This window comes from Lolium perenne, chromosome 1 (assembly GCF_019359855.2).
Source record: "Lolium perenne isolate Kyuss_39 chromosome 1, Kyuss_2.0, whole genome shotgun sequence".
NCBI lineage: Eukaryota > Viridiplantae > Streptophyta > Magnoliopsida > Poales > Poaceae > Lolium > Lolium perenne.
In genome coordinates this window covers 243981280-244053368 of record NC_067244.2, presented here as the reverse complement: position 1 = coordinate 244053368, position 72089 = coordinate 243981280, and the positions used below count along the sequence as shown (strand labels likewise).

At 44.9% G+C, this 72089-nt stretch overlaps 5 protein-coding genes across 5 annotated transcripts; 3 read left to right on the top strand and 2 right to left on the bottom strand.

The window, feature by feature from the left end:
- Positions 1-30411: 30411 nt before the first annotated feature.
- LOC127339363 (uncharacterized) lies at positions 30412-30912 on the bottom strand. Its single transcript, XM_051365226.1, has one exon. It carries the CDS (start codon positions 30910-30912, stop codon positions 30412-30414), a length of 501 nt encoding a protein of 166 aa, XP_051221186.1.
- A 1604-nt stretch (positions 30913-32516) lies between these two features.
- On the top strand, positions 32517-33322 carry LOC127327189 (3'-5' exonuclease-like). Its single transcript, XM_051353962.2, has one exon. It carries the CDS (start codon positions 32603-32605, stop codon positions 33239-33241), a length of 639 nt encoding a protein of 212 aa, XP_051209922.1. The 5' UTR covers positions 32517-32602; the 3' UTR covers positions 33242-33322.
- Positions 33323-37928: 4606 nt separating this feature from the next.
- Positions 37929-39052, bottom strand: LOC127327185 (uncharacterized). Its single transcript, XM_051353957.2, has 3 exons — positions 38449-39052; positions 38308-38367; positions 37929-38223 (listed from the first exon to the last, which is right to left on the bottom strand). The coding sequence occupies exons 1-3, from the start codon at positions 39001-39003 to the stop codon at positions 38206-38208; spliced, it is 633 nt and encodes a 210-aa protein (XP_051209917.1). The 5' UTR covers positions 39004-39052; the 3' UTR covers positions 37929-38205.
- A 7480-nt stretch (positions 39053-46532) lies between these two features.
- LOC127327177 (uncharacterized) lies at positions 46533-47766 on the top strand. Its single transcript, XM_051353944.2, has 3 exons — positions 46533-47204; positions 47331-47390; positions 47475-47766. Exons 1-3 carry the CDS (start codon positions 46716-46718, stop codon positions 47487-47489), a joined length of 564 nt encoding a protein of 187 aa, XP_051209904.1. The 5' UTR covers positions 46533-46715; the 3' UTR covers positions 47490-47766.
- Positions 47767-57629: 9863 nt separating this feature from the next.
- Positions 57630-59018, top strand: LOC127327461 (uncharacterized). The gene is made up of 2 exons (XM_051354230.1): positions 57630-58339; positions 58589-59018. Exons 1-2 carry the CDS (start codon positions 57722-57724, stop codon positions 58661-58663), a joined length of 693 nt encoding a protein of 230 aa, XP_051210190.1. The 5' UTR covers positions 57630-57721; the 3' UTR covers positions 58664-59018.
- The last annotated feature ends 13071 nt before the right edge of the window (positions 59019-72089 follow it).

Genomic DNA, 72089 nt, shown 5'->3' with positions numbered 1-72089 from the left:
CGACGAGTCTTAGCAACGGTGCATACTAAGGATGATAAATTCATGGATATGTGAATATCGTTAGTGCCCCAATAGTTGGAGGATTGGGACGCCTTGCGTCTTCAACCTTCGTACATTCCCATAAAACTTATGAGTTTATGTAGTCTCACCAAATTTATATTCTATCATCTTGCAATAAGGTCTTAGATATCACATATATCTCATACCTTGATTATTTCTGAAAACTAAATTTTCAGCTCCTTACTTTTCAAACAGATTTGAACTTCAAGTTTCACGGAGACAAGATAACTTTAGGTACTAATTGAAATCATAGCTCTTTGAATCAATAATGTGAGGTTTACTAAAAGTTTGCAACGGGACTTAATTAATTCTTGATTCTTTAACAATACGGTACCAATCCGTAAAGTTTCTTGTCAGATTTTAACAGTATTTCTATCTCAATAACAAGACTAGCGCATAGTAGTAAACGGATGCCAATACTACAAAATTAATTCAAAATACTACTCAGACTATGTTTATGATAATTAGTTCATGTTATAATCTAATTACTAATGAACTCCCACTTAATACAACATCCCTCATAGTTGTTAAGTGGTACACGATCCAAATTCACTACACCAAAAACCGATCATCACGTGAGATGATGTAGCTTCAATGGTGAACATCAACATGTTGATCATATCATCCATATGACTCGTGTTTAACCTTTCGGTTTCCGTTGTCCCGAGGCCATGTCTGTACATGCTAGGCTCGTCAAGCAAACCCAAGTATTCCGCGTGTGCAACATGGCTTACACCCGTTGTATGTGAATCGTTGAATCTATCACATCCGATCATCACGAGATGCTTCGAAATGACGAACTGTTACAACGGTGCATACGAGGGGAGAACACTTTATTATCTTGATATTAATGTGAGGGATCATCTTATAATGCTACCGTCGCGATCTAAGCAAAATAAGATGAATAAAGGATTAACATCACATGCAATTCATATGTGATATGATATGGCCCTTTTGTCTTTGCGCCTTTGATCTTCATCTCCAAAGCACGGACATGATCTCCATCATCAACGGGCATGATCTCCATCATCGTCGGCGTAGCGTCAAGGTTCATCGCGCCGTCTTCATGATTGTTCACCTCATGTAGCAACTATTACAACTACTTTGAAATACTACTCAACATGAAATTTAAAGACAACCATAAGGCTCCTACCGGTTGCCACAATACAATAATGATCATCTCATACATATTCATCATCACATTATGGCCATACCACATCACCAAACCCTGCAAAAACAAGTTAGACGTCTCTAATTTGGTTTGCATATTTTACGTGGTTTAGGGTTTTCGAGAGAGATCTAATCTACCTACGAACATGAACCACAACGGTGATACTAATGTTGTCAATAGAAGAGTAAATTGAATCTTCACTATAGTAGGAGAGACAGACACCCGCAAAGCCTCTTATGCAATACAAGTTGCATGTCGAACGAGGAACAAGTCTCATGAACGCGGTCATGTAAAGTTAGTCCGGGCCGCTTCATCCCACTATGCCACAAAGATGCAAAGTACTCAAACTAAAGATAACAAGAGCATCAACGCCCACAAAACCATTGTGTTCTACTCGTGCAACCATCTATGTATAGACACGGCACTGATACCACTGTAGGATAACGTTGCATAGAAAACAAAAAAATTTCTACCGCGAACACGCAATCCAAGCCAAGATGCAATCTAGAAGATGGGAGCAACGAGGAGATGAACGAGACTAACCCTTGAAGAGATTCCAAAGCCTACAAGAGGAGGCTCTTGTTGCTGCGGTAGACGTTCACTTGCCGCTTGCAAAAGCGCGTAGAAGATCTTGATCACGATCGCTTCCGGCGCCACGAACGGGCAGCACCTCCGTACTCGGTCACACGTTCGGTTGTTGATGAAGACGACGTCCACCTCCCCGTTCCAGCGGGCAGCGGAAGTAGTAGCTCCTCTTGAATCCGACAGCACGACGGCGTGGTGTCGGTGGTGGTGGAGAAATCCGGCGGAGCTTCGCTTAAGCGTGCGGGATGTGGTGGAGGAGAGAGACCGCTAGGGTTTGGGGAGAGAGGGGGGTTGGGTGCCGGCCCTCTAAGGGGTGCGGCCAAGGCTGAGGCTTGAAGTGGTCAGCCCCCTCTCCTATGCCCCTCATTATATAGGTGGAAGCCCCAAGAGTTCTAGTCCAAGTCTTCGAATAAGACCCCAACACTAAAACCTCCCATATGTGGGAAACCTACTCAAGGAGGGAGTCCTACCCAAGGTGGGACTCCCACCTTTCCTTGAGGTGGGTTGGCCGGCCACCCTAGGGGAGTCCACCTTGGACTCCTCCCCCTTAGGGTTGGCTGGCCATGCAAGGTGGAGTCCCTCCGGGACTCTACTTTCCATGGTGATTTCTTCCGGACTTTTCTAGAACCTTCTAGAACCTGCCATAAATGCACCGGATCATTTCCAAACTTGGAATATGACTTCCTATATATGAATCGTATTCTCCTGACCATTCCGGAACTCCTCGTGATGTCCGGGATCTCATCCGGGACTCCGAACAAATATTCGAACTCCATTCCATATTCAAGTTCTACCATTTCAACATCCAACTTTAAGTGTGTCACCCTACGGTTCGTGAACTATGCGGACATGGTTGATTACTCACTCCGACCAATAACCAATAGCGGGATCTGGAGATCCATAATGGCTCCCACATATTCAACGATGACTTCAGTGATCAAATGAACCATTCACATACGATACCAATTCCCTTTGTCACGCGATATTTTACTTGTCCGAGGTTTGATCATCGGTATCACTCTATACCTTGTTCAACCTCGTCTCCTGACAAGTACTCTTTACTCGTACCGTGGTATGTGGTCTCTTATGAACTTATTCATATGCTTGCAAGACATTAGACGACATTCCACCGAGAGGGCCCAGAGTATATGTATCCGTCATCGGGATGGACAAATCCCACTGTTGATCCATATGCCTCAACTCATACTTTCCGGATACTTAATCCCACCTTTATAACCACCCATTTACGCAGTGGCGTTTGGTGTAATCAAAATACCTTTCCGGCATAAGTGATTTACATGATCTCATGGTCATAAGGACTAGGTAACTATGTAACGAAAGCTTATAGCAAATAACTTAATGACGTGATCTTATGCTATGCTTTAATTGGGTGTGTCCATTACATCATTCATACAATGATATAACCTTGTTATTAATAACATCCAATGTTCATGATTATGAAACTAATCATTCATTAATCAACAAGCTAGTTAAGAGGCATACTAGGGACTCTTTGTTGTTTACATATCACACATGTATCAATGTTTCGGTTAATACAATTATAGCATGATATATAAACATTTATCATAAACATAAAGATATATAATAACCACTTTTATTATTGCCTCTTGGGCATATCTCCTTCAGTGGGGCCACGAGGCGCCGACACACTAAGGCGGCGCGGCCCAAGCCTTGGCCGCGCCAGCCTAGCGTGTGGGGCCCTCGTGTGGCCCCCTGACCTATCTCCTCCGCCTACTTATAGCCTTCGTCGCGAAACCCCCAGTACCGAGAGCCACGATACGGAAAACCTTCCAGAGACGCCGCCGCCGCCAATCCCATCTCGGGGGATTCAGGAGATCGCCTCCGCACCCGCCGAGAGGGGAATCATCTCCCGGAGGACTCTTCACCGCCATGGTCGCCTCCGGAGTGATGAGTGAGTAGTTCACCCCTGGACTATGGGTCCATAGCAGTAGCTAGATGTTCGTCTTCTCCTAATTGTGCTTCATTGTCGGGTCTTGTGAGCTGCCTAACATGATCAAGATCATCTATCTGTAATGCTATATGTTGTGTTTGTTGGGATCCGATGGATAGAGAATACTATGTTATGTTGATTATCAATCTATTACCTATGTGTTGTTTATGATCTTGCATGCTCTCCGTTATTAGTAGAGGCTCTGGCCAAGTTTTTACTCTTAACTCCAAGAGGGAGTATTTATGCTCGATAGTGGGTTCATGCCTCCATTAAATCTGGGACAGTGACAAAAAGTTCTAAGGTTGTGGATGTGCTGTTGCCACTAGGGATAAAACATTGATGCTATGTCCGAGGATGTAGTTATTGATTACATTACGCACCATACTTAATGCAAGTGTCTGTTGTTTTCAACTTAATACTGGAAGGGGTTCGGATGATAACATGAAGGTGGACTTTTTAGGCATAGATGCATGCTGGATAGCGGTCTATGTACTTTGTCGTAATGCCCAATTAAATCTCACAATACTCATCATATCATGTATGTGCATTGTCATGCCCTCTCTATTTGTCAATTGCCCAACTGTAATTTGTTCACCCAACATGCTATTTATCTTATGGGAGAGACACCACTAGTGAACTGTGGACCCCGGTGCATTCTTAACATCGATACAATCTACTGCAATACTTGTTCTACTGTTCTCTGCAAACAATCATCATCCACACTATACATCTAATCCTTTGTTACAGCAAGCCGGTGAGATTGACAACCTCACTGTTTCGTTGGGGCAAAGTACTTTGGTTGTGTTGTGCAGGTTCCACGTTGGCGCCGGAATCCCTGGTGTTGCGCCGCACTACATCTCGCCGCCATTAACCTTCAACTTGCTTCTTGGCTCCTACTGGTTCGATAAACCTTGGTTTCTTACTGAGGGAAAACTTGCCGCTGTACGCATCACACCTTCCTCTTGGGGTTCCCAACGGACGTGTGCTGTACGCGTATCAAGCTCTTTTTCTGGCGCCGTTGCCGGGGAGATCAAGACACGCTGCAAGGGGAGTCTCCACATTCCAATCTCTTTACTTTGTTTTTTGTCTTGCTTTATTTTATTTACTACTTTGTTTGCTGCAATAAAACAAAACACAAAAAAATTAGTTGCTAGTTTTACTTTACTTGCTATCTTGTTCTCCATATTAAAAAAAAAAATTAGTTACTTGCATTTACTTTATCTAGTTTGCTTTATTTACTGTTGCTAAAATGGGTACTCCTGAAAATACTAAGTTGTGTGACTTCACAACCACAAATAATAATGATTTCTTATGCACACCTATTGCTCCACCTGCTACTACAGCAGAATTCTTTGAAATTAAACCTGCTTTACTAAATCTTGTTATGCGAGAGCAATTTTCTGGTGTTAGTTCTGATGATGCTGCTGCCCATCCCAATAACTTTGTTGAACTATGTGAAATGCAAAAGTATAAGGATGTAGATGGTGACATTATAAAATTAAAATTGTTCCCTTTCTCATTAAGAGGAAGAGCTAAAGATTGGTTGCTATCTCTACCTAAGAATAGTATTGATTCATGAAATAAATGCAAGGATGCTTTTATTGGTAGATATTATCCCCCTGCTAAAATTATATCTTTGAGGAGTAGCATAATGAACTTTAAACAATTGGATAATGAGCATGTTGCACAAGCATGGGAAAGAATGAAATCTTTGGTTAAAAATTGCCCAACCCATGGACTGACTACTTGGATGATCATCCAAACCTTTTATGCAGGACTGAATTTTTCTTCGCGGAACCTATTGGATTCAGCTGCTCGAGGTACCTTTATGTCCATCACTCTTGGTGAAGCAACAAAGCTCCTTGATAATATGATGATTAATTACTCTGAATGGCACACGGAAAGAGCTCCACAAGGTAAGAAGGTAAATTCTGTCGAAGAAACCTCTTCCTTGAGTGATAAGATTGATGCTATTATGTCTATGCTTGTGAATGATAGGACTAATGTTGATCCTAATAATGTTCCGTTAGCTTCATTGGTTGCTCAAGAAGAACATGTTGATGTAAACTTCATTAAAAATAATAGTTTCAACAACAATGCTTACCAGAACAATTCTAGTAACAACTATAGGCCATATCCTTATAATAATGGCAACGGCTATGGTAATTCTTATGGGAATTCTTACAACAATAATAGGAATACACCCCATGGACTTGAAGCTATGCTTAAAGAATTTATTAGTACACAAACTGCTTTTAACAAATCTGTTGAAGAAAAGTTTGGGAAAATTGATATACTTGCTTCTAAAGTCGATAGTCTTGCTGCTGATGTTGATCTTTTGAAATCGAAAGTTATGCCTAATGAAAATCATAATAATAAAATTGTTACTACAGCAAATTCCATCCAAGTTAGAATTAATGAGAATATAAGACTGATGGCCGAATTGCGTGCTAGGTGGGAAAAAGAAGAAAATGCAAAAGAAGATAATATAGCTAAAGTTTGGACTATTACCACCACTAGTAATGCTAATGCTCCACATGTTGCTGCACCTCCTACTAATAATGGTAAAATAATTGCTGTTGGCAATGTTTCCACTTCTAATGCAAAGCGTGAAAAACTGCCTGAAACTGCTAAAACTGCTGAAATTGCCTGTGATAAAACTGCTGAATTTTTTTCTAACATTGGGGATAATGATCCCATTGATTTAGATTATAATGGTTTAGATTTTGATGATTGCCACATCTCTGAAGTTATAAAGTTCTTACAAAAACTTGCTAAGAGTCCTGATGCTAGTGCTATAAATTTGGCTTTCACGAAACGTATTACAAATGCTCTCATAAAAGCTAGAGAAGAGAAACTAGAACGCGAAACTTGTATTCCTAGGAAGCTTGAGGATGGTTGGGAGCCCATCATTAAGATGAAGGTCAATGACTTTGATTGTAATGCTTTATGTGATCTTGGTGCAAGTATTTCCGTTATGCCTAGAAAGATCTATAATATGCTTGACTTGACACCATTGCAAAATTGTTATTTGGATGTTAATCCTGCTGATAATTCTACAAAGAAACCTTTGTGGAGAGTTGATAATGTTCGCATTACCGTTAACAATAACCTTGTCCCCGTTGATTTTGTTGTCTTGGATATTGAATGCAATGCATCTTGTCCCATCATATTGGGAAGACCTTTTCTTCGAACTGTTGGTGCTATCATTGATATGAAGGAAGGTAATATTAAATATCAATTTCCTCTCAAGAAAGGTATGGAACACTTTCCTAGAAAGAGAATGAAGTTACCTTTTGATTCTATCATTAGAACAAATTATGTTGTTGATGCTTCGTCTCTTGATAATACTTGATACACACTTTCTGCGCCTAGCTGAAAGGCGTTAAAGAAAAGCGCTTATGGGAGACAACCCATGTTTTTACTACAGTACTTTTATTTTATATTTGAGTCTTGGAAGTTGTTACTACTGTAGCAACCTCTCCTTATCTTAGTTTTGTTGCATTATTGTGCCAAGTAAAGTCGTTGATAGTAAGGTTCATACTAGATTTGGATTACTGCGCAGAAACAGATTTCTTTGCTGTCACGAATCTGGGCCTAATTCTCTGCAGGTAACTCAGAAAATTATGCCAATTTACGTGAGTGATCCTCAGATATGTACGCAACTTTCATTAAATTTGAGCATTTTCATTTGAGCAAGTCTGGTGCCTCTTAGAAATTCGTATTTACGAACTATTCTGTTTGACAGATTCTGCCTTTTATTTCGCATTGCCTGTTTTGCTATGCTTGATGGATTTTTCGATTCCATTAACTTTCAGTATCTTTGTGCAATATCCAGAAGTGTTAAGAATGATTGTGTCACCTCTAAACATGTAAATTTTAATTGTGCACTAACCCTCTAATGAGTTGTTTTGAGTTTGGTGTGGAGGAAGTTTTCAAGGATCAAGAGAGGGAGATGATACAATATGATCAAGGAGAGTGAAAGCTCTAAGCTTGGGGCTGCCCCGGTGGTTCACCCCTGCATATTTCAAGAAGACTCAAGCGTCTAAGCTTGGGGATGCCCAAGGCATCCCCTTCTTCATCGACAACATTATCAGGTTCCTCTAGTGAAAACTATATTTTTATTCCATCACATCTTATGCACTTTGCTTGGAGCGTCGGTTTGTTTTTGTTTTTGTTTTGTTTGAATAAAATGGATCCTAGCATTCATTGTGTGGGAGAGAGTCACGCTCCGCTGTTGCATATGGACAAATATGTCCTTAGGCTTTACTCATAGTGTTCATGGCGAAGGTTGAATCTTCTTCGTTAAATTGTTATATGGTTGGAAACGGGAAATGCTACATGTAGTAATTGCTATAATGTCTTGGATAATGTGATACTTGGCAATTGTTGTGCTCATGTTTAAGCTCTTGCATCATATACTTTGCACCCATTAATGAAGAAATACATAGAGCTTGCTAAAATTTGGTTTGCATAATTGGTCTCTCTAAGGTCTAGATAATTTCTAGTAAAGAGTTTGAACAACAAGGAAGACGGTGTAGAGTCTTATAATTTTTACAATATGTTTTTTATGTGAGTTTTGCTGCACCGGTTCATCCTTGTGTTTGTTTCAAATAACCTTGCTAGCCTAAGCCTTGTATCGAGAGGGAATACTTCTCATGCATCCAAAATCCTTGAGCCAACCACTATGCCATTTGTGTCCACCATACCTACCTACTACATGGTATTTCTCCGCCATTCCAAAGTAAATTGCTTGAGTGCTACCTTTAAATTTCTATCCTCTACCTTTACAATATATAGCTCATGGTACAAATAGCCTAAAAACTATTGTGGTATTGAATATGTACTTATGCACTTTATCTCTTATTAAGTTGCTTGTTGTGCGATAACCATGTTCCTGGGGACGCCATCAACTACTCTTTGTTGAATATCATGTGAGTTGCTATGCATGTCCGTCTTGTCTGAAGTAAGGGAGATTTACCGCTAGAATGGTTAGAGCATGCATAATGTTAGAGAAGAACATTGGGCCGCTAACTAAAGCCATGATCCATGGTGGAAGTTTCAGTTTTGGACAAATATCCTCAATCTCATATGAGAAAATTAACTGTTGTTGAATGCTTAAGCATTAAAGAGGAGTCCATTATCTGTTGTCTATGTAGTCCCGGTATGGATGTCTAAGTTGAGAATAATCAATACGAGAAATCCAATGCGAGCTTTCTCCTTAGACTTTTGTACAGGCGGCATAGAGGTACCCCTTTGTGACACTTGGTTAAAACATATGCATTGCGATGATAATCCAGGTAATCCGAGCTAATTAGGACAAGGTGCGGGCACTATTAGTATACTATGCATGAGGCTTGCAACTTGTAAGATATAATTTACATAACACATATGCTTTATTACTACCGTTGAAAAAATTGTTTCTTGTTTTCAAAATCAAAGCTCTAGCACAAATATAGCAATCGATGCTTCCCTCTGCGAAGGGCCATTCTTTTACTTTTATGATTGAGTCAGTTCACATATTTCTCTCCACCTCAAGAAGCAAACACTTGTGTGAACTGTGCATTGATTCCTATATACTTGCATATTGCACTTGTTATATTACTTTACATTGACAATATCCATGAGATATACATGTTACAAGTTGAAAGCAACCGCTGAAACTTAATCTTCCTTTATGTTGCTTCAATACTTTTACTTTGAATTATTGCTTTATGAGTTAACTCTTATGCAAGACTTATTGATGCTTGTCTTGAAGTACCATTCATGAAAAGTCTTTGCTATATGATTCATTTGTTTACTAATATCATTTACATTGTTTGGATCGCTGCATTCATTACATATGCTTACAATAGTATGATCAAGGTTATGATGGCATGTCACTCCAGAAATTATCTTTGTTATCGTTTACCTGCTCGGGACGAGCAGAAACTAAGCTTGGGGATGCTGATACGTCTCCGACGTATCGATAATTTCTTATGTTCCATGCCACATTATTGATGATATCTACATGTTTTATACATACTTTATGTCATATTTATGCATTTTCCAGCACTAACCTATTAACGAGATGCCGAAGAGCCAGTTGCTGTTTTCTGCTGTTTTTGGTTTCAGAAATCCTAGTAAGGAAATATTCTCGGAATTGGACGAAATCAACGCCCAGGGTCCTATTTTCACACGAAGCTTCCAGAAGACCGAAGGAGCCACGAAGTGGGGCCACGAGGCGCCGACACACTAAGGCGGCGCGGCCCAAGCCCTGGCCGCGCCGGCCTAGCGTGTGGGGCCCTCGTGTGGCCCCCTGACCTATCTCCTCCGCCTACTTATAGCCTTCGTCGCGAAACCCCCAGTACCGAGAGCCACGATACGGAAAACCTTCCAGAGACGCTGCCGCCGCCAATCCCATCTCGGGGGATTCAGGAGATCGCCTCCGGCATCCTGCCGAAGAGGGGAATCATCTCCCGGAGGACTCTTCACCGCCATGGTCGCCTCCGGAGTGATGAGTGAGTAGTTCACCCCTGGACTATGGGTCCATAGCAGTAGCTAGATGGTCGTCTTCTCCTAATTGTGCTTCATTGTCGGGTCTTGTGAGCTGCCTAACATGATCAAGATCATCTATCTGTAATGCTATATGTTGTGTTTGTTGGGATCCGATGGATAGAGAATACTATGGTATGTTGATTATCAATCTATTACCTATGTGTTGTTTATGATCTTGCATGCTCTCCGTTATTAGTAGAGGCTCTGGCCAAGTTTTTACTCTTAACTCCAAGAGGGAGTATTTATGCTTGATAGTGGGTTCATGCCTCCATTAAATCGGGGACAGTGACAGAAAGTTCTAAGGTTGTGAATGTGCTGTTGCCACTAGGGATAAAACATTGATGCTATGTCCGAGGATGTAGTTATTGATTACATTACACACCATACTTAATGCAATTGTCTGTTGTTTTCAACTTAATACTGGAAGGGGTTCGGATGATAACCTGAAGGTGGACTTTTTAGGCATAGATGCATGCTGGATAGCGGTCTATGTACTTTGTCGTAATGCCCAATTAAATCTCACAATACTCATCATATCATGTATGTGCATTGTCATGCCCTCTCTATTTGTCAATTGCCCAACTGTAATTTGTTCACCCAACATGCTATTTATCTTATGGGAGAGACACCACTAGTGAACTGTGGACCCGGTCCATTCTTAGCATCGATACAATCTACTGCAATACTTGTTCTACTGTTCTCTGCAAACAATCATCATCCACACTATACATCTAATCCTTTGTTACAGCAAGCCGGTGAGATTGACAACCTCACTGTTTCGTTGGGGCAAAGTACTTTGGTTGTGTTGTGCAGGTTCCACGTTGGCGCCGGAATCCCTGGTGTTGCGCCGCACTACATCTCGCCGCCATCAACTTTCAACGTGCTTCTTGGCTCCTACTGGTTTGATAAACCTTGGTTTCTTACTGAGGGAAAACTTGCCGCTGTACGCATCACACCTTCCTCTTGGGGTTCCCAACAGACGCGTGCTGTACGCGTATCAAGGAACTCCATGCAAATGGATTTTTGGAGTCATTTAATTTTTTGAATCGTTTGGCGCTTGCAAATCTTTTCTAAAGAAAATGACTAAAATACCGTTCATAGGCCAAGAGTTGAACGGGCAACTAACTTAGTGAAAACATACATGATGATATATGTGGTTCACTGGGCATAGTTGTGTGCGGGAGATTCTTCTACTTCATGAAAACTTCCAACAATGAATTGAGTATATATATGTGGATATATTCGATAAGGAAGAAGTTTGAAACATTTGAATGGATTCAAATAAATTTCAGCATGAAGTGGAAATCATCGTAATAGAAAAGTCAAATATCTATGATTGGATCATTGGGAAAATATTTGAATTACGAGTTTTAGCGAACATCTAAGAGAGTTATGAAATTATTTTACAACTCACATTTCTTGGAGTATCATAGTGATGATAAAGTATCCAAGAGATGTATCCAAACCTTGTTGGGTCAATGATGAGATAAAATATTAACGCCATTATATTTTTGTGGATTATGCTTTAGAACTACCGCTTTAACACTAAATAGAGCATCATCATGATTCGTTGAAATGACACCATACAAGTTATGGCATCGGTATAAACCCTAATAGTCTTTTCTTTAAATTTTGGTCTAAGAGTTTACAACCAAAATCGGATGAATGTCTTTGTTGGTTATCCCAGAGATTTGATTGGGAATTTTTCCCACGAGACAAAGACAAAATTGTTTGTCAATGTTTCTTATTTCCGAGAAATTGTTTCTAGTGAAGTATTTGAGTGGGAGGACAATAGAATTTGATAAGGTTTATGAATCTGAGCATAATGATCAGAGTAGCGCAGCATCGGAATTGGTTTCGGAAGCGACCACGATGATCATGGCTCCCATGACTACAAAGTGTTTTAGCCATGGAGATCGAAGTACATACTGAACCTTGTAGGTATGGTTTACTTTGTGATCAAATAAATGATTTGTGGACAAATGATTGATTTTGAACAATGATAAACCAACTACAAACAAAGAAGTTATGATGGGCCCTAACTCCGTTAAAATGGCTATACGCCTGATACGTCCAAAACGTATCCACTTTCCCGAACACTTTTGCTATTGTTTTGCCTCTAATTTGTGTATTTTGGATGCAACTAACACGGACTAACGCTGTTTTCAGCAGAACTGCTCTGGTGTCTCGTTTTTGTGCAGAAATCCAACTTTCGGGAAAATCCTCGGAATTTATGCAGAAAGCCCTATTTTCCCAGAGAACTGACGGAGCCAGAAGGACAAACCAGGTGGAGGCCCGAGGGCCCCACACCATAGGGCGGCGCGGCCCAGGGGGGCCCGCGCGGCCATGTGGTGTGGCCCCCTCGGCCGGCCTCCGACGCCCTCCTTCGGACTATTTATCGGCCTCGACCTAAAAACGCACGGGGAGAAGTCGAAGTCGCGTAAACCCTCCAGAACGCCGCCACATCGCGAAACTCCGTCGCGGGAGCCAGAAGTCTCCGTTCTGGCACTCCGCCGGGACGGGGAATTGGAGGAGATCATCGCCGCCATCACCGCCAACGCCTCTACATCAACCAGCCATGTTTCCCCCATCCATGTGTGAGTAATTCCCCCGCTGTAGGCTGAAGGGGATGGTAGGGATTGGATGAGATTGGTCATGTAATAGCATAAGATTGTTAGGGCATAGTGCCTAGTGTCCGTAATTGGTACTTTGATGATATTGTTGCAACTTGTTATGCTTAATGCTTGTCACTAGGGCCCGAGTGCCATGATCTCAGATCTGAACATGTTATTGTTTCATCAAGATATTCATTGTTTATGGTCTTACCTATAAGTTGTATACACATGTCGCTGTCCGAAACCGATGGCCCCGAAGTGACAGAAATCGGGACAACCGGAGGGAATGGTAGCGATGTGAGGATCACATGTGTTCACGGAGTGTTAATGCTTTGCTCCGGTACTCTATTAAAAGGAGTACCTTAATATCCGATAGTTTCCCTTGAGGCCCGGCTGCCACCGGCTGGTAGGACAAAAGATGTTGTGCAAGTTTCTCATTGCGAGCACGCACGACTATATATGGAACACATGCCTATTGATTGCTTTGTACTTGGACACCGTTTTATTATTATCTGCAAATGCCCTGCTATGATTGTTACATGAGTTTCTCTCATCCATGCAACGCCCGTCATCCGTCCCCGTGCCTACAGTATTTTAATCCTGCTGTTTACTATAATCACTACTGCTGTCTGTGTTACTCTGCTGTTATTTCACTATCTGCTACGTTGCTATAAAACTGTTACTATCGATAAACTCTTGCGAGCAAGTCTGTTTCCAGGTGCAGCTGAATTGACAACTCCGCTGTTAAGGCTTCCAAGTGTTCTTTGTCTCCCCTTGTGTCGAATCAATAAATTGGGTTTTACTTCCCTCGAAGACTGTTGCGATCCCCTATACTTGTGGGTCATCAAGACTATTTTCTGGCGCCGTTGCCGGGGAGCATCGCTTTAGTTGGACGTTCACTTGGATGAATATTGTTCGGTGCAAATTCTCCATCATGGGTAAACCTCGCGCTACTAAGATCGCCATATTACCATCCACTACAAGAAAAGGTACAATTAAGTACCTCCGCTACACTTGATTCACCATCTCGTGATTGATAAACTTGTTTCACCGCCACATGCTTCACATGCGGGTACTTCTGCTGAATCTGAAAACTCTCATAATATTGATAATATTTCTGCTGTGCTTGATGATAGTGGTTCATTGGGATCCTTTCTAGATGCTACAATTGCTATGTCTAGACAAATTGAAAATACTGAAACTCCTAATGCTACTACACCTGTTAGTTCACCTGAACTTGATTATTTTAGTGATGATCCTGATGAAGATTATGTGGAGCTTAATGATGATTTTATTGAAAAATGCAATGCTACTACTGATGCAAGAAAAATTAAAAAGTTGCTTGCGTAACATGCCGTTAGATATAAACTGTCTCTGATCCTAAATTTGCCACATCTCCTATAAACATTAAGGATAAAGATTATGATTTTTCTCTTGATCTATCTCATATAGCTATTGTTGAGAAAACACCCTTTTGTGGTACTGAAAAAGAGAGTGCTGTTGAACACATGACTGAGTTATCTACTCTAAGTAGCTTGTTTTCTGATGATGTCAAGATGCGTACTTACTTTGTTGCTAAAATCTTTCCATTCTCATTAAAGGATGACGCTAAAACTTGGTATAATAGTTTGCCACCTAATTCTATTAAAAGTCCAAAAGAATTGCTTGATATTTTCTTCCGTAAATACTTTCCTGCTAGTGCTCAACATATTGCTTTGCAGAGAATTTATAATTTTGACCAGGAAGATGGAGAGAAATTGCCTGAGGCTTGGGCGAGATTTTGCTCTCTTATTAGAGCTCGGCCTGATCATGATTTGGAAAAGCATGATTTACTTGATATATTTTATAGCGGACTAACCATTGAGTCTAGGGCATACCTGGATAGTTGTGCTGGTTGTGTTTTCAGGAAAAGAACTCCAGGGCAATGGCTGAAGAATTATTGGCTAAAATAGGCCGGAATCATGATGATTGGACTATGCCTGAACCAACTCCAACGCCAATATTGAAGAAGAGGGGTCTAATTAAATTGAATGATGAAGATATGAGGGAAGCCAAGAAGTCTCTCAAGGAGAAAGGTATTAAATCTGAAGATGTGAAGAATCTACCTCCCATAGAAGATATATGTGAGATAATTCCCCCTTCATCCATGATTGAGGTAAACTCCCTTCAACGCTTTACTAGGGAAGATATTCCGTATTCGAAACCTCCTGCACAATGCTTAGATGAGTTTGATAATTATATTGTTAAGCAAGAAAATTTTAATATGAGAGTAGAGAATCATTTAATGGAAAATTCTCGAGCTATTAGTGAATTGCATGATATTGTAGAGAGAACCTCCAATGATGTTAAGATGCTTGTTAAACATTTTCATATGATTCAAACTCAAATTGATCAACTCACTAAAGTGCAAAATGACTTATTAGGGAATAATTCTAAAGAGAAACATGCTTATGAAGTAACAACTAGAGGTGGTGTCTCTACCCAGGATCCTCTATATCCTGAAGGGCATCCCAAAAGAATTGAACAAGATTCTCAACACATTGAACCTAGTGCTCATTCTAGGAAGAAAAAGAAGAAGAAACATAAAAATGTTGTAGAATCCTCTGAACCTGCTAATGATCCTAATAGTATTTCTATTTCTGATGCTGAAACTGAAAGTGGTAATGAACATGATAAAGATAATGATAAGAATGATACTCCTGATAAAGAAGAGGTTGAAGAAGAACCTGAAAAGCATGCTAAAAATAAGAAGTACACTAAAGAAGATTTTATTGCTGAGAAACATGGTAATGAAAGAGAACCTTGGGTGCAAAAGCAAATGCCTTTTCCTGCTAAGAAATTAAAATCAAAGGAAGAAGAACACTATAATAAATTTTGTGATTGGATGAAACCTTTATTCTTGCAAATCCCTTTGACTGATGCTATTAAATTGCCACCTTATTCAAAGTATATGAAAGATATTGTTACTAACAAAAGGAAAATCCCCAATGAGGAAATTTCCACTATGCTTGCTAATTACTCTTTCAATGGCAAAGTTCCAAATAAGTTGGGCGAACCAGGTATACCTACTATTCTTGTTCTATTAAGAATAATTATGTTAAAACTGCTCTATGTGACTTGGGAGCCGGTGTTAGTGTTATGCCTTTTTCTCTTTATAAGAGACTTTACTTAGATAAGTTGATACCTACTGATATATCTTTGCAAATGGCTGATAAATCTACTGCTATTCCTGTTGGTATATGTGAGGATGTTCCTGTTCAAGTTACTACTAACTGCTTGATATTAACTGATTTTGTTGTGTTGGAAATGCCTGAAGATGATAATATGTCCATTATTCTTGGGAGACCTTTTCTTAACACCGCAGGGGCTGTTATTGATTGCAATAAAGGAAAGGTTACTTTCAATGTCGATGATAGGGAGCATACCGTTTATTTCCCCAAGAAGATTGATAAAGTATGTGGAGTCAATACTATTTTTAATGTGAGAACTATCAAAGTGGGAACTATTGATTGTCCTATATATGAGCCTAAGGAAGAATATCAAACTCTCGTGATTGGATCCATATCGATACAATTCAAGGTAACATGATTGATTTGAGGTTTATTTCTTCTTATGCTATGTAAAATTTATTTGGTGGCAAGACTTGATCAACCTTGTTAACGAATACTTTTTATATGCATAGAGGAGGTAAACAACATCTCTTTCTTCCTCCACTTGCTCTAGTTGCTGTAGCACTTTTGATTTGCAAAGTTCCTTAGTTAATTGGAGATTTCAAAAAATTTCCTGGCCAGTAATAATAAATTAAATACCCAGAAATGTGCATTTTTCAAAGTTTTCAAAAATTCACAAAAATTATACCGTTGGTCCTATTTTTCGACGAGGCACCTGGGAGCACCAGAGGATGACATGTGGGGCACCAGAGGGTGCCACACCACAGGCCGGCGCGGCCAAGGAGGGGGGCGCGCCACCCTGTGGTGTGGGCCCCTCCTTGCCCCACTTTACCATCTCTTTCTCCCAGCACCTTCTCTCTCCCGAAAAAACTCGTACCAGGTTCCTCTCACTCGCGTTTTTGCTCCAGAGCTCCAGATTTTTTGATCTCTTTGCTCAGCCCAGATTTCTTGCTGAAATTTGGCACATTTGCTCCTTGGTATGTGACTCCTCCACCCATCCAAGTAGAATTTTGTTTGGTTGAGTATATCTTGAATATTTTGCTGCTGTAGGTAACATGTTTAATGAGCTTGCATGCTTGTTCTAAGTGGTAGAAACTAGTTTTGATTCATGATTAGTACTCTAGCAAGTTCCTATGGTAGTTCCCCTTGATTATATGTCACCAAATCAAATTTTTATATTGTTTGTTGAAAATTTCAGAGAAGAGATGAAGAAGTTCAACTTTGGAGAGTTGTTCAAGAAAGGAACAACCAGCACCGGGAGGCCTTCTAGGGCCGCCACCCGGCTTAGGCGATCGTACAACGAGGATATCATCGCGCCTAGCTTCGCGCCCGAAGAGGACAACGGGGCTCCTAATGCTTCGTCTTTTCCATGCTATGATTTTCTAAGGAATGTAGGGATATTGGAGGATTTCTTCACCCTTGTCAACAGGGCGGGCTTAACCACCTATGTGGGAGATGAAAGGGAGCAATACTACATGCTCACCAAAATCTTCGTCGAGAGCTTCAAGTTCCACAACAAGCAATATGAGCCGACAGTTGCATTCAAGATCTATGGTAATCCTGTTACTATGGGATTGGAAGATTTTTGTCGTGCATTGGATATTGCCCCTGTAGGTACAGCAAGTAGGATTGATGACAACCCCCGGGATTTGTTGGAGCTCTATCGAGGGATTACCGATGATGATTGTCGCACTATTCAGCGTGGCAAGATAAGGAACATTCAACTCCCCGCCATTAAGTATTTTGCATATTACATTGCTACTAGCATTCTTAGTAGGGAGAACACTAGCAATATTTCTAGTTATCATCTTGCTTTCTTGAATATTGCACTTACTGGTCGGACATCTTATCACCTTGGTTCTCTTATTGCTCGCCGCCTGTCTAATAAAGGGCCTATGTTTGGAGGAACTATTGCACTGCGTGTTTTAACTTATCTAAGGCTTCCTCTTGATCCTAATGATGTGCCATTGGCCCCTAGAAAACTTGATATTGCTGCTATGAAGAGTCACCATTTTGTTACCGCTGATTCTACTGTAGATAATATGGTCTATAGAATGTTGTTTTCTGACGGGGATGAGAAGGAAATTCCTTTTCCCCAACCAGGTTTGTTCAGTATTGACAGGCAATCATGGTCGTGCACTAAGGAGGAGGTGGATGAACATATGAAGATACAAGACTTCCACCAGCAGCATAACTCCGAGGACGCCGAGGCCTCCCACGACTACACCGTCACGTATCCGGGTGCTTCTTCTAGCACATACCCGGAATACGATCCATCTTCGTCATACTACGGAGATATTACCTCATGGGATCGATGGGATTGAACTCCACTTAGGCCAAAAGCCTAAGCTTGGGGAGAGGTATACCGGCATCACTCATTCTTTGCATATTATGGTTGCTGGATACTTGTACATATTTGTTTTGTTCGTTTGAGTGGTTTTCTAATGAGAGGAAGATGATATTTGGGGAAGTGCTGCCTGAAAACAGATTCTGGACTGTTACTAGAAAAATTCGTGCGCACAGCCAGAGCGTTATTTTGAGCTGCCAATTTTTGTGCAGGTTCCCCAGGTTGTTATCTAACTTTTATTAGTTGAACACTTTTCTATCTGAGCAACGTAAGATTTTTGTAAAAATCGATTTCTGTACTGCTGTCAGGTTTTGGCAGATTTCTGTCATCCTGCTGTTATGTGTTTCTTTTAGTTTGCTATTTCTTGTTTTTGCTTTGTTTCTTTCCCAAAACACAAAAAGACCAAAAATATTTCTGTTGTTTCTCTTCACCATTTGTTTGCTTTGGTTTCTTGCATTTGTTTCGCTTTATTTGCTATTGCTAGTTTGCTACAAGAAAACCCAAAAAGATTTTGCTTTGTTTGCTTGTTTCCTTTTGTTCTTGTTTCTAATTCGAAAACACCAAAAATATTTGCTGTTCTTCTTTGGTTTGTAAAGTTCATTATGAGTTCAATGGTCTTCGGTGGCTGGAGCGTGGTTTTCATTTCATATTATCCAAGCTGCACAAGTGAAAAGGCAATAATGACGATCTACGACAATTGGATTGTGGTGAGAGGCTGGTATGAACTCTATTTGTTTTCATTTTTGTACATATACTCATCCATGTGAGCATGCTTAGTTGGTTCATGTGAGGTATATGTTATTTGAGAAAGTCTAGTAGTTTATGATCTCTCATGTTTAGCTCCAATTTATTAATATGAGTAGCATGTCATGGATGTTTGCTTGCATTGTTTTATTCATAAGTAAGTATGGCATTGTGGTATCCTCCTCTGAATAATTCATTTATATCGACTTGGCACATGCTCACGCATGCATATGACTGAACAAAAAGTCAATTAAGCCTCGATGATTTATATTGCTTCAGAGTTCTTGTATCACTTTTATGCCTCCTTTAATTTATTTTGCCGCAAGCATGATTATGACAGTTACTGCTCTCTTGATTTGTCACTCCCTAGTCTTTTGCTAGCCTTCACTTGTACTGAGCGGGAACGCTGCTCGTGCTTCCAAACACATGAAAACCAAGTTATTCCAGAGTGTCCACCATAAATACCCATGCATGGCATTTCAAACCATTCCAAGTAAATTCTCATGCGCTACCTTTAAAACCTTCAAAATGCTTCTAAATTTGTGTTTATGTTTCATAGCTCATGAGGAAGTATGTGGTGTTTAGCTTTCAACCTTGTCATTTACTTTTGACGGATTCTCATATGGACTAGTGGCACATCCGCTTATCCAATAATTTTGCAAAAAGAGCTGGCAATGGGATTCCCAGTCCCGAATTAATTAACTTAAATAGACACTCCTCCATGGTTTGTGATTGTTGGACGGTACCCGAAGGATTCGGTTAGCCATGGCTTGTGTAAGCAAAGGTTGGGGGAGTGTCATCATCATAATAAAACTAAAACAAAAAGGCACTCCTTCATGGTATGAGATTGTTGGCAGGCACCCGAAGGATTCGGTTAGCCATGGTTTGTGAAAGAAAGGTTGGAAGGAGTGCCAAATAAATATGCAATAATTCATGGGAGCCGCTCTTGAAAGTCCGGTTGGCGAGGTAGTTAGTGTACCCATTACCATTCGTTGACAACAACAAACACCTCTCAAAATGATTTTACTCCTGATTTCAAAAATGAAAAGCTCTAGCGCATGTTAATCCCTGCTTCCCTCTGCGAAGGGTCAATCTTTTACTTTTATGTTGTGTCTCCATTATTTCTTTGAGCACTATCTTGAGAGCACAACTGTCATTCTTAGTATAATATGCTTGTCTCAAAATATGATTGATTGTGGTATAACTTTGATGCTTTTATCTTTGACAATCACTACTTCTAGTCTTTCTATGAACTCCAAAGGTGCCCGGGCATTTATGTTTTGCCAATCAAATACAGGCAAGCGAGATACCACTTTATCATACTCTCTTATGAACATTGCAATCCTGCTTATATACATGATTCATGATGCTTATTATTAATTGTTGGTACCTCTTCATGATTGACATAGCTGTTAGATGATTTTATTTGCATGTATCTCATTATGAACTGCTTAAGTATTAGCCATAGCATGAGAATATATACATCATATGAGCAAATGTGTTCGTGAAAGTTCTTTTATCGCTCAGTTGTTAACTGAATTGCTTGAGGACAAGCAATAAGCTAAGCTTGGGGGGAGTTGATATGTCCAAAACGTATCCACTTTCCCGAACACTTTTGCTATTGTTTTGCCTCTAATTTGTGTATTTTGGATGCAACTAACACGGACTAACGCTGTTTTCAGCAGAACTGCTCTGGTGTCTCGTTTTTGTGCAGAAATCCAACTTTCGGGAAAATCCTCGGAATTTATGCAGAAGGCCCTATTTTCCCGAAGAACCGACGGAGCCGAGAAGGACAAACCAGGTGGAGGCCCGAGGGCCCCACACCATAGGGCGGCGCGGCCCAGGGGGGGCCGCGCGGCCATGTGGTGTGGCCCCCTCGGCCGGCCTCCGACGCCCTCCTTCGGACTATTTATCGGCCTCGACCTAAAAACGCACGGGGAGAAGTCGAAGTCGCCAGAAACCCTCCAGAACGCCGCCACATCGCGAAACTCCGTCGCGGGAGCCAGAAGTCTCCGTTCTGGCACTCCGCCGGGACGGGGAATTGGAGGAGATCATCGCCGCCATCACCGCCAACGCCTCTACATCAACCAGCCATGTTTCCCCCATCCATGTGTGAGTAATTCCCCCGCTGTAGGCTGAAGGGGATGGTAGGGATTGGATGAGATTGGTCATGTAATAGCATAAGATTGTTAGGGCATAGTGCCTAGTGTCCGTAATTGGTACTTTGATGATATTGTTGCAACTTGTTATGCTTAATGCTTGTCACTAGGGCCCGAGTGCCATGATCTCAGATCTGAACATGTTATTGTTTCATCAAGATATTCATTGTTTATGGTCTTACCTATAAGTTGTATACACATGTCGCTGTCCGGAACCGATGGCCCCGAAGTGACAAAAATCGGGACAACCGGAGGGAATGGTAGCGATGTGAGGATCACATGTGTTCACGGAGTGTTAATGCTTTGCTCCGGTACTCTATTAAAAGGAGTACCTTAATATCCAGTAGTTTCCCTTGAGGCCCGGCTGCCACCGGCTGGTAGGACAAAAGATGTTGTGCAAGTTTCTCATTGCGAGCACGCACGACTATATATGGAACACATGCCTATTGATTGCTTTGTACTTGGACACCGTTTTATTATTATCTGCAAATGCCCTGCTATGATTGTTACATGAGTTTCTCTCATCCATGCAACGCCCGTCATCCGTCCCCGTGCCTACAGTATTTTAATCCTGCTGTTTACTATAATCACTACTGTTGTCTGTGTTACTCTGCTGCTGTTATTTCACTACTGCTACTGCTATAAAACTGTTACTACTGATAAACTCTTGCGAGCAAGTCTGTTTCCAGGTGCAGCTGAATTGACAACTCCGCTGTTAAGGCTTCCAAGTGTTCTTTGTCTCCCCTTGTGTCGAATCAATAAATTGGGTTTTACTTCCCTCGAAGACTGTTGCGATCCCCTATACTTGTGGGTCATCAACGCCATGAAATCCAAGATAGATGAATACTTATTGAAAGTAAATGGATCTATAAAATTGATGAAGCTTGACTTGTCGAAAAGTTGTTTACGACAAAGTTCAAAGAGTTGACTACGATAAGATTAGATCTTCTGTAGCAATGCTTATAGTATATGTGGATTATTCTAGTAATCGCTACATATTTCTTTTATGAGATATGCTAGTAGGATGGCAAAATACATTACTTAATAGAAGTTTGTATTAAAGGTGTATACAAGATACAACCAAGAGTTTTTGCTAGTCCATAGAATACAAGATAGGTATACGAACTTCAATTGGATGAAGTGAGTATCGCGGAGTTGGAATCTTCACCAGATGAAATAGTCAAAGAGTTTTTGATTTCAACAGAAACGATGAAGAGGCTTGCATTTGCAAGAAATTAAGTGGGAGCGCTGAGACATATTTATAATACTTTATGTAGATGACATATGGTGGGTTATAAATGATGAAATTATATACTTGATTAAAATATTTCATTGAGAATTAATTGCAATGAAAGGATATGGACTGAAACATATTTAGTGTCAAGATCTATGAAGATAGATTGAAACACAAAATAAGTTTAAGTCAAAGTACATAGAATGAATATTGAAGTAGTTCAATATAGAAATATTAAGAAAATGTTCTTGTCATGTGAAGGTTTAACAAGACTTGAGTGTATCTGACACTCAATGAGTAAAAACACATGAGTGATTATAGATCACGAATAATATATACACAATCAGATGTCATGTGCTCTAAAAGTGTTATGAGCATGTACCAGAATGATTCATGTAATGATCATTGAAAAACAGTAAGAATATTCTTGAGTACTTAAGAAGAACCAAGGATATATATATATATATATAGTTTTGTATGGAGAAATAACAAACAAATCGTTGTAAGGTATTGCACCGATATTTGTTTAGTCACATATAAAAATAAAATTTCAATCTCAAATTAGACTAAGTGTTGTTTAAAAGGTAGCACAATGAGCTAGAAGTTGTCTATGCTAGATTTAGAAGAGTTCTAAATATTGTGACGGATTCTACAAACGAAGGCAGAGTATGTCATTGTTTTGACAATGACTATGGATGTTAAGTCAAGAGGTTCTTTGAGAACTTGGTGTAGTTCCGATAGTTTCAGAACTTTGAAGCTATATTGTGTATGACAATAATAGTGACATATTTCAGACAGCGGAATTAAGGTTCCACCAGAAGACCAAACATATTTAATGCCGACTCATTTGGAAAATGAGTGATGCGTTGAGACGCAAATGAATTTCAAAATACATACGTTTCTGAGCATGTCAGATCCGTTGACTAAAACTCTTCCCGTGAGCAAAACATGATAAAGCACCGGAAGGCCAAGGTGTTTTATCTTTACAAATGTAAACTAGATTATTGACTCTAGTGCAAGTGGGAGACTGTTGGAGATATGCCCAAGAGGCAATAATAAATGGTTATTATAATATATCTTTGTGTTTATGATAATGTTTACATACCATGCTATAATTGTATTAACCGAAACATTGATACATGTGTGTTATGTGAACAACAAGGAGTCCCTAGTAAGCCTCTTGTATAACTAGCTTGTTGATTAATAGATGATCATGGTTTCGTGATCATGAACATTGGATGTTATTAATAACAAGGTTATGTCATTATATGAATGATGTAATGGACACACCCAATTAAGCGTAGCATAAGATCACGTCATTAAGTTATTTGCTATAAGCTTTCGATACATAGTCACCTAGTCCTTTCGACCATGAGATCATGTAAATCACTTATACCGGAAAGGTACTTTGATTACATCAAACACCACTGCGTAAATGGGTGGTTATAAAGGTGGGATTAAGTATCTGGAAAGTATGAGTTGAGGCATATGGATCAACAGTGGGATTTGTCCATCCCGATGACGGATAGATATACTCTAGGCCCTCTCGGTAGAATGTCATCTAATAGCTTGCAAGCATATGAATGGTTCATAAGAGACCACATACCACGGTACGAGTAAAGAGTACTTGTCATGAGACGAGGTTGAACGAGGTATAGAGATACCGATGATCAAACCTCGGACAAGTAAAATATCGCGTGACAAAGGGAATCAGTATCATATATAAATGGTTCAGTCGATCACTAAAGTCATCGTTGAATATGTGGGAGCCATTATGGATCTCCAGATCCCGCTATTGGTTATTGGTCGGAGAGAGGTCTCAACCATGTCTACATAGTTCACGAACCGTAGGGTGACACACTTAAGGTTTGATGTCGTTTAAGTAGATATGGAATATGGAATGGAGTTCGAAGTTTTGTTCGGAGTCTCGGATGGGATCCAGGACATCACGAGGAGGTCCGGAATGGTCCGGAGAATAAGATTCATATATAGGAAGTCATTTTCTAGGTTTGAAAATGATCCGGTATTTTTTCTGGAAGGTTCTAGAAGGTTCTAGAAGAGTTCGGAAGAAATCAGCATGGAAGGTGGAGTCCCTCCACCCACCTTGGCCGGCCAGCCTAAGGGAGGAGGAGTCCCAAGTGGACTCCTCCCCATGGTGGCCGGCCACCCCACCAAAGGAAAGGGGGGAGTCCCACTCCCCCTAGGTTTGGTCATATGGAAGGTTTATGTTGGGGTCTTATTCGGAGACTTTTGACCTAATCCTTGGGGCTTCCACCTATATAAAGACGGGAGGGGAGGGGCTGGCCGGCCACACCAATGCCACCCTTGGCCGCAGCCCTAGTTGGCCGGCGCCCAAGCCCCCTCTCCCCAAACCCTAGCTACCTCTCCTCCACATACAACTCCCGCATACGCTTAGGCGAAGCCCTGCCGGAGTTCTCCATCGACACCGCCACCACGCCGTCGTGCTGCCGGGATTCCGAGGAGGATCTACTACTTCCGCTGCCCGCTGGAACAGGGAGAAGGACGTCGTCTTCATCAACACCGAACGTGTGACTGAGTACGGAAGTGCTGCCCGATTGTGGCACCGTCAAGATCTTCTACGCGCTTTTGAAAGCGGCAAGTGATCGTCTACCGCAGCAACGAGAGCCTCCTCTCGTAGGCTTTGGAAATCTTCAAGGGTTAGTCTCGTTCATCCCCTCGTTGCTCCCATCTTCTAGATTGCATCTTGGCTTGGATTGCGTTCTCGCGGTAGGAAATTTTTTGTTTTCTATGCAACGAATCCTTACACTTGACGCGGCGGACAACAACAACTAGTAGAAAACCGGTCTAATATCGCGGGCCGTAAGAGACTATTGTTGCGGGCGGCCATCTGGGACAACAGGGGCGCGACAAAAGGCCCAACCTTTTGACCCAGCCCGCTTACCACCCGCGACAAAAGGTCCACCACGTGGCAGCCACGGGGCGCGCAGGGGACACCCCCTTTTGTCGCGGGTGGTAACACAGCCCGCGACAAAAGACCCTCTACGTGGCGCGCGCAGAACGCTGCTCCTTTAGGGTTTAAGGGATGCAGCCACCCCCCCCCCCCCCCGCGCCATTGCCCCCTTTTATTTCATTTTTCATTTCAAAATAAAAATTTCATATATTTGTACGGTACTACAAGGTGTACACGTTCATGCATTATATATAGATTGAGCAAACAAATATTCTAAGCAAAAGTATATCCGTAGATTCCCCTTACGTATACATGGAGCTTACTACTACCGGAACTAGAGCCCGTCGTCTATTCGAACAATTACACGGGGATCATGACCAGGTCCTATTTTGATTGAACAAGCCTTTGACGTCTATTATTTCTCCCATCAGAAGTCTCGCCACTTCCTCCGCAATTCCTAGTAGGTGTTGGTGTGGTTGGAGCTTCTCCCGCATGAACTCGACCTATATAGAAAATGAGATAAATATGACTATATCAATCTTGATAATAAAATATTGACGATAATAAATTATAGTTATGAATGTTATTGCTTACATTGAATCTATTATCGTTCTTATCAGTGGTTAACATCCGAATGGACTCGCAAACGTAGTATCCACATAGATTCATCTCTTGTGGCTGCTGGGCACACGGTATAGGAGTAAATGTTAGTGATGTCTACGGGTGCTTCTATTCTTGTAGACAGTGTTGGGCCTCCAAGAGCAGAGGTTTGTAGAACAGCAGCAAGTTTCCCTTAAGTGGATCACCCAAGGTTTATCGAACTCAGGGAGGAAGAGTTCAAAGATATCCCTCTCAAGCAACCCTGCAACCACAAAGCAAGAAGTCTCTTGTGTCCCCAACACACCTAATACACTTGTCAGATGTATAGGTGCACTAGTTCGGCGAAGAGATAGTGAAATACATGTGGTATGAATATATGAGCAGCAGTAACGGCTCCAGAAAATAGCTTGATGCTACAACTGGCGTGTGGTTGATGGTGGTAATATTGCAGGCAGTACAGATGCAGTAAACCAGTAAACAAGCAGTGATAGCAGTATTTGGGAACAAGGCCTAGGGATTATACTTTCACTAGTGGACACTCTCAACATTGATCACATAACAGAATAGATAAATGCTATACTCTACACTCTCTTGTTGGATGATGAACACCACTAATTGCGTAGGATTACACGAACCCTCAATGTCGGAGTTAACAAGCTCCACAATATTCGATATTCATGTTTAAATAACCTTAGAGTGCACGATAGATCAACACAACTAAACCAAGTACTAACATAGCATGCACACTGTCACCATCACACTATGAAGGAGGCATAGATCACATCAATACTATCATAGCAATAATTAACTTCATAATCTACAAGAGATTACAATCATAACCTACGCCAAGTACTACACGATGCACACACTATCACCTTTACACCGTGCAGGAGGAATAGAGTACTTTAATAACATCACTAGAGTAGCACATAGATGAATTGTGATACAAAACTCATATGAATCTCAATCATGTAAGGCAGTCATGAGATCATTGTATTGAAGTACATAGGAGAGAGATTAACCACATAGCTCCGGGTACAGCCCTTAGCCTCGATGGAGAACTACTCCCTCCTCATGGGAGACAGCAGCGTTGATGAAGATGGCGGTGGTGTTGATGGAGGAGCCTTCCGGGGGCACTTCCCCGTCCCGGCGGCGTGCCGGAACAGAGACTCCTGTCCCCCAGATCTTGGCTTCGCGATGGCGGCGGCTCTGGAAGGTTTCTCGTACCGTGGCTTTTCCGTATCGAAGATTTAGGTCAGGGACCTTTAAATAGGCGAAGAGGCGGAGTCGGAGGGGCGACGAGGCGACGACACAGTAGGGGGGCATGGCCCACCCCCTGGCCGCGCCAGCCTATCATCTGGGGCCCACAGGGCCCTCCTCTGGCGGCTCTCGGGTGTTCTGGAAGCTTCGTGCAATTCTAAGATGCTGGGCGTTGATTTCGTCCAATTCCGAGAATATTTCCTTACTAGGATTTCTGAAACCAAAAATAGCAGAAAACAGGAACTGGCACTTCGGCATCTCGTCAATAGGTTAGTTCCGGAAAACGCATAAAATCATCATAAAGTGTGAACAAAACATGTAGGTATTGTCATAAAACAAGCATGGAACATAAGAAATTATAGATACGTTGGAGATGTATCAGTTAGCTTCTCTGCGAAGTCACCCGTATTCCTATTCTTGAAAGCTCTCCAAACCCTGCCAGGCAAAAGAATGATTGAATGAGTGGATAATTAATTGATATCTCACGAAAGATATAGCGCTGCAATGATTGAAATTACCTCTGAAGCAAGTGCTGCAAGTCCGGAACCCTTCCAGGCCTCTACTCAATGGATCCCTTACTTCAACTATTCCCTTATCAACTTGAATGTCTAGCAGAATCCAGTGAAAACTGCACATGTTTATATATATATACGTCATGAATTACACTTAATATCAAGTAAGAAAAATTGAATGTGTACAATAGATCAGTAAGACTCTCACTTGTAGTTGTAAGGAAACAGTATTGAATCACATAAATGTTGCTCCGTTATAAGCCTTAGTAGGTTTCCCCCCGTTTCTTCGTCTTTATCCCTTACCGTGTCATGATGTACTTTATCTGGGTCAACAAACCCAATATTGGTTATCTTATTTCTTGTGCATTCATCGATCTTCAGTCCGCATAAGAGAGTACATAAGATATAATGAGTATATGCAATGAACAGGAACAACTGAATGAACATGAACTTATATGTAGTTAACAACTTACAAGCAATAGCAACTCATAAGATATTTATCGGGGGCGTCTAAATTGAATAACTGCCAGAGTTCGGAAATCTCAATATGGAGATCCTCCCTTCTGAAGTAATATTCTTCTGGGATATTCGCCATGACGTATCTTTTGTTCTCCTTGCACGCATCAAGGTACCACTGATGCAAATTCCGCATATGCATTGGCAGTTGATGCAGCCGCTCTTTGCTGACCAAGTCGGCCCCGTAGACAAATTTAGGAGCTATATCAGCAATGGGTAGTGCAGCATCTTGGGAACTCGGCAATTGCTCCACAGTACAACCCATTTGAGCCGCTAGCGCCGCAGTTGCTTCCATATCGAAACCACCATGTTCCTGGTACACCGAGGGAATATCTAACACTTTGAGGGGTGGGATCGATTGTTTGGCCTGTTCTCCGAGCTGGGGAACTTCCTTTCCTTTTCTGCTTGCTGTTGCTTGCTTGGCCTTGAGGGGTGAACTTTTTGTACTTGATTTCTTCCCGGCTACACTTCTAGTTGATGATTTGCTCGTGCTAGCACTATCCTTCTATTTTCCGTGCTCAATTACCTTCGCAAGTGTGCGTGTATAGTCATCCTTCTTCTCGTGTAAGTCATATTGCGATGGTGTGTTCAGAAAATCAAGAGCGTATGCTTTTTGCTTCTCGGTGTATGCTGCTAGGGGCTTGGGTTTCTCCTTATGAAAATGTTCATGCATTTGTTTCTTTACAACGGCCTCAGTTTCCTCGATAGTAGGATCGTAAGGACGGGGGGAGAACCTTTGGTACTCTTGGGAGGGACGACAGTCGACGGATAGGACTCTTGACACGCTTCTGCTTGGGTGTCTGCTGAGTCTTAATTGGTGCAAGCGGTGGTGCAGGAGATGGACTAGGGCTATGGTGGTCGTACTCATGGGGTGATGGTGGCGACATGTGACCACTCGGAGGAGGTGATGGTGACCTGCGATCACTAGGAGGAGGTGATGGTGACCTGCGATGACTAGTAGGGGGTACCCAGCCTGGAAGCCTGATGTTTTTCTTATCCCAAAGAATGATGTCACCCAGTACGTCTCCGAGTGTATCCCGACCTTCACCTCCAGGGATTTTAAGTTGCAATGACTCAAACGATGGTACAATTGAATCCACCCCGATATGGGCTAGGTGTTGTGACTGCAGCTATGCTCCCCAAAATAATTCATGCCATCTGTACTTAGACCAAACCATAAGTTTCTTGCCTCACCTGCAAAATCCGGGAACTCTCTCTCTCGGTGTTGCTCCACTGCCGACCATCAGCGGGGTGCCTCAACATCGCGTCTTTCTTACGTTCTTCCATGTGTCATCGCAACAACTTGATATGCTCTTTGTTTCTGAACAAACGTTTCAACTGTGGTATTATGGGAGCATACCACATCACCTTCGCAAGAACCCTCTTCATGGGTGGCTCGCCCTCAACATCACCAGTGTCATCTCTTCTGATCTTATACTGCAATGCACCGCATATCGGACATTTATTCAAATTTCTCGTACTTCTCACCGCGGTAGAGGATATAGTCATTAATTCATGCATGTATCTTCTGCACATCTAATCCTAGAGGGCAGACAAGCTTCTTTGCTTCATACGTACTGACGGGCAATTCGTTCTTTTCTTGGAATCAACTTCTTTAACATTATCAAGAATTTTTCAAATCCCGGGCAATTCGTTCTTTTCTTGGAATCAACTTCTTTAACATTATCAACAATTTTTCAAATCCCGAGTCAGTCACACCGGCCTCTGCCTTCCATTTCAGCAATTCCAATATGCTACCCAGCTTTTTCTTCCCATCTTCACAACCTGGATACAACAATTTTTTGTGGTCCTCTAACATCTTGTCGAACTGTAACCTCTCTTTATCTATGCCACAGTCTCTCCTTGCATCAGAAATGGTCCGACGAAGATCATCATCACCAGGCTCATCTGGTGTCCGTTCTTCACCTCTTTCTTCTTCATTGTCTTCCATTGCGGTATCATCGTATTTTTTTTTTTGAAAAGGAAATTATATTCCACTAAACAAGTTGCACAGCAAGATCGCTGGCAAGCAATTCAATTACACAAACAGGAGCAGTGTCCACCCAGCTGGATGAGGAAGCACTGCCCTGGTAGCCAACCTGAGCCAGAGTATGGGCTACATTATTACAACCACGGCGATAGTATGTAAACTCTGCATTGTCAAAGTGCAGAAACTTCAAACTCCGCGCCTCACGCATCAGGACACCAGTATCTGCAAGATCATAGTTTCCATTGTTGATGGCTTCGATCAATGTGGTGGAATCAGACTCAAAAAGTACTCTGAACATACCCAGATTCGATGCACCTTCCATAGCAGCAATACATGCCTCAGCTTCGCCATGAAGGGCACTTCGGAGGTGATTCAACTTTCCCGCACCAGCAGCTAGGAACTCCCCATCATCGGCACGGATTACATATCCGTAAGATCCATTTTTCAGCTCCGGGATAAAAGAGTCATCAAAATTGACCTTAACAAACCCTGATGGTGGCGGTATCATCGTATTGGGAGAACATAGATCGGTATTTTTCATCTTTATCTTTATCATCGCCAGTCTTCCATCATAACCCATTCTTCTCCGTGCTTGGTCCAAACATTATAGCCGGACATGAATCTGTGCCGAAGCAGGTGGCTCTGAATGTCTCTTGAGCAAGAGTAATCCTTCCCATTCTTACATTTCAGACATGGACGACAAATAAAACCTTGCTTCGACTTGTTGGCCTCGGCCACAAACAGGAAAGATTTTCACGCCCTCTCTGAAAGCGGGATCGCATCGGTTACCGTACATCCATGAATGACTCATCTGCACCATAGGTACAATTATGTATCAAATGCAATCACCATGCTAAAATTAGTATTGTGCGGACTATATATACGAGAAAATAGTTGCTAACCTTTTAGGACCAAAAAAGGAGAAATCTTATTAAATAAAATCAAGTGACATCCTCATAAACATTTCATCAAACACCTCTTGTACACATGAAAAAAAGAAAAGCTAGCATAAACATCCACCTTTCACCACCAAGAAAAAATGTAGGGAGGTGGGGGGCTGGCTGTGTATATATAGGCCTGGACCTTTTGTCCCGGTTTGGCTCAAACCGGGACAAAAGGGATGCCAGCAGGCCGCAGATCCTTTTCTCGTGGGTTGTACCACCACCCGCGTCAAAAGGTTCCTAACGTACCGGGCAAAAGGCCTCGTGCCCTCCAGCTGGTTTCGGGGCGACGTGGCCAGATCATTTGTCCCGGCTCCAGATTGGGCCAAGACAAAAGGCCTGGACGAAAGCCCAGTTTTCTACTAGTGAGCCTCCCACTGGAACTCCTAGGTGCGGGCCCAACACTTGTCCTCCTCTTCGAGGTACCGCGCCTCCGCCGCCTCCTTCGCCGAGACGCAGGTGAGCTCCTCGAGGGTGGCCGTCTCGGCTTCGTCGTTGTCGACGAAGACCTTGGTCGTGGGCATTGTCAGTGGCGTCGGTCTTCTTCGGCCGCCCATTCGTCGCCGGAATTGGTAGGTGACCGACGGCGACGGCGCGACAAGGAAGACGACCCCGCCTACGTAGTTATGCATACGCTCGGAGAGACGGCGGCGTCAAACCGTGGTTCGTTCACTTGTTCACGACACACTTCTCTGCGCCCTCCGAGCGCACCCACGTGGCGTGCTCGCCGGCGGAGGTGTGGCGCGGCGGAACATCGCTGAGCGGTAGCTGCAGCGGACTCGTCGAGGATGCGACGGATCGCTCGTCAGAAGGAGCAACTGTATACCCGTTAGAGTTTTACGCGTTTGAGCATTTTTTGAGATCTGAATTGGCCTGAACGGAGGCAGAACCGACGAAGCAGGTCGAGTAGGCCCCGGTCAAAAAGCCTGGTACCTACCCGGCCTCCGACTCCGAGTACGTACAGGATACGGCCTAGGTAGAGTTTGCAGCACCCTCTATATATAGTACGTGCAAGCTGCAGCCCGATCGACGCAGTTAAGTTCAAAACATTACGTACGCCGCGATCTTCTGCCGGCCGACGGCCGCGCCAAGAAAACAAACCGGGCGACCAAGTATTAATACCCAAAGCCTGCCGCCGTGATCCACATCTCTTCCAAAAAGAACATGGCGATCACGTACCACGCGCCGCGCCGACGACCTCTTCATCCGGCGCCGTCGCCTCGCCGCCGCTCGACGGCGGACGAGGAGCTCGTCGTCATGGACGACGGCGCCGCGATCCGCACCACCGTCACGTCGTCCGCCTACGACGTCGTGTGCTTTCTCCGGGAGGTCCAGGCGCGCTTCCGCGAGGAGGTCCACGAGTACAACAAGGGCCAGGGACGCCCGGACCCGGAGGAACAGGACTGCCGCCATTGCCTCGTCGTCGGCCTCGACACGGAGTGGCGCCAGAGCTTCCAGAACGGGAAGCCGCGGCACCAGGTCGCCGTCATCCAGCTCTGCGTCGCCGACCGCTGCCTCGTCTACCAGGTCTACCACGCCGAGTACATCCCCGCCGAGCTCGCGTCGTTCCTCGCCGACCCGGCCTTCTGCTTCGCCGCCGTCGGGGTCGACGGCGACGTCAAGCGGCTGCGGGAGGACTGCAACCTCGACGTGGCCCACACGGTGGACCTGCCCCCGGTGGCCGCGGCCGTGCTCGGCCGGCCCGAGCTCCGGCAGGCGGGGCTCAAGACCCTGGCGCGCGAGGTCATGGGCACGCTCGTCGACAAGCCCAAGAAGGTGACCATGAGCAGGTGGGCCGCGCCGCGCCTCTCGGCGGAGCAGGTCCGGTACGCATGCATAGACGCCTTCGTGTCCTTCGACGTCGCCCGGCGACTGCTCTGCCAACCCCGTGTTTGAAGTTTCCAAGGATCAGCGCACTGCGCGTTTGCGGCTTAGTGGTCTGTAGTTTCAGTTATGTAGGCACACGCTTTCATGAGTTTGATGGGAAGAAAAAAAGACTGAAAATTTTAGTACAGTAGATTCGTAGTATGATTTTGTCGCCAACTCAACGCTTTGTGCTGAAATTAGGCTCTATTACCTACATTACAAATTATTGATTCTTCACTCACTGATCGAGTATATTACTAGATGAAGAAAACATCATATACAACTAAATGAAGGAGTAACTGAAACAATTGTAGATAAAGGGGAAACTACAAGCAAGAACCTCCCCCTATAAAATCTTACCTAAACCGCAGTCGAACTTGTTGTGTCACCATACATCTCGCCAGCGATGGAAAACATCGAGGTATTGACCCACTAAAATACCCTGCAAAAGACATGACATAGATATAACCTAAACTCAATGAATCACCGCAATAGATTGGCGGCCGTGCCACGCATATCGGTGGGGTTACTGCCCCAACATCGGCGCTAGTATCACCAGACCATGATGGCGAACTTCCTTGCATTGACTGAAAAGAAGGGGTCATTTTGAAGAAAACAACATTGTCGCCTATGCCGGTGCCAATGGAGCCATGCCAAATTGAGAGAACAAACTAACCATCCATGAAGATCACTCGGGAAGGGAATTTCCAATGGGCAGTTGGAGCACGCTCAGCAGGGCTTAGTGGAGCCGTTTCTAGGATTTAAGATTTAAGACGAACCTAACATGTGGGCCCCATGTGTCGGTGACTAAACATGCATGGAAGCGCACATAGAGGGGGGGTGACGAGGCATTCACATTCTTGGCCACCAATTTCTGTCATTTTTCATCTCTTGTGTTGCCTTTGATTACACCATGTCAAGCGTCATCGATACATAATTGTAGTCAGGGGACTTTTTGTTAGAGACAAGTCAATAAGCTACTTTTCTCGCACGAAAACACCTCTTGGGGAGGGGAGAGATGAAATGCTCCAAAATGTTTCACCTACCTATGAATTTGTTAATAGTTGGCTGGTTGTTTTGTGATTCGCTCACACTCATGTGCCTTACCGTGAGGGAGAGACGAAGGGTTCACACCTGAACCTTGAGAGGAAGAAGAACATGTTTATTTTGGCAAGTGCTAGTACTAGAACACCTGAACCATGCATGCTTGACAGTCTTGAGTTCTTGACCTACCTAGGCGGCCCGTGCCTCCACACGAGGACCCAATGAAAGGCAATCTTGTGCCTTTGTGCCAAGCAACTACAAACCGAAGAAGCCGTGCATTATGCATCCACGGAACAGCAAAAACAACTGCAAATGATTGTTCATCCAGCGTTGCAGGGGAAGTGTTCTCGAGCACAGACATATGCAGTCATATATAGGCATACAACTATCAGCCAACGAAGACAAAAATCTTGAACAGAGACGCTCTACCAGACTACTACCACTGTACTGTCGTAGCTGTCGACGAAAATCCAACAGGCACGCACGGGTCCGAATCATCCACACCCTGATGCATATGAAATTATGAGTCACTGTGAACACTGTCGTGCGACTGCACAAAAAGGGACCACGGCCTGATACAGAGGCCGGGGCTATGCTCCCCATTTTGAAGAAAAAAGGAGAGAGGGGGCTACCATTCAGCAACATCACTTTGGACCAACACCATAAAGAATCTACTCCAGCAGATATTCCTAACATGCGGGACATATTCATACTTGTAGCAACAGAAAAGAGGTTGACACATATGTACCGGTAGTTGCCAGTTGCAATGAATCAGAAGACATAGACATGTAGATGCATGACACTGGTGGAAGTACAGCACAACTGCTCATCAGATTAATACTCACCATATATACCTGGATGCTGTGAACAAGGCACGGGCCAGGGTGATTCCTGAAGGAGTGTGGTACGACATCTCAAGACTACCATGCATGATTCAACAAAAACACCACATGCAAAATAACATGAGAAGCAGATTGTCAGTTCAAGCGATCACCTGCATACCAGGGTTTGGGTAAAACCAAAGAGGCAAAGAGTCCAGCATCACCAGCTCGCAACAGAACCGGTCATAAACTTAATTGCAGACAAGAAAAGATAAGAGTGTCACCCAAATTTTTCATCAGAAGTGCTTCTGTACAAGATACTGATATACTAAACATGTAACCATAGACAAGAACACGACCAATGCAGTGATAAACTTGTGTTCAACACCAGTTCATAATGGGCAGAAGTTCAGTTAACAAAATAAACATTGTTAAAAAGATCAGGGATAAAAAGAACAGAATAGAGATCAGATAAACAGCAAATCACAACTACAACTTTTTCTGAATACAAGAACGCCATATGTACACATTTTCTTATATGTCAAAAGATGCAAGAAAAATGGACAAGAAAGTGAAAAGATTTGAAAATGGGTAAATAATTATGATAGAAAAAATTTAAACACATAGGAGAGTCTGAAAACTTGCATGAATATATACTTCAGTTTCACTTATTGACAAAATAAGGTCAACAAGGTGAGCTGGTCCCAAAAATGGTCAATTGTCAAATATTACTCCCTCCGTTCCATAATTCTTGTCGCGGTTGGTTTTAGTTGTACTAAAACCACGACAAGAATTATGGAATGGAGGGAGTATTAATTTTCACACTTGATTCAAGAATTTAAAAACAGACTGATAGTAACCACAGGAATAAATATGGCGTTACCAGGTCTGGTTCTGAAAACCAAAAGAAACCAATATCATTTTCCGCCAACACAATCGATCAAAAACTTAATTAAAGACTGATTGGCATGGCACTGCCATATTATTATTCAGCAAAATTTATTGGCAAGACAACATACTGAATTATTCATTTTTACTAAATGTATAAAAGCATAGAAAAAAGGATAAATTAGAAAAGGCGGTTCGATGAAGTGGATAAATAATCAACTCACATTCAAATTAAAAAGAACGAAATGCAGTTTCATTAACAAATTAACACAGCTAAACTGTATTTTGACTGTTGAATAGGGCAGCTCCTCCTTAAAGCAAAGAATAAAATCTGGGGACAACAACTTCAATAAGACACTGTTAGAAGAAAATGCATTCTTAAAGAAAGAATGGCATCCAAACAAATTCTTATATACATAAAAATATGGAAGAAACCATGAACAGGAAAAGTGAACAATGCAAGGAAAGTGGATGTATAACTATATAAGTAAAATTGTGTACACATTACACTTAGAAGAAGATTACAAGATATGTGAACCTTCTCTGAAAACTTGCATGAATTTTTAACTGACTTCCAGTTATTGATAAAAAAAATATATTATGGTTTTTTAAGCATAGAATAAATATTTTTAAAGAGGATAAAATGATTTATTTGGTCACTATTCTATAGCAAGAAGTACCGGTTACTTTCTCTTCCATTAACCATATCCAATTTTAACCATATATCTCCTCCAAAACTAAATTAAAGCTGGTTTTCAACCAAGGGGGGCATCATGCAATGAAGCGCCGTCATGCATTGCGGGCTGGCAGCTAATTATCTACCTTTCATCTCAGTAATAAATCTCAGCAGGCAATCGTCGAGAAACCTATAGATACCCTCAGTAACACATCATCACCACAATCCTGTGTCATAGTTAAGAACTTTTGGAGGAATTTGAACCAAAAATAAAACTGATATATTGTTCCACTGGACTATTTCACAATCAAAACAATGTACATGACTGCTTCTCAGCACCTACAAACATTATGACTTCTTCTAGTAGTTCCTACAGGTTGCAAGAAGCACAAACACCCCTATCAATCCAGCAAGGGATGTGCATGTTATCCTAACTTCAGTAGTTCATACACAAACCAGAGAAAGAACCTAACTACCCAATCTGCTATATATCCTCTAACCCTGAGGAACCAACACTACCAAAGGGATGTGCATGTTAGCCATCACAAGAAGAAAGAGAGAGATAGGAACATCTGAAAAGCTCTTCCGTGTTTGCAGCTCCATCAGGGCAAAGAATAAAATCTGGGAACAGCAACTTCAATAAGACACTGTTAGAAGAAAATGCATTCTTAAAGAAAGAATGGCATCCAAAAAAATTCTTATATACATAAAAACATGGAAGAAACCATGAACAGGAAAAGTGAACAATGCAAGGAAAGTGGATGGATAACTACTTAAGTAAAATTTTGTACACATTATACATAGAAGAAGATTACAAGATATGTGAACGTTGTCTGAAAACTTGCTTTAATTTAAGCTGACTTCCACTTATTGATAAAAAATAGATCATGGTTTTTTAGGCATAGAATAAATATTTTTAAAGAGGATAAAATGATTTATTTGGTCACTATTCTATTGCAAGAAGTACCCATTACTTTCTCTTCCATTAACCATATCCAATTATAGCCATATATCTCCTCCAAGACTAAATTAAAGCTGGTTTTCCACCGACGGGGGCTTCATGCAATGAAGCGCCGTCATGCATTACGGGCTTGCAGCCAATTATCAATCTTCCATCTCAGTAATAAATCCCAACAGGGAATCATCGAGAAACCTATAGATACCCTCAGTAACACAGCATCACCACAATCCTGTGTCATACTTAAGAACTTCTGGAGAAATTTGAACAGAAAAAAAACTGATATATTATTTGACTGAACTATTTCACAATCAAAACAATGTACATGACTGCTTCTCAGCACCTACGAACATTATGACTTCTTCTAGTAGTTCCTACAGGCTGCAAGAAGCAGAAAGACCGCTACCAATCCAGCAGTTCCTCGTTGAAAGGAACCACATATACACAAACCACAGGAAGAACCTAACTACCCAATCTGCTATCCTCTAACCCTGAAGAACCAACACAACCGAGGGATGTGCATGTTAGCCATCGCAAGAAGAAAGAGATAGATGGGAACATCTGAAAAGGTCCTCCATGTTTGCAACTCCATCAGGGCAACGATCGATCACTTCTTCTGGCCTCTCTGCAAGATGGAAACGCACATCATCAAGAGAAATAAGCAAAGTTGGGGGAGAAACAGCACACGAATTCAGAACGCCGTGTCTACCTCTTCGATCTTGTAGTTGTCCAGGTCCACGTTCAAGAGCGTGAGTCCCGGGCACATCGCCTGCGATTCGAAACCAACCAACGAGAATCAAACAGCGAGACCCCGAGATTAAGGAAGAAAGCAGAGGTTCCGATTTCTTACATCGATCGCGTTCTGCACGCGGTTGGTCCGCTTCTTGGAGGATCGGCGCGCGGCAGCAGCTGGTGCGGGGCGCGGCGCGCAGCGGCGGATGGCGGCGAAGTCGTGTGCGATCTCGTCCGGGGTGAGCGCGACGGCGAAGCCCCTCTTCCTGGGCGGCGCGTGCGCGGGCTTCGGGGACTGGAGCGCGGCGTGAGGCCCCGCCGCGCCCTCCGGCCTGGACGCGGCGTAGCGGAGCGGGCGGAGGTTCCGGGGCCGCTGCGGGCGCGAGGAGCAGCCGCGCGCGGGGTCCTGCTGGAGCGGCAGCGGCTTCGGCTTCTCCTTGTCCGGCGACGGGGTGTGCGGAGACGCGGAGTGGTAGACGGGGGCGCCGTCCTTGGAGCAGCGGAGGCGGCGCTGCGCGCCCCAGCTGAAGGAGAAGGGGTGGAGGGCGGCGCTGGCGGATGGCTTCGCCGCGGGCGTGGGTGTAGGCGGGGCCGCGGGGGCGTCCGGGCGCGAGGATTTGGCGGCGCGACGGTGGCGGTGGTCGGAGGCGGAGGCGGAGGCGATGAGAACCATCGGAGGGCAGAAGAGGCGGCAGGGGAGGGACAGAGGAGAGGGACGAAGGTTTGAGAGGTTTTCAAAAGGGAAGAGAAAAAGATTTGGATCCCCTCTCGGGCTGGGAGATTCGTGTGATATGGCTCCCCGGTGTCTCGCGCTAAACCCGCCCGCGTCAGAAACCTTCCTGTGCCGCCAGAAGGCAGACCGTGAGATCCACCGATTTGCTCGGGGCCTCTTTGATTCATATGGAATTTGGAACATCATGATCCTTATTACTCCCAGTGATGTGAATTACAGTACTAGTTCAGATCCACGCTATGAAAGAACCTTCGTTTTCCAGCTATGCAATCAAATGCAGCAAAATCCTATAGGATTGAAAATGGAGATGACATTGCAATCTTGAATTTTTTTTCATACTCATAGGCCTTTTAAATCCTACGAAACAAAGAGTCCCTCGTGTTTGTATAAACATAGGTTCGATCCAGGTCGCAACGGTCACACTAGAAGGTCTGGTGTGGGTATGCTCGTGCTTGTTTCGGCAACTAGAAAAACACCATGCGATCAAATAATGACACATTGTGTGATGACAAGTGGGGATTCGAGTTTAAGTTGTGGTGGTCATCATAAGTTGTAGGCTGATGTGGACACATGGTACTTGCGATCGCGTGTGCATGGCTTCGTAATAGGCTTTTGCCAATAAGTTTATTGAAGTTAGCTTCTAGTCGAGGTTGTGAACACCTCCATCCGTGATAAACAATTGACATAGTCGCGATGTAGACGAAGAAAACGCGCTCTATTAGGAATTTGAGTCATTTTGTTTATTGGGCTTGGTTCTCTGTCTCTCTTGGGCCTCTTGCTTACTAGGCCACACACACTCATTCCATGCCACCAATGCTGCCTTATGGGCTTGGCGTTCATGCCCAAATTGTATTCCTCGGATAGTTTCATCACTGGTTAGGGGTTGAAATCGATAGAGCGGCAACAAGTGATCCACATTATACACAAACATGGTTGACTCTATGTGAGTCTGGTGGTCCTTGGCCAGGTGATAACATAGATGATCGAAGTCTTCAAAAGATATTAATAGTTAGATAGATGTGTTATTAAGTTCATGAAATCTATCTATGCGAAGGCACCATACGTTTAATAACCGGCATCACAATCACCAAATCATTTTATTTATATGCTCTTTGAGAGCTAGGCGATGACACTATCTAATTAAACAGTGAATGAGTCTGTGTAGTTGCACAAACAAATTTCCACATATTTCCCTCAAAAAGAGACCCACTTTGTAAATGATTAAAAAGAAATATGAGAAAAACAATTAGAATGTTGGTTGCCCCATCTGTCGGCACCGTCATCGATGGCAACCTGCCAATGTCCTCCATGGAACTATGACTCCAACGGCCATGGTGGTGGAGATGAGATTCGATACATGATGTCACATTGTTGTAGATACCAAGTGTCATGCTTCCAGCAATGACACAACTCCTTGATGTTCAATATCATTGATCAAGAAAAATTGACCTTCATGACGTGAGGTATAGAGAGTAAGCTACAGTGACTGCCATTTTGACATGGAAACTTCCCATGGTGTGGACAAATGGTGATGCGGATCGCATGATGCCTGCATGCTCATAAGTTTATCGGACATAAGTGAGTTAGCCAATAAAACATAGATATGAACAAGTGGAATCCACATCATATTGCTGGATACGATATTTTCTAGGTTTAAATGTCGCAAATTCCACGTGAACTCAATGTTCCCTGGCCAAGTGTCGATCTTGTAATCAGCGTCTTTGAAAGGTACATATATATAGTACGGAGATTTATCATTTAAGGACATAAAATATATCTAAGTCACACTTCTATCAATCACTGTCATCAAGCAAAAAGTAGTTTCATGTATATCGTCTTCAAAATTCGATGATGAATACTCTGTAATTGAAAGGAAAATCCGTTTATGCCCATGTAGTTGCTGATGGCACCAGTCTACGTGGTTACCAATTCGTTAAGACCCCAAACGCAAAGGGACGTAGCAAGGGAATCTTTCCCACAAAGCTGACTCGAGGGTTTATATCGAACTCTTGGGAAAACAACATAATTACACACTTCTTTCCTCTTTAAGTAACCTACAAAACACAAATAGTGCGTGTGCTTTCCCCAACTCCACCAAGTGATTATCAAGCACAAGGTTTCGTATTAGAATTGAAAACAAATATGTAAAGTTTAGTAAATAAATTAAATATGTAGAAAGTAACGTAAATTAAATGTAATATTAAAGGTAACTAAATTCTATGCAAAGTAAAGAGGTAGTATAACGGTAGTGATGTAAACTTAATGAAAGAATTAAATGCAAGTGTGATGAATGTTTTTGTATTTTGGATTAATTGAGTGATGAGGTAAAAAATGGACTAGGGTTCATGGTTTCACATGTCTACTCTCTTTTGAACATGATGGAATCAAAACATCTCCAAAGAAGGCATAATATTGATGTAAGTTCATTTTTTATATGTATTCATATGGTCATCCGCGTCCTATAGTTGAGATGATGCAACACATCCCACTAATACTCTTCTAGTGAGAGAAAACTCCACAAACTAGATTTAAGATAAACATAGTATTGCATTTGCTTTCTATGGCATGATGTGAATATCAAATATGACACCTCAAAACATACGAGATCACCATTGTTGGTCACTTCATAATAGTAAGACATGCATTCATGTATCCCTAGTGAGGTAACAACATAAGAGGTAAAAACAATAGTAGGACCTAAACTTTCTAGTCATTGTCTAGTTCCATACTATCATGTTACTCCAACTAATGCACAAGTTTCCCCTCTCATTCACTATCATACTAGTTGGATCAAAACTTGCAATCAAGAACGGGGTATATAGTATACATCTACTTATACATCAAACACAAACTGAAAATTTGCAATCTCAAATAACAATCTCATAAAAAAACAAAGATCCACCACAAAGGGGTTACATATAGATAGCCACAATCATGAGGGAAGCTCATGTGGCTCTAGAACATGGATAGCAAGATAAAGATAGATAGATAAATCTACTTCCACAAACCCATAGTCCGGGGATGGACTACTCCCTTTTCATCATGGAGGCAAAGGAGATGTTGGTCGAGAGGTTGGACATGCGAGCTGGCGCCGCTCTGGCGACATTTATCCATCTAATCCCCGCAAGTACAACCTCTTTTTTGTGGTTCTCCATGCTTCGGAGTCGTGAAGATGGCCATATATAGACATTTTTTGGTCAATATGAGTACAGGGCGCAAAGATCAACGATATCAGAGCCATGAGGGTGAAACACGCTATGGTGGCGCGACTAGGGTATCATCTCCGCATCGCTGATTCGTGATATCTTTGGTGACTCTACGATGTTTCGCAATGAACCTGCACGCGTCATGACCCTTCGTGTGATGATGTATTCCAAACCATGAAATTTACTTATTCACTCTATGTTTTTTTTGAAGGGGGTTGTACAAAATAGGATTAATCCACGTCACGATGGTGATCAGCAGAATGGGTGTTGTTGCGTGGTCAAATGAGTGCTTGCATGCGTCACATTTGTTACAACACACTATTTGAGTAGCTTCAAATTGTCACTACGATGACACAGAGTTTAGAGTTTGAGCCACAATGGCCCTCTAATTTGAGATGTAAAAGGCCAGCTTGTGGCATGTGTACATGTAGTAGGAGTAGCATGGCCGTGGGATCATAAAGAGGATTTTGCAGTTTGTCGAATTTCATTAGTGGGTAAGATATTAATTAAAGGGCACACCTTTTATGCACATGTTCCGGCAGCATGTGCCTATATGTGTGATGTGAGCCATAAAGAGCATTTCGTCAATCTCAAGACCCGTCAAATCAGTTCTTCGATGCAGTCTCTTGGAGGTGCTCATAGGGGTAGGGTGTGCGTGCGTGCGTTCATAGGGGTGAGTGTGTGCGCGTATGTGTGAGTATCTTTGATTGTACTGTGTTTCGCAAAAAAAAAGCACAATAGCTAGAGATACATGTCAACTTTTTATTCAAGGCATCTATCTATGTTAAGATACACATTAATACTTGACGTCATGATTATGGAAGCATTATCCATATCTTCTTAAAGAGCTAAGTGAAGATACTAAGTAAAATATGAATGACAACACTTACTAAAATCTTGTACGCACATGTTGTGTGATCGGATGGTTTGAACTATGGTGTACACCCAATTTAAGATACAAACCATGACAGGTGTTGCCAAACATCCAAAGCATTTGTGTGATTTGTGGGTCCATGTGAGTTAGCCAACAAAAGGGTAATCAAGGCCTAGATCGAATCCAAGTCGTACAAATTTGGAACACATCTCCTTAGAATTGCAAGTTCCATGTGATAGCACTTGTCGTTTGGCGTTCCCCCCAACAAGTGTCTATATACACATGATCAATGTGTTTGAAAGCATGATTTTTCACACAGATATATCAAATTTGTATTGATGACCTCTATCTATGTGAAGATACTATCTAATTAATTGGCACACCTCTTATACGGGGAGAGATTTCATTACATTTACATCTTTAAAAACTTTCTGAAGATAAGTTTCAATTAATCGGCACACCTAGCTCATCGTTGCAAAAACATATTTCTGCTTATATGCCCTCATGATTTGAGCCTAGTCATTGTCAATTTTTAAGATGCAAAACAAAAAGAAAAATAAAATGTAAATGAAAGAACTGAACTTTTGGCAGTTTGTTTTATCTCTTACTGGACACAACCATCTGGTCAAATGAGAATTTCTATCGCAACTCGAGAGTGTGTATCCCATAGTTTGTATCACCTGGATTCACTCTAGCCTTTGGTAATCATTTTGTTAGTTAATTAATCAATGAAATTAAAATAAACTTAACAACAAAAGCCTCTTTATAGACTTGTGCGTCACACAAATGTTTTGAGTTATTTGTTGAAACAATGCGGGACAATTCCTTCTCAAATTGGATGAACACCATTGTTTAAACCACGAGTCATGCAATATGCTTGGTATCTAGATTTCTTGTAGTGTTTTAGTTTATCAAATGGTGTATTGCAACAACTCGTGACACGCACACGTCAAACTCTATTAATCATCGCGGTTGATCGAGTCATGGTTTCATGATGGGCTGGATGATATCTAATGACTGCTGAAACAAATTTGACAACCAAGATTTTGAGGCCCGTTTGTTATTTTTTTTAAGTTTTTTGACTTTTCTATTTGTTCATATGCAGAGAAGATTAATTCCAATGAAGTAGGTTAAAATATGTTTTACAAGAGTAGTGGCAGAGCATCAGGTTGACCAGCATGGGCCGTGGCCCTGGCTTCCCTCGAAAACTTGCCTTAGAATCGGCATGAATTGGCCCACTAAAAAGAAAATGCCCACCTTTATGTGCTAAGCTAGCCCATTCTTTATTGCATTTTCTAAACTGGCCCATGCTTCATATCGATGCATGCTTCTCCACTGCAGCCATGGATGTCAATCCAATGTTCCGCATGGTTAAACAAGCGGCATCGTCTTGTCCACTAAACCACACGACGAGAATCCGCGGAGCAAATTTGATCGGATGCCCTGGATCCAAAAGAACAAAAGAAACCAAAACTTCTAGTTGTTGTGTGACGCATGAACCATGGTGGCATCCCTAGTCTGGGATGGAAACTCTCACGCACCGTCGACAAAGGAAACGCATGCATGATGCATGGTCCATAAAGAGTCTTTTGCCGTTAAGCTCATTTAACTTCATCGAGGCGGCCAAGGAGAAAAGGTAACTAAGAGATAAAGTAAAACACAAGCTACAGATCACATCCCCTCCATTTCGAGGCCCTTCCAGCAGGGGTGTCTATACACATGATCGGTGTCTTCTACAGCACGATCAAGCAAAGAACACGATGATTTTGCAGTGATGACCAATATCTATGCAAGATACACCTTAATTAGTCACCAGACCTTATATACGCGCATAAATTTCTATTAAATTCTTTCTTCTTCAAGAGCTACGCGAAGATAAGCTTTAATTACTCGATGCGCCTGGCGCATGATTGCGAAAACATAATCTATATATTTTTTGACTAATAATTTCCACTTGTATTCCTTGGTGAGGATACCTCCTCCATGCTAGATGAGAAAAAAAAGAAAAATACAAAGTAAATAAAAATACAAAGTATATAATTCCACTTATATATACCCTCATGATTTGAGCATAGTCATTTCAAATGAAGATGAACAACAAGAAGAAAAAGAAAATATAAATAAAAATAACTGAACTTGGCAGTTTGTTTTGTGTCTCACTGCACATAACCATCTAGTGGTGGAGCATCGGGTTGACCAACATGGGCCGTGGCCCTGGCTTCCCTCGAAAAAATGCCTTAGAATCAGTATGAGTTGGCCCACTAAGAAGAAAATGTCCACTTTATGTGCTAAGCTAGCCCATTCTTTATTGTAATTGCTAAACTGGCCCATGCTTCATATCGATGCATGCTTCTCCACTGCAGCCACTGGATATCAATCCAATGTTCCACATGGCTAAACAAGTGGCACCGTCGTGTCCACTGAACCACACGAACGAGAATCCGCGGAGCAAATTTGACCGGATACCCCGAATCCAAAAGAAGAAGAAAACCAAAACTTCCAGTTGTTGCGTGACGCATGAACCATGGCTGGCATCCCTAGTTTGGGATGGAAACTCTCGCGCACCATCGACAAAGGAAACGTATGCGTGATGCACGGTCCATAAAGAGCCTTTTGCCGTTAAGATCATTTAACTTCATCGAGGTAGCCAAGAAGAAAAGTTAACTAAGAGATAAAATAAAATACAAACTACAGATCACATCCCCTCTGTTTCGAGGCTCTTCCAGCAGGGGTGTCTATACGCATGATCGGTGTCTTCTAGAGCACGATCAACCGAAGAATACGATGAATTTGCGCGGCCAAGAAGAAAAGGTAACTAAGAGATAAAGTAAAATACAAGCTACAGATCACATCCCCTCCATTTCGAGGCCCTTCCAGTGTGGGTGTCTATACGCATGATCGGTGTCTTCTAGAGCACGATCAACCAGATAACACGATGAATTTGCAGCGGTGGCCAATATCTATGCAAGATACGCCTTAATTAGCCGCCTAGCCTTATATACGCGCATAAATTTCTCTTAAATACTTTCTTCTTCAAGAGCTACGCCAAGATAAGCTTTAATTACTCGACGCGCCTGGCGCATGATTGCGAAAATATAATTTCATATATTTTTTTACTATTAGTTTCCACTAGTATTCCTTGGTGAGGATACCTCCTCCATGCCAGATGAGAAAAAATTGAAAAATACAAAGTAAATAAAAAATGAACTTCACAACCTCTTTCCAAGAGAAAAACTGAACCTTCAAAACCTGGCTGGCGCCCAGCCGCTGGATGAGGATCCGACGTTCTGCGAGACTCGAGGAGCCGCGCTTCTAGTCGAGTCGACCGCCCGGAGTCCGCGGAGCAAACCCAAAACCAAAAGGAGAAGAAAACGAAACCCAGAGAGAGCATCCACCAGCATTTGTCCTCCTTCTCCCTCAACAAAATTTCGGCCGCAGCTCCATCGTCGCCGTCTCCCCTAATCCAATCGCGCTATATATAGGCGGCGGCATGCAATCGCGAGACTAGAACCCTCCGCGACGCATTTGCTGCTTGCCCCCTTTCAATCCCCTCCCTTTCTCCTCCTCGTCTGATGGAGTCCTCGCCGGCGGCCGCGGGAGCAATGCAGGTCGCGTCCCCGGCGCCGCCCTCGCGATCGAGGGACTCCCGCCTCCTCGGCGTCTTCGACCTCCCCGCCAGCTGGGGCTACCGCAAGCCCATGGCCTTCTGCAGGGACCACGACGCGCCTCCGCCGCCGCCGCCGCCGCCGCCGGCTGCCGAGGCGCAGCAGCCCAACAACAGCTCCCGATCCCCAGCGAAAGGCGCCGCGCCGGAGGAGTCCCCCCGGACGCAGTGCTACCAGCTGCGGGACCGGCGGGCCGGGCGGGACAGCGCGGAGGACGCGCGCGAGCACAAGAAGCTGTGGAACATGGACGGCGGCGCCGGCCCCAGCAAGTGGAGCGGCGGGTTCTCGCTCCAGCTCTCCAAGGAGGAGATCGACGACGACTTCCTCGCCATGACCGGCCGGAAGCCGCCGCGCCGGCACAGGAGGCGCCCCAAGAGCGTCCAGCGCCAAATCGACGTGCGTAAGCAAGACGCGCGCCCCCGAAGCAGCCAGCGCTAATCCCGAAAATCCTCGATCACCTCCTTCGCGAATTCCTCTTCCAGTTCCTTTCGATTACTGATCTCCTCCTCTCTTCTCCTGCAGGCGCTCTGCCCCGGCAAGTCGCTTCCGGAGGTGAACCGCGATCGGTACAAGGTGAACGAGGTAAGCACTAATAAAAGATCGATCTTTGATCTAGTATATCTACCCCTTGCTCTGGGCACTGATTGGATTCGTGGATTGGTGCAGAAAGGGGGATTCTGATCGTGTTACTCTCCAAAGTCGACAGCAGGAGATTAATCTCTGGGGATTTCTTTCGGGTCGAGCATTGGTTCATCCGCGGGAGATGAAGGCAGACAGGCAGATAGATTCCCAGGGTTGATGATAGATTGCTGTAGTTCTGTGGATGCCTTTGCAGATTAATCATGTATGTCAATCAAACCCTAATCATGTGAATGTTCAGTGCGGAAGCCAGTTTTCAGTGTTTTCTTGATTTATTTACCGAGGCCTACTTCTGCCCTGCCCTCAAGCAGGATTTTCTCTTGTTCTGTTTCTTATCTGTTTAGTGCGGAAGCCAGTTTTATATCGGAATCGTTTTTTCAGAAAGCGAGAAATGTTGGTGCTATAGATTGTTCATCAACTTTTCATGACATTCAGTAGCCATAGGAATTACATCAGATAATTTTTCTGTTGCTGCATCTATTTTTTCTGAAGTATTACCGTGTCATGATTTTGAACTCAGCGTATATAGCTAGTGCATATGCTCTGTTCATCAGTTCAGTGGTTAGTTTTGCCACAACCACATATGTCCAGCACTTGCTGGCCTTCATCCGTCAGAGCGCAAAATTTTGTCCTTCCTATAGTTTATTTTGGCAGTACTAGTCCAAAACACGTTGTAGAGAGAGCATCCTGCTTCTTTTCATCTGAACAGCATTTGGTTGAGCATTTGGCTGTGTTGCTGATCACTTCATACTAGTCAGGCAGTTTGGGCATAGAAACGATAGGGAGACCAAAACCCAGCTGGGAAGGCACTCTGTGCTGCTAATCTTTCCAAATCCAGGTTAAGGCAGCATCAGCAACCCAAGTAAGGACATTTGAGCACGCAATTGCTTCAGTCAGATATACTACTCATGTAGAAACTTCAGGGGATGATATGTTGTTCATCCTAGCTAGTACTTGACCTAGTCTAACAAAATGTAAGGAAAAGACTTCCAAAGATGGGGCAGAGCAGGTGTTCTGAGTTAGTTCCAAGCCCCATAATCGCCCAATCATTATCCTGGTGTATTCGGATGTTTGCTGCCTAGTAGGCTGGAGTACTAAACTACTGATCGCTGAAAGTGACTGTCTTAACATTGAAAATTGCTTCTTTTTTCCTATTCAGTTGTTATTTCACATTCGACCACCATATCAGTATAGAACTATATATATCACTGGGTTACTAGTATGTTTTTCAGGATTCATAATTTTTGTTTAACATTTTAAACTTCTAACAAAGTGCACAGTGTGGCGCTACTGCTGGGTTTAGCTCGACTGATACGGACAAGGTCTCTAGCCTTCAGGCACCAAACTGTCACCGTTGGTTTGTTAAAGATGTCTCCATGAATGATCTCCATGAGAAAGCTAGGCTACACTTTTATGTTGTCTCTAACTTTGTGTCAGCCTGCCGGTGATTGGCCATAATGTACTTGACGATCTTGTGTGCCCAATCAGGTCAGGCGTCACTGACTGTCTGAATGCCGTTTATGACATGCTTCGTGCCAGCATTTACTGGCTCGATCGCCCGCCGCGGTTGATGCAAATGCAGGTTTCAAATAGCGGGATCGCGACAGTAACTTCGCAGCTGTTCTGCAGTTCACAATTTCATACTCTCCTTTTTTTCATTTTTTTAAAGTTCGTAATCTCTTGCAAGCATGTCCTGTGTATCCCGTCTGACTAAGTTGATCTAAAAATTGTAGAATCATATAAGCAATTTTTGTCAAACCCTACATTTAGGGCATGTTTGATTTAAAGGATTTGTGTAAGAAATTTATATGATTCAATTCTATAGAACTTTTTTTTCTATGATAGTTGTTTGATTTGTTGGATTGATTTTCATAGATTTTTTTCCGGAGCAATCATTTGCACTAGATTTCATATGAAATCTAACATTCACTCATAGTACCTCTTTTTGAATCTTTTGCTTTTTCTGTGATAGAATCAAATAAAATTTGGGCATATGAATTTCTGCAGGATTGCATTGGGCATGTGATTGCACTCTTACGGTTTTTTTTCCCGGTCATCGAATAAAATAGGCCCTATTTTACTTGGAAAAGGATACTGAACCTCCAGGCTCTGCATTTCCACACAGAAATAGTAGGATATACCTTGTCTTTCATTTTTTCCACTTCGATATTTGTGTTTTGAGAGAAATCATTGTTAGATGGTAAGGATTTAGGAGGACAGTGTCACCTCTTCTAGCATATCAGGGATCAAATCCTAGATTTGATTTTCTGGTGTCTCATAAAAAGTGGAATATTTTTTAGTGGGAGGCGATGCTCCCATCGATAATGAGGTACATGTGGTAATTTCGTTAAATATCAAGACCCGTTGGATCAAATTTTATACCTAGTATCTCAAAGGTTTTCGTAGAGGTAAGGTGTGCGTGCGTATGGTATTAGGGGTTAGTATGTACGTTTGCAAAGAAAAAAGATTTACCTGAAACATAACCATAAAGGGCTCACATTTTGAGTGAGTTAACAACTTTCGATATTTAAAAAAGATTAACTTCTAAGTAATAAAAATTATTTGTTTCACATAGGGCACACAATTCATCTATTTTCACGAAATTTTATACGAGCCGCACCTATCTAGATTTCTCGCAACATTGGGGCATTCAAATACCTATTTAACAGAGAATTAACATATGTTTGGATGATTTGGAGAGTAGTGATACCCAGTTACCCACAGCATAGCAGAGTTCAAACTTGAGGTTTGACATTTTGATGTCTCATAAATCTTTCAGTGGGAGGTGACGTTTCCATCGATAGCGAGATGTCTGTAATGACTTTATCATTCTCAAAACTCGTCGGATCACATTTTTTTTTGTAATCAGTCTCTTAAATGTACTCATGTCATAGGATAGGATGTGTGTAGGTGAGTGTTTGTGGACACTTGCGTTTGTGTTGTGCTTTGATAAAAAGCTCGAACCTCGGCGAGTTAAATGAGTGCGCGTTTGCTCGACTCGTTTGAGCTCGGCTCATTTTATTAACGAGCTGAGCTGAACATCAGTTTTTGCTCGTTAAGGTTAACGAGCTAAACAATCGAGCCGACTATGTTCGTGAGCTACTCGTTAAGATCGGTAACAAGCTAGGCTTCACCAATTTTGACTACGAGTCACTTTAGTTATCTCAAATATTTGGCAAGAAGGGGCCAAGCAAAATAGTGTTATTTAACCATGCTTGAAATTCCTACATTAGGATCTGAAAACCTATGCTTCGTCTCTTCCTCACCGGGTAATGCACACATGTTTGTTTTCCATTGCCTCCTTAACGATCCTTAACGAGCTGCTCGCGAGCGCTCGCAAGAACATAAGAAGTCGAGCCGAACAATAATTTCAGCTTGTTTTTCTTAACGAGTTTAACGATTCGAGCCTTAACGATCACGAGCTTAACGAGCGAACCTTAACGAGCCGACTAGCTCGTTAGTCCACCCCTATTTGTAAAGAAAAATTATACGCACGAAAATAAAGAAAAAAATTTGGCTATTGAGCAATTTCCGGTAACCGCTAGGCGTCCGGGATGCTCACCAGTCACCACCGAGATGTTTGGGCCCCACCACCCCCGACGGTGCATGTACGCTCCACCGTGGTAGTCCATTCCGTTGTGAACGTCGTGGTGAGGGCATCTCCAGCGGCGCGACGCAAACGGTCGCTGAGCGACCGTTTTCGTCCGCCGTGACCGGAAATGCGTCTGGGGCCTGTTCCAGCGGGGCGACGCAAAGTGACCGGGCCGTCCGCGGAGACGCAAACCTAGCCCAAATATGCGCCAGGTTTGCGTCTCCACGGACGCTCGGCGGTCGCGCCGAGTGTCCGCCGAAAAAGACGTAGGACCCGCGCGTCAGTGGCTGGAGGGCGATATTATTCCCGCCACTGGCCATTCCCCCGCGCGAAATTGGAAACTAGACCGGCGCGAGCAGTCCAGAAGCGATGGACGTCCTCGCCGCCGCAGCTACCGCCATGGATGCGGAGCAAACCCTCGCACCCGCCGCCGCCCCACACTCCCCCGTAGCCACGGCCATAGCCAGAATGGAGACTGCAGCTCCGGCGGAAGCAAAGCGGGCCGCCACCGGCGGCGGCCGGGAGGCAAAGCCGAAGGCGGCAAAGAAGGTGCTCTCCGCGGAGGAGAAAATCGTGGAGGCCGCGAAGCGTCGCGGGCGGCGCAAGAACCAGAAGATCAAGACTGCCGCGGCCGCCAACCAGCAGGCCTGGCAGATGCAGATCAAAGCCGGCGTCGTGCAAGTAGCCCTTCATACGAGCTTAGCGGAGGGCTACATGCTCATCAAGAGAGAGGGGATCGCCGGCGTCGCTCCTCCGGCCTCGTCGGTCAGCTCGGTAAGTTCCCAGCTGCGCCCTGGAACTCCCGCTCCCTTGTAGGGCCACGCGGCGTCGCGGTTCGCCTCCGGCCTGCCGCCGGTGAAGTTGACCGGGGCGGCGGTTCCCGGCCTCAACCGGACGCCTAGAAGCGGTGACTCCTGCCCGGGCGCGACACAGAAGACGCTCCAGGTGCCGGAGGAGAGCATGCCGCAGCCCCGCATCATGTTCGACGAAATGGCGCCGCCTGCCCCGACGATGGACGACCCGGTACGTGAGCTCTGTCAATGTGTGCGAGTGCCCTGTATCATGCGTCTGATGTCCGGTCGTTCGTAGGACTATTGGAAGGACCGCCATGATTCAGACATCCAGAAAATTATCTACGGCGGCGGCTTCGTTCGCGATGATCGGGCCGGGACAGGCGCGCATGATAACTGGCCACCAACGCAAGATGCGGAGGACATCGACACCGCACGGCTGTTCGCCACCCAGCAGACGCAGCCAACACCCGTGTCCGTCGACGACTTCGACGACGCGCCAACACAGCCCGACATTGCTCCGAAGAAGAAGGGCAAGAGCTTGAGGACACAAGGCTTCGTCGACAACGAGGATAAGTGTTTGTGTGAAGCGTGGCTGGCAACGACCCAAGATTGTATCAATGGCGCCCAGCAAAAGGGCAAGGTCTATTGGGCCAAGGTCTTGCAGCAGTACAACGAGACCAGGATGCACCCGCCCTACCATATCACGTGCCCCTGACGGAAGAGTCCCTCCGGAAAAGATGGAACTACATCAAACAAGAGACTGCCAAGTTCTGCTCGGCGGTCGAACATGCTATTAACAACCCCGTAAGCGGCACTGGCGTCATGACAGTGGTAAAGACGATAGAACCATCATCATTGTAGACAATTTGTGTCATTGCGTCAATTTGCGTCATTGTACATCATTGGCGGCTATGATTGCAGGTATCCCGCGCCTTGCAGAAGTTCAAGGCGACGCACAAGAAGGGCTTCCATATGGTCCATTGTTGGGAGGTGCTCAAAGACAACAACAAGTGGATGATAAGCTTTGCGGCCTACCTAGAAGCTGTGAAGAATGGGACAGCGGTCACCCTCGACGGCGAAGACGACGATCAAGGCCGTCCAGTCCTTCCACCTCGTCCACGAGGCCATAAGGCTACCAAGGCCGATCTTGTCCGGGAGGCGCAGGCCATTGCGTTCACGCAGAGCATGGAGAAGATAATGGCCGACAACCGTGCCGCCATGGCTGCTAGGGACGACAAGAGGTGTCTGGAAAAAGAGGCCGCAGTTGCCATCTACCAGAACCTCGCCAAGGAGGTCCTCGATGTCCAAAGGCTGGACATCGAGGCCAAAAAGGCAGACGCCGAGGCAAAATTGCGTGCAGAAGACACAAGGATCATGCTTGCCGACTTGAGCGGCGTCGATGATGACACCAGGGCATGGTTCATGAAGAGGCGCGCCGAAATCCACGCGCGAGACGCCTGATCGCCAACGCCATGCGCCCAGCACCTTGGCTTCCTTTTGGACTTTTTTAAATTGTTGTTCAGGCCTTGTTGTGCCCCTTTTGCTCCACTTTGCGCCGTACTAGCTGCAAAGTGTGATGAACTTATTTCAGCCCTCAATTTGCGGCTGTAATTTCGTGCAAAGTCAACGCTATTTCATCTTTTTAAAATTCTGGCCTGCGCCCAAAATGCGTCGCCCCGCTGGAACCAACCCCAGACGCAAACGGACACACGACCATTTTCGCGTCCGCTAGGCGACGCAAATGGACGCCCGCGCTGGAGATGCCCTAAGAAGCAGGTCGCCGGATCATCATTCCTCGGGCACTCCGGTCCGCACCCCTTCCCAAGCGGAAAGACCAGGTCCAGGAACCAGGAACACGAGTACTGAACGGAACAGGCGCGGGGCCCGACGGCTGAAACCCATGGCGGCGGTGATCTAGTAGAGCTACGTTCGTACGAGGGCCAGACTCCCTGACCGGTGGGACCCATTCCCCCACTTGTTTGTTCAGCAATTCCGGATACCGTGAACCATACGCTGCGTCGGATGAAAATAGCGAGGAAAACACAGGATAGGGACGTGGTAGGCAACGAATCCAACGATGCATGCGCGTCTCGCGGTGCTGATCGAGCACAGCCGGAGTGCAGTAGCAGCAGCCCTGCTGTGCGGCACGGCCGATTAGACGGCGACGCCGCGAGCAGAGCAGCGGCGGCGAGCCGGCGAGGCACGTGTTCACAGCCATCCATATCCCAGTGTAAGCTTCGTCGTGGATCCACGTACGAAGCCAGGTCACGTACGGTGCGCAGTGGAGAGAATCTGCGCGCGAGGAAAGAGACGCACACCGCCTCGCCTACGTACGCGCAACCTTTTTCTGCCTTTTTATTTATTTATTTAATAATCAACCCCTCCTCCTACCTACGCTCCGGACAGCCATCCTGTTTGCCGGTCAACATGCACGTTCGCCGCCTCATGGTTCATCTCTGCGTTCGATCAAACCTTATCCTGCTCAGCTTGATGCCTTGCACGCCCATATGCTTGCAGTTCTAGAGATTTTTAGAGCAACTCTAACAGAGCCCGTAAATCCCACTGAAACCGAACTTTTCCGGCGGATTTACGGGTTCGGGCTGAAATGCGCGCAGATCAGAGCCCGAAAAGATGGGCCGGCCCGAACTGGAAGTTCAGGGCCCGAGAAACTCACCGCGCGGCCCCTATTAAAAGGGTTCGCGGAGTGGAGTTCGGTTCGGAAACCCTACTCCCCTCCCGCCGCTCCCCTCCCGCCGCCGTAGCCCGCCGCCCCCTCCGACGAGCAATCCCGGGCGCTCGGTCTCCGCTCCGCCGCTACGGCCACCACCCCGCCGTCCGAAATGACAAGGGCAAGACCCGTGGGTAGGGGCAGCGGCCGATCCGGCGCCGGAAGGGCAATTCGCCGTCCGCCGGGCGTACGGGCGGAGACGGAGCGCGGCGGCGGCGCGCTCCGACGGCGCATGGAAGCGGGCCGGCCGCAAGTGGCCGGCCGTAATGGCGGCGCGCTCCGACGGCGCGCGGAGGCGGCTGCGGCCGCGGAGGCGGCGGGGAAGCGGAGGAGCCCCTCGCCGACAGCGGGTGCAGCCCGCCGCTGCCGCCATTGCCCCCGAGCGGGGACGACGACGACGTAGACGGACCGCCGCTGCTCTGCGGGAGCGCCTCCGGCGCGGCCGCCATGGAGCTGGCGGCCCTCGTCGTCGCCTAGCAACCGGTTGCGTCGAAAAACCCTCCGCCGCCGCTCGGTGACAGTAAAGTCACCGGGAATCTTAATTTTTAGTCTAAATAGGTCCGTAGTACGTAATTTAGGTGCAATGCGGTTGTATTTAGCCACTATTTAGTGTGAATTATGATCGAATCCAGCGTGATCGGCTGAAATCGACTTCAATCACGAAACTTGTTTTCCCGCGTCGTTTGATTTTCTCGAGTTCGGTTTGGATTTACAGTTTCTGTTCTGCGCCGTGCCCAAATGCGCTCTCAAATCGTTTTTCGGGAGACTGAACTACGTTTTTTCGGTTCTGACTAATACGGGCTCTGTTAGAGATGCTCTTATACAAGGCTTCGTCACCATCATATTGATGCTCATACTTCTTCCATATCACTTTCGAAGGCGTCCTCCTCTACATTGCAACGCTGTCTGCTATGTATGGTGTCTTTGCAGTCTTCGCGCCGCTCGGGTTGATTCGCAGGAGACGGGTGAGAGCGTCTTCGATGTCGTTCCTCAGATTCAGCGAAGAAGATTTTACTGATTTGAGCTCGGTGATGCATATTCTTGATCTACAGCTCAATCCTTCACCTCATATACGTCTGTCAACGCGATTGCTGGTTGAGTCGCTGGCTCTACGGTTGGCGAGACTGCAAGAGGCCCTTGAAGAATACAATTGCAGGTTCTGTGAGTCCGAGTTCTCGGCGGACCCCCTGGCAGGTTCCAATTCTACTTAGACGACATGTCTTTTCAATAGCTTATTGTCAATTTGTGCATCTAGGCACTAGTAGTTTGAACTCTGGTCTTCAGAGTAGGTGGTGTGTTTTAGGCTGTATTTTAACCGTGTTTTTCCTATCATGCCAGCTCTAGGTCCTTTTGGACCCTCTTATGTTCAAAAAAAAAGAGGCGTCATTGGTACTTTGGTAGCCATGCATCGTAACCTCAAACCAAGTTCTTAGGAGAGAAAGAAAAGGATGGTTAATTGGCTGGGCTTGTTCTACGTTATGATCAGCGCGCGTCAAAACGGCCCACACTGGGGAGTTCGTCCACTGTTTCATCGTCGTGTTGGTCAACCTCTTACTTGTCTCTAGATCATCTAGCTCATGAAGGAGCTTCACCACGACAACATAGTCCCCCCAGACCGATCATCAACAACCTTGCGGAGGCCTACCATGTAGGTGTAGCATGTGTCGTCGCTGACGTTGGTATGCCACGCCCCAGCCAACGGTTGACATCGTAACATTATCGTTCGAGTAGGCAACGTAACCCCATGGCCTTTCCGCACGCCGGTGTGGCACTTGTTGTCGTACTAAGAGGTTTCTTGCACATAGACATCGTAACCACCTTGGCCACTGTCGGACGGCTGGACGATGGCGTGAGCCATATTGTGGTAGGTCGGAGGTGAGGTTAAAGCTGAACTCGTATGCAACCAAAGAAAATAACATATATGGGTACCTAGTGATTGAACTCAAGAAGAAAAAAAAAGTGAAGAAAAATATTCAAGTCATGTTTATCTCCTTAGAAATGCGCCAGTGTTTGCTCGAAGCTCCAAAGATACTAGATGTATTGATCAACATGAACAGTAGTAGTGTGTACACAATAACAGTAGAAGAAGTAGATATCGATATAACTAAACATATCGGATCATGACTCACGTTCGAATCGGCGTACAAGTAGTTGTCGATACGTTCAGTGGCGGAGCCACGCACTAGGTGTGTAGTCACTTGACTACACAGTTTTTCAACTATACAAAGAAAAATTATGTAGAAATTTTCTACAAATTTACATAAATACATATATTTGACTACACAGATTTGAATTAACTACACAAGCTAGGTTGGAGTTCTGGCTCCGCCACTGGATACGTTGTTGATGACAACGGGCGAACACGGGTCAAACCATACGGTACGAAACAGCGCCCGATTTAGATGGAAGACAACCCTTGGTAAAGACCGTGAGTCGCTTTCCAAAAGCTTAATTTGCCCTCCCCGTCCATGATCTAACTCACCGAACGTTTTATAGATAGAGGAATAAATTTTGCACACCCAGCTTTTACCACTCACGTGTGAGATGCCGCCAAGTTAGTCTACATCTCATATATGCTAGCACACATATGGCTTTAAAATTTATCCGAAATTTTAGATGGATAACTATAGTTGGCCCAATATTTCATCACCCACTCCATCACTGCCATAGTCGATCGAACAGGGCCGGCCGCCGGGCGAGGAGCGCCCGTCCCGTCCGGGAACAACGGGCGGTGCGCGCTTACTGTCCTCGGGCCCGACGCCCAGGGCGGCGCCGCATGCATGGACGCTCCCGCTGCCTGGTGGGACCCCTCGTCCTCTCGCCGTCACGGACGTCGCCACATCCGCACGCCAGCGTCTTCCTCGGTTTGGTGGTGGCAGAGCATATAACGGAACTCGCCCCCGTCCAATGTCTTTTCCGTCCGAGACCTCGCCGCTGCCGCGCGCGCATCAGAACTTCTCGCTGACGGGTGGGGCGCCAACATGCATCGGCCCCACGGATCAGCGAACAGGATATGCGGGAGAATGACGAGGCTGCCCACCACTTTGCGTCGCGACCGTAACAACAAAACCACGCAGGAGGGAGACCTCCTGCCCGTCTCAGCCTCAAAACATCCTCCTCCTCGCTGCCTTTCTCCCACCTCCTCTCGCGACCCGCGAGCATGGCGGCGACGGCAGATCCGAGGGCCAAGCCGCCGCCCGCGCACCACCTCCAGCCGTGGGCGCGCCAGCAGCAGCAGCAGCCTCGAGCGCACCGCGCGCGCGCGCCCGCCCACCAAACCGTTGAAGAGTCCGCCTCTTCGGTGGGGGCCCGCGATCGCCGCCGCTCGTCGTCCGAGTACAGCCGCAGGAGCAGCGGTGGCGATGGGAGCGAGGATCTCCGGGGCAAGCTCGTGGGCCACCTGCGGGACGCCGCGGACCGGCCCCGCGTAGCCGAGCCAAGCCCTCCGTTGCCCCCGCCGCCCCCGAAGGCGGCCAGCCAGCAGCCGGAGACGGAGCGCGAGCCCTCGCAAGAGCTCAAGGCGCCGCCGCAGGAACAAGAGCAGCAGCCGCAGGCTGAGGTGCCGGACAAGCCGTGGAAGCTGCGGGAGCGCACGCGGCGGCGTCCGGCGTCCCTGACGTCGTGGCCGTCCGCGGCGCCGTCGAGGCGCCGCAAGCGCGCGCCGTTCTCTGTCTCGCTCGCGCCCGAGGAGATCGAGGAGGACATCTACGCGCTGACGGGCGGCCGGCCGCGGCGGCGGCCCAGGAAGCGGCCGCGCGCCGTGCAGCAGAAGCTCGATGTAAGAGACCCGAATCATTCATTCCCCATATTGCCCCTGCCTTTCCCAACCATTTACTAATGCTAAAAGATTACTCAATTGCCCTTCCATTTAATCGGTCGATACGCTTTATGCTAGTGCTAGTACTAGTATGCTCGCTGAACTAGTAGTACTGGTCGTAGATGGTATCCCAACTTGGCATGATTGTTGTGTGCAAGAATCGTCCACCCAACTAACAGCAGCTTTGCAACGACGCGCGTGTATGTGCAGTCGCTGTTCCCGGGGATGTGGCTGGCCGAGGTCACCGCCGACGACTACAAGGTGCCGGAGCCGGAAGAGGAGTAGCTCCCGCCGGCGGCATGTTCCAGTCTTCCAGCTACCTCGCCTGTCCTCATCGATACCCTTGGTCGCGTGAGCACGTCGCGGCCAGCTCAGCTGTGAAGCCCGCGCCCGAATTTATAACTTCTCGGCCTGGTCGCGTGGTGGAGCCGGCCGGCGGCAGCGGGTGCGCGTAGCTGCTCGGGGTCGTCACTCATGTGCCCAGTTTATAAAAAGTTAGAAATAGAGACTCTTGCTTATTTGTCACATGCTGTTACTGTCTTTCATTTCTGTTTCTGTACAGTGCCTAGTAGTAGCGTGCTTGTAATCTGCTGAAATTTATCCTTTCTTTCTTTACTTAAATTTTGTTACTCCTATTTTATTACTGTATTTCGTGCTGGAATCCTAGTACTACGCTCGTTTACTTTTCAGCCTTGGGTGCTGCTGCACGTGTCCGTGGAACCGATCGCTGCCGCGGCAGCATGACTTCCGCCCCCGTTTCTGGTGCTGCTAGTGCTACCATCTCGATCCGGTCTTTGTTCCATTTGCGTTTTCTCGGGGGATACCCGAACGAGCAGTTGCGTTGGGTCGGGTTGGAGGCCAAGCTGGATTCTCTCTCTGGACCCTCTCCCAGTCCTAGTACCTCGCTGGGTCCGTTGGCCGACACGCGACGGGTCCAAGAGCAAGAGGCACGCACCGCGCACCAGTTTGGGAGCAGACCAGCCATGATTGCAGCAGCGGATACCAGTTTATCCAGCTCCAAAGGGAAAGGATGCTGCTGCAACCCTTTCACGTCGTCTTTCCCGCCCAATCATCCAGCCGCTGCTAATGCTCTCGATGTCCACATCAGCGAGAGAATGCCACCCAGCCGTACGTGCGCCGCTTACGATTATCAAGTGTATGTGATGCACGAGTTTGCAAGGGGAATGCCTCGTCAACCTCGCACCGTCGCACGTAAGACCTGCCGACCCGTGCGTGCTCGTGCTCGTCAACGTCTTTTGCATAGCCAGGTCGGGAAAACGCGTGTACGTGCGAGTGGACATGCCAGTTAGCACGAGCATCTGGACGCCCCGTATCTCGAGCCGTAAACGGACCAGCTTCGTACACGTATCACCTACGTAGGTGAATGCGCCGGGGCCGTACGCACGACACGGTCGAGTTGGGCATGCATGTCGCGCGCATTAAAAAGACGATCGTGTTCTCAGAGCAACTCCAATAATATAACCGGTTGTTGGATATAAGCAAGATGTCATGTCATCTATAGCCAACACATAGTCAACAAGTACAATAGTTGGCTATAAAGATGTACTACTTTTTCAATGGTGGACCCACCTTTTATTCACACAACATGCCTAGGAAAGACGCGTCTGTAGCCTGCAATTTTCTCGTGCATGTTGTTCCACTTACAATCTCTCTCCTCTTCTCTCTACTCCAACTAGACACAAATATACTATTTTAACTCTTGTAGCCAGCTGACTAGGACTTATTGTACTTGCTCTCATCAAGCAAGTTTAAAGGCAAATTAGGGGTTCAGGCTGTCGGGCCCGCTTGCCAGGCTTCCGCCGATAGCGCAGGCAAGAGGAGATTCTTGCCCGGCATATCGGGCCGGTCGGCCTGCCAGATTAAAGCTCAGGCCCCACGCGTCAGCGTCAACGTCAGCTACCGATTCACGTGAGCTGAATAACACGGATCCTCTTTGCTCTCAGCCAGTCTGACTTGCGTCCTCTCGTCTCATCGGACGCATCGAGGCGGCCGGGCTGATCCCGTGGCTGGCATCCAACGGTCTGGACGATATGTAGTCGGAGATGGAATGCCGCGATGAACGAACGCGTCCGCGCGGATTGAATCGGCCATGTACAACTTTGGAATTCGAAATTACAATGATTTGGCTCTTTTTGTGCATAATTTATTAATCTGTTCTCTAATTTGGTTTGGTATGAAATTGAAAAAAAGATTATCGTTCAACTTGAAGTCACTTTAATCCATGTATAACTCTAGTGAACATATTATGATACAGTATATAGATTTGAGACTGCTCATAGTGGGAGTAACATAGCTAGTAACATCACACATCTCAAGGCATTTTGGAGACATGGCATGCTAATAAATGAAGAAAGGGAGTGATGTGTTAACTAGCTATGTTACCATAACATCACACACCTCAAGACAAGATGAGTCTACAACATAATAAATAATACAATGCATGACACCACATATAAGTTACTACCCACTATGAGTGTAGTAACCTAGACTAGTAACATTGCATATGTTACTAGTCTATATTACTCCCCACTATGACCAGCCTGAGGCAATCGCTACTACTCTTCCCGTCCAAGAAAAAGAAAATGCTCAAGCTTTCTAGATATGAATGCATTAATACCTAAAATGTGTCTACATACCTCTGTATCAAGATAAAGCTGAGCAACTCTTTTAGACACGGAGGGAGTGTAATTTTCTTTAATTAATGTTGCACTCTCGCAAATAACTTTCGCGGGCAACCCGCTCACACTCTAGACGGTTCCCCTTCACATTAAAACGTAAAGTACTACCCAAAGGACACAAAAAAATCTATATATCGGAATATTTAAGATGTGATTCAATAAGAGACCTATGAGTAACATAACACATATAATTCATACATATCATTTTATTTATGTACCTCGAAATACAATGCCACATTTAAAAAAATACATATTGCTTTGAGGAATCCTATTAAAATAAGGAATATATAATATATTTTCATATTATATCATGATACCAATAAATTGAGTAAATAAAGAATAATATTGCTCAATTAGTATGAGTATATATTTCATTCCAGAAAAGGTCAGCCAAAAGGTATAGTTCCTCGCGGAGTTCGAGAGTATCGTCTTGTATTTTGTTTTGAAATAAACATCTTAGCATGTTTAATGATACCAATAATGGAACGTCTGAAACTGAATGTGGATGGAGCATATGTTGCCCAGTCAGGGGAGGCAGGTGTAGGTATCATTCTACGCAATAACGAAAGGGTGGCCTGTTTAGCCGCCTATCAACGTCTGCAGTTTTGCTCCTCGGCTCTTGATGCGGAATTGCAGGCATGTCTGATGGGGGTGCGCCTAGCACTTGATCATTGTAATGAAGACATACTGGTGGAAACAGATAGCTTGGAGCTGGTGCGTATGGCGCTAGGAAAACTGAAGGATGGATCTAGTCTGGGGCCTGCGGTGGAAGACCTGAAGCTATTACTAGAAGAGGAACGCATTATTTCCTTTTCAAAAATCCCTAGGTCTTGTAATAGTGTAAGCCATGAACTTGCTAGAATTGGTATGGTAGAACATAGATCTAATGTGTGGTTTGGGTCGGCACCGGACTTCCTTGTGTCCCGGATTGGCCAGGATTGTAACGGTACTATTATCACTTAATAGAAGTTACTTTCCCTGCAAAAAAAATGAGAAGTTTGTACCGTGTATTGTAACTTTAGGCATAATTTTTTTGCTTTTTTCACATCTCAATATGCAACGCAAATGCTGATCACGACCAATACGTATTTGTCTAAATTACGTTGAGAAACTTATTGTTTGTGTACTTAATATCGGCAAGAACCGGAAATATTATGAAATGTTTTTAGCACATCCAGATTGACATAAATCCACTACATTTTCAGTTTCTTCTTCTTCACACATTTCAAAATTAAATCACGTAAAAGACATATAAAAATGTCAAAGTGATACATTTTCATGACGGTAGTTCTATGTATAACCTGGGAAGTTTTTATAAGAATGCAACGAAAACGGTATTGCCAAATATTTTTTTTCAAATTGTTATGCCCAACGTTGTGATGGATTTTTTTTCACAATGCTTACACAAAAAATAGATATCAACAAAACCATTGCACATACCCTGTCGTGATAGCCCAAGGTTTCTGAGAGTGCGTCATTTTGGCACACACGATCCTTGGAGTCCTTCTCTAAAACATCGTACAAATCAAATTTAAAGCTTCAAAAAAAATCAACAAAAATACCAGCATGAAGTCAACGATATATTCTACCCGTGTGAGGATTTTCAATATCAAATACTGTTGGAGATATGCCCAAGAGGCAATAATAAAAGTGGTTATTATATATCTTTGTGTTTATGATAAATGTTTATATACCATGCTATAATTGTATTAACCGAAACATTGATAGATGTGTGTTATGTAAACAACAATGAATCCCTAGTAAAGCCTCTTAACTAGCTTGTTGATTAATAGATGATTATAGTTTCATAATCATGAACATTGGATGTTATTAATAACAAGGTTATATCATTATATGAATGATGTAATGGACACACCCAATTAAGCGTAGCATAAGATCACGTCATTTTATTATTTGCTATAAGCTTTCGATACATAGTTACCTAGTCCTTTCGACCATGAGATCATGTAAATCACTTATACCGAAAAGGTACTTTGATTACATCAAACGCCACTGCGTAAATGGGTGGTTATAAAGGTGGGATTAAGTATCCGGAAAGTATGAGTTGAGGCATATGGATCAACAGTGGGATTTGTCCATCCCGATGACGGATAGATATACTCTGGGCCCTCTCGGTGGAATGTCATCTAATTAGCTTGCAAGCATATGAATGGTTCATAAGAGACCACATACCACAAGATTTAGTAAAGAGTACTTGTCAGGAGACGAGGTTGAACAAGGTATAGAGATACCGATGATCAAACCTCAGACAAGTAAAATATCGCGTGACAAAGGGAATCGGTATCGTATGTGAATGGTACATTTGATCACTAAGTCATCGTTGAATATGTGGGAGCCATTATGGATCTCCAGATCCCGCTATTGATTATTGGTCGGAGAGAGGTCTCAACCATGTCTACATAGTTCCATTTGCGTTTTCTCGGTGGCTACCCGAACGAGCGGTTGCGTTGGGTCGGGTTGGCCAAGCTGGATTCCCTGGACCCTCTCCCAGTCCCAGTCCTAGTACCTCGCTAGGTCCGTTGGTCGACACGCGACGGGTCCAAGAGCAAGAGGGACGCACCGCCTACCAGTTTGGGAGCAGACCAGCCATGATTGCAGCAGTGGATACCAATTTACCCAGCTCCAAAGGGAAGGATGATGCTGCAACCCTTTCACGTTGTCTTTTTCGCCCAATCATCAAGCCGCTGCTAATACTCTTGTTGTCCACATAAGGGCATCTCCAGCGGCGCGACGCATTTCGGACGGCCAAATTGTCCGCGGGCGTTCGTTTGCGTCGCCTGGCGGACGGGGAAATGGTCGTGTTTCCGTTTGCGTCTGGGGTTGGCTCCAGCGGGGCGACGCATTTTGGGCGCAGGCCAGAATTCAAAAAACGATGAAATAGCGTCGACTTTGCACGAAATTACAGCCGCAAATTTAGGACTGAAACAAGTTCATCACACTTTGCAGCTCGTATGGCGCAAAGTGGAGCAAAAGGGGCACAACAAGGCCTGAACAACAATAAAAAAAGTCCATACGGAGGCCAAGGTGCTGGGCGCATGGAGCCGGCGCCGGCGATCAGGCGTCTCGCGCGCAGATTTCGGCGCGCCTCTTCATGAACCATGCCCTGGTGTCGTCGTCGACGCCGCTCAAGTCGGTAAGCATGATCCTTGTGTCTTCTGCACGCAATTTGGCCTCGGCGTCTGCCTTTTTGGCCTCGATGTCCAGCCTTTGGACATCGAGGACCTCCTTGGCGAGGTTCTGGTAGATGGCAGCTGCGGCCTCTTTTTCCAGACGCCTCTTCTCGTCCCTAGCAACCATGGCGGCACGGTTGTCGGCCATTATCTTCTCCATGCTCTGCGTGAAAGCAATGGCCTGCGCCTCCCGGACGAGATCGGCCTTGGTAGCCTTGTGGCCTCGTGGACGAGGTGGAAGGACTGGACGACCTTGATCGTCGTCTTCGCCATCGAGGTTGACCGCTGTCCCATTCCTCACAGCTTCGTTGTAGGCCGCAAAGCTTATCATCCACTTGTTGTTGTCTTTGAGCACCTCCCAACAATTGACCATATGGAAGCCCTTCTTGTGCGTCGCCCTGAACTTCCGCAAGGCGCGGGATACCTGCAATCATAGCCGCCAATGATGTACAATGACGCAAATTGTCTACAATGATGATGGTTCTATCGTCTTTACCACTGTCATGACGCCGGTGCCGCTTACGAGGTTGTTAATAGCATGTTCGACCGCCGAGCAGAACTTGGCAGTCTCTTGTTTGATGTAGTTCCATCTTTTCCGGAGGGATTCTTCCGTCCGAGGGCCTGTGATATGGTAGGGCGGGTGCATCCTGGTCTCGTTGTACTGCTGCAAGACCTTGGCCCAATAGACCTTGCATTCCCTGGACCCTCTCCCAGTCCCAGTCCTAGTACCTCGCTGGGTCCGTTGGGCGACACGCGACGGGTCCAAGAGCAGGAGGCACGCACCGCGCACCAGTTTGGGAGCAGACACGCCATGATTGCAGCAGAGGATACCAGTTTACCCAGCTCCAAAGGGAAGGATGCTGCTGCAACCCTTTCACGTCGTCTTTCTCGCCCAATCATCCAGCCGCTGCTGATGCTCTCGATGTCCACATCAGCGAGAGAATGCCACCGAGCCGTGCGCCGCGTACGATCACTATTGCGAGAACAGGTTAAGCAAAATGGGACGCTTGATTAGTGTCCTCCTTGTTTCGACGTGCCAGTTAGCACAAGCATATATTTGGACGTCCGTATGTCGATTGTCGAGTGGGTAAACGGACAGCATCGTACTGTACGTATACACGGCCGCATCAGGTACGTGACTTGTTTTCGTTCAGGGAATGCGCCGGCCGAGCCCGTACGCACACGGTCGACCTGTTCATGTGCCATGCCGCGCGCCTTAAAAAGACGATCTTCTTCTCATAAAATCAAGCAAGTTTAAAGGTAAAATCAGGCGTTCAGGCTGTCGGGCCCCGCTTGCCGGGCATCGGATGGTAACGCAGACCACAGGAGAGGTGGTTGCCCGGCAGATCGGCCTGGTCTTGGGCTCCTCTTGGCAAGCGAGCATAAAGCTCCGGCCCCACGTGTCAGTTTCAACAAACCTTGTCACGTGAGCTGAATAACACGGGATTACGTAATGGTGCAGGCCCCACAAAATGAGAGCGTCGTCTCGCATCGAGGCCGGCTCATCCGGTGGCTGGACATCCAATGGCCGGGACGATATGTAGTCGCAGATGGAATGCCTGGCCATGATGTAAATTACCAAATGTGGAGCAGTACATCTTTTTTTTTGGGGGGTGTCTCCTCCCTCCCGTAACTCCTCCTTCCCATGTCGCCCCCACGTGGCGGCCGGGTAGATCTCTACAGCGCTGCCGCCACCTCCCCCCTCTACCCCTCCCCTCCCTCATTGCCGCCAGGGGCGCTGTCAAGCAAAGGCTGGCCGGCGCCGGCGGCGGCGGGGAATTCTTCGTCATCTCGCACGAGAAGGTCGGGCGTGGGTGTGGTGACCCTGCATACCACTGCATGTTGTAGTATATCAGTCGTTGATATAACATTCACGAAGTACCATTCCGCAAATATTACATCCCTCAGAGTTGTACAACAGAACATAGCAGGTCCATAACTCATTCATTTATTATTACAAACATAATATACATATCGTCTCGGAGCTCCTCTTGGGTCCTAAGAGGGATACTCCTGGGTTCGAGGCGAACCCATCTTAACTTACAATATAGAAGTTTCACTAGGTTATACATTTATTTCCACGAGCAGTTAAGTACTAAGAGTTCGCACTGCTCGGACACTACTACTACTCGGTGATTCTAGACTTGATCTTCTCCGGAAGCCTCCCCGGTTCCGTAGACTATAAGATAGTCTAGGCCTTCAATACCTCCAGAGAGGTCTGGTTCTTCATAGCCGATGATCTCGGCTCCTTCAGGGTTGTTGTAGTCCTCCTCCAGACGGTTCAGACAATCTAAGCAGGGGATTTAAGAGTGGGATGAGTACGAGCGTACTCAACAAGTTCATTATAGATAAGAGGTGTTTAATGCAGTAGCTACGATATTAAACCAAAAAGTCTAATACCAATGCAGGTTTGATAAACATTTCTTCAAGAGGTTGCTTTTATTTCAAAGAGCTATGTCCGTCAGCCTTCACCGGTTTTCTAGAACTTCATGGAGCTCCTTTCCAGCCGCGTTTGCAGTTCCATATCCCGGAACAGGGAGTGACAGGTCACGATTCATTACACTCTGCAGAGGTGTGTTGCTTTACCCATAAGAGATCTTAACCTTGGTGCCAACCGGGCAGCTTTCCCGTCCACACTTCCTATGGTGTGAGGCCCGGTATAAGGTCTAGCCAATCATGTTCCTCCGCTACCTCGAACACCCACCCTTTGTTGCATGCCCCGACCCTGGGTCCTCGCCGGTCCCATTATTCCCACTTACGGGTGGACCCCGACCACGACGACAGTCTGGGATCGAACCAAACTTCTTCGCCAGTAGCTGCAACCCATCCTAGACCGCAATACCGTGGGGACTTAAGGCTTCCCCAGCCAACCGCTTGTTCTTCGGGCGACAAGTGTCTACGGACAATGCCGTGGGGACTTAAGGCTTCCCCAGCCAACCGCTCGCCCCCGACAGATACAAGTGTCTACGGTAAAGCGCATCCGTTGATGAACGAGAGGTGGAAACACTTTTGACTACTCCGTCCCACTCCGGATCTTATGGTTAACACGGTTATTACGGCACAAGAATCACTGGACGACATTTGTTGTTTAATCCTAGATGGATATAAACCCTTGCAATGGAACCTCCACCATATCAACACAATCCATGGTTCCATTGCCCACCACATAGTCATATTCATAGTTATGAAAATAGTGGTTTTGGTTTTTATGCAATAGTGATAATCATAGTACTTTGCAAGTAATTTGATAAAGATATTCAAATGACATGAGCAAGTGATGAACTTGCCTGAACATTGCAAAGTTTTGTAGTTGGATGGTGTGGACTGACCCTTGTCCTCTGTTTCTGAAAAATAGCATCATTGTCCGATAAGGGCAATGGTTAAAGAAGCAATTATGCATGATTCAGCTTTTAGGGTTTGTTTCCCCCCTTCCGGTGTCTTATTATTTCATGTGAGAGGTTAATACTAAGAATAATTTTGGGATACTTTATTTAGAGTAAAATACAACATTGAAATGTTGTCAAGGTGTTTTTAAAGTCCAAAGGCATTAATGGACTTATTTTCATTATTGAAAAATATAAAGTGTGATTTAAATGATTATTATAATCATCAAATTAAGACTTATTCTTAGTTGTCTTCAAAAATTCCCTTTGACATTTTATTCAGGTAGAGAATTTTATGCTCATCAATTTTCATATTTTTAATTATTTTTTAGAGCTATTAAACATTTCTTATGTAATTTCAAAGTTTCTGTATTTAAATGAAATTAATGAAATGACATATTTGCCCCTGGGCCCACCTGTCAGGGTGGCCCAGCGGGTTAACCCTAACCCGAGCCACACTTGGGCTCGGTCGGTCGCACCGACCCCTTCTCCTCTTCCTCGCGAAACCCTACCTCTCTCTCTCTCGCTCTCGCGACGCCGTGGTCGCCTCGCCGTCGCCGAATTAATCCGGCCGCCACCGGCCCTCCCCGCCGGCGAGATCGGTGCCAGACAAACGGCCGCACGATGACGCACCGATCGGTCTGCGCTGATCTGTTTTCCCCCGCCGCCACCGCTCTTCCCCAACACCTCTGCGACATGGCCGTGGGGAATCCGCGGCGATCTCGTCGTTGGCGACGAGCCTGGCGCCGTGGCGTGGCCGTGTGCCCCACCGTTGTTGCGCTGGAGCCCCTGCGCCTCGGCGATGAACTTGCTTGGCTTGGCCATGACCTGGCGCCGCCGTTCGCCCGGCGTGTGCCGCCGTGCCGCCATGGCCGTGCCCTTCTCCGATTAACTTGTAAGTTCACACCGCCTCCCTCCTTCTGTACTACCTGTTCTTCCTCTTCTCCTTCCCTTCTAGCTCTGGCCACTGGCCTGCTTCTCCTTGCGCCTATGTTGTGTCGTGCTCTTCTGGCCATGGCCATAGCTTGTGCTGCTGCTATTCTTACTACTGGCCCTACTGGCCCTGGCCATTGTTACCCTGGCCACGCCAGTGCTTGCTAATCTCACTAACTCCCTGCTCTGTGCCTCTATTCTAGTTGCTATGCTTGCCAGAATTCAAGTGTGTTTATATATGATTCCCTGGCTTGATTATAATGTGCAATTCTTGCAAATTTGCAAGTGCCAGTGCTATTCTAGGCTATAGCTTGTGCTTGATTTCATGAGTATGCTCAATTGAGCATTGCTGTTTGGCTTAACAGTGTTATTCAGTAATGAGTGATGTGTGCTCTCCTTGTGTATCTTAATCCAGTGGCTTATCAAGCCTTTGATGTGCTTCTGGATACAATCATAAAGTTATTTATTCAGTTATCTGTTTATTCAGTTATGACTTGATGTAATTCTTCAGTAGCTGGTTAATTCCTGTTGCTATGGTTGGCTATGGTAATCTGTAGCAATAGCTAGTGGTGCTCTGATGATCAATTGTTCATTATTTTCTTGAGGTTAACTGTTGTGCTTCCTTCTGTGACTCTCTGGTGCTCAACCAGTGTTGTGTGTGCCTTCTACAGGCTTGGCCTGTGTGTGCTGGTGCTTGCTCAAGCATCAGTGGATGCTTGCAGTGATCCATTGGATCAACTGCAAGGCTCTGTGCATCAATTGCTTGTCTGTTTCATTTATCTGTTTATCTTGCCTTAATAAATGGATGAATGATGTGAACTGTGATTCAGTGATGATCATTTCAATTAGATTTGCTAGGGCTAGCTGGATGACAACCTCTGGTTGGTACCCTAGCCCTCTATTGAATCCAAAAGGATGATGATGTGGTGGTTTCTTGTGTTGGCTTTGGGTTGAGGTGGCCCTGGCAGCACTTGTGATGCTGTCATGGGTAGCTCCCCTCTTTGTGGCTTGCTATTGTTGGTGATTGAACAACTGCTCACTGGATTGATCCAATACTGGACTTCCAGTGGCTCTTTGATGTTGAGAAAATATATAGACAAGAATTTGTCTATAGTCTGATGGCCTAGCTAGTTGTAGGTGCTAAGTGTGTAGGGCTAGGCTATCTGTGATTTTATTCTATGCTGGATTTCTTTAGTTGTGCACTGATTTGCATGACTGATGTTCCCTTTGGATGATCTCCTATTGGCCTTACCCTTATTTGCTTGCACCAAATGGCTGTGTAGCCAGATGATGACACAAACAGGGTTCTACCCTCTTCTGTTGCTGTGATGGATGCATGTGCTTATGATATGAGCAAAACTGTGGCTTGCTCATGATTATCTGTGTATACCTCACTCCAGCTCCTAGAAAGGGTTGTTGGTGTAGAGGATTTCTTCTGGTTTGGATTTATGAGCTTGCCTTGCTCCTCCTGGCTTGCTGGTGATGCTTGATTAACTTTTGGTGATTGTGGAGTGGATGAGACAGCTTTAGCTGTTCATCTGTTCTTGGTGTTCTTGAGCTGTTCTTGCTAGCTGGTTACTTACCCTGCTGCCTGTCGATGGATGAAGCTAATGGCTAGGGTTTTGGCTGTGAAAAGCTTTTATATGATCTTCTTCTTCTTCTCTGGTCGACAACAAGGCCTGGCATGTGTTGGTGACTCACTAGCTGTGTGTGTGTGTGCTGTGCTCCATGCACATAGCCTTGTGAGCAGGCTGTGTGTGTATGTATCCTGATACTTTGCATCTGGCTTGGGACTTGGCTGTGAGATGGATCAGCTCGGCTGATCTTTGATCATATCCACTTCATTTCATTATTTTTGCTAACCTGCCAAGTGGCAATGCCACTTGGCATAACACTTGTCTTTGTTCTTGTTTGTGTGAATGCAGGGAACAAGATGATGATCCAGATGAACATCAAGTTGTAGTTTAGGAATTCCATTTGAATTGTAATCTTCTTTATTTTGCTTTTTTTCTATTTATTCCAATTCATGTAATATGTTGTAATATTTCATATTTCATTTCTGGATATTGTAATTGACAATGTATCATATGTGATTATCAATAAAGCTCAAATTTTCCTGAATGAGCTTTATCTAAGTGTTGTACTATTTATATTCTTGATTACTTATAATTGTTTATTGATTTATCTTAAGTTTGAATTATGGAATATCAATTTGATGTTTGAATTTGAAATTCAAATTCAAATTTGGTTTGAATTCAATCATGCAACTTAATTTTGAATTCAATCATGCAACTTAAGATTTTGATGCAATATCTCTTCTCTCTTCTCAAAACCCTAATGTAGTTGAGTAGGAACAAGTTTGTCGCACTCTCGAAACCCTAACCCTGTAAGATGTCGAGAGAGAAACTTGTCCCCCTTCGATGCAGTTTTGTTTTAAAAGCGCGAAATTTCCCCAGAATTTATGATACAATGCACATCCCTTTCTAAAATCTACCCCTCGATCGTCTCTAAACCTAGGACATTACAGCCTTTCCCCCTTAAAGAAAACTTCGTCCCGAAGTTGTGGTTGTAATACCTGAAGAGTTCGGGGTATGTTTTCCTCAGGTCTTCCTCTTTTTCCCAGGTGGCTTCCCTCTCGGGATGATGCTTCCATTGTATCTTGCAGTATTTTATGGCTCGATTCCTGAGTTGTTTTCAGTTCTCCTCGAGAATCTTCGCTGGCTTCTCGATGTAGGTCAAATCTGGTTGTAACTCGAGCTCATCATGTGATACTGGCTCATCTGGGGTCTTCGAACACTTTCTGAGTTGCGATACATGGAATACGTTGTGAACTTGGGATAACCTTCCCGGTAGTTCTAATTCAAAGGCTAACCCTCGGTTTTGTCTCAGAATCTTGAAAGGTCCGATGTATCTAGGGCTTAACTTTCCCTTTACTCCAAATCTCTGAAGTCCTTTCATCGGACTCACCTTGAGATATACCATGGCTCCAACTTGTGGCTCCCATGTCCTTCTCTTTTGATCGGCATAACTCTTCTGTCGGCTTTGGGCTATCTTGAGCCTATCTCTTATAATGCCAATTATTTGTTGCTTTTCCTTGACATAATCAGGATTGAACTCTTTGCTTGCTCCAGCTTCATACCAGCATATTGGTGATCTACACTTTCTTCCGTACAGAGCTTCGAACGGTGCCATCTTGATGCTGCTTTGATAGCTATTATTGTATGAAAACTCTGCAAGTGGCAAGTGCTCCTCCCATGATCCTCCGAAGTCTAGGGCACAAGCCCTAAGCATATCCTCTAGGGTCTGGTTAGTTCTCTCGGTTTGTCCACCTGTCTGAGGATGATAGGCGGTACTATAGTCCAACTTGGATCCTAAAGCTTCATGTAGTTGCTTCCAAAATGCTGACGTAAACACGGATCCTCGATCCGACACGATCTTCTTGGGCACTCCATGTTTACTCACGATCTCTTTGATGTAAAGATCGATGAGTTTCTCTCCTTTATCC

Bases quoted from the DNA above. Each gene is read 5' to 3' on its own strand.
- LOC127327177 (XM_051353944.2), top strand. From the start codon at position 46,716: ATGGAGTCCTCGCCGGCGGCCGCGGGAGCAATGCAGGTCGCGTCCCCG. The intron at 47,205-47,330 runs GTGCGTAAGCAA...CTTCTCCTGCAG, and splicing joins GCGTCCAGCGCCAAATCGAC to GCGCTCTGCCCCGGCAAGTC.
- LOC127327461 (XM_051354230.1), top strand. From the start codon at position 57,722: ATGGCGGCGACGGCAGATCCGAGGGCCAAGCCGCCGCCCGCGCACCAC. The intron at 58,340-58,588 runs GTAAGAGACCCG...GTGTATGTGCAG, and splicing joins CCGTGCAGCAGAAGCTCGAT to TCGCTGTTCCCGGGGATGTG.
- LOC127327185 (XM_051353957.2), bottom strand. From the start codon at position 39,003: ATGGTTCTCATCGCCTCCGCCTCCGCCTCCGACCACCGCCACCGTCGC. The intron at 38,368-38,448 runs GTAAGAAATCGG...TTCGAATCGCAG, and splicing joins GCGTGCAGAACGCGATCGAT to GCGATGTGCCCGGGACTCAC.
- LOC127339363 (XM_051365226.1), bottom strand. From the start codon at position 30,912: ATGATACCGCCACCATCAGGGTTTGTTAAGGTCAATTTTGATGACTCT.
- LOC127327189 (XM_051353962.2), top strand. From the start codon at position 32,603: ATGGACGACGGCGCCGCGATCCGCACCACCGTCACGTCGTCCGCCTAC.